General features: G+C 40.8%; 4 protein-coding genes across 4 annotated transcripts; 1 reads left to right on the forward strand and 3 right to left on the reverse strand.

Moving 5' to 3' along the window:
• Positions 1-301: 301 nt before the first annotated feature.
• LOC137272599 (macrophage mannose receptor 1-like) lies at positions 302-3,814 on the reverse strand. Its single transcript, XM_067804991.1, has 4 exons — positions 3,632-3,814; positions 2,919-3,224; positions 2,027-2,212; positions 302-1,258 (listed from the first exon to the last, which is right to left on the reverse strand). The coding sequence occupies exons 1-4, from the start codon at positions 3,807-3,809 to the stop codon at positions 1,032-1,034; spliced, it is 897 nt and encodes a 298-aa protein (XP_067661092.1). The 5' UTR covers positions 3,810-3,814; the 3' UTR covers positions 302-1,031.
• Positions 3,815-14,327: 10,513 nt separating this feature from the next.
• LOC137272600 (phytanoyl-CoA dioxygenase domain-containing protein 1 homolog) lies at positions 14,328-27,561 on the reverse strand. Its single transcript, XM_067804992.1, has 9 exons — positions 27,361-27,561; positions 26,386-26,503; positions 23,861-23,961; positions 22,724-22,865; positions 21,925-22,019; positions 20,801-20,906; positions 19,352-19,436; positions 17,987-18,182; positions 14,328-17,072 (listed from the first exon to the last, which is right to left on the reverse strand). Exons 1-9 carry the CDS (start codon positions 27,496-27,498, stop codon positions 16,959-16,961), a joined length of 1,095 nt encoding a protein of 364 aa, XP_067661093.1. The 5' UTR covers positions 27,499-27,561; the 3' UTR covers positions 14,328-16,958.
• A 2,005-nt stretch (positions 27,562-29,566) lies between these two features.
• LOC137272601 (uncharacterized) lies at positions 29,567-43,197 on the reverse strand. Its single transcript, XM_067804993.1, has 7 exons — positions 43,093-43,197; positions 37,943-38,845; positions 36,242-36,456; positions 33,933-34,021; positions 33,089-33,206; positions 32,263-32,388; positions 29,567-31,091 (listed from the first exon to the last, which is right to left on the reverse strand). The coding sequence occupies exons 2-7, from the start codon at positions 38,785-38,787 to the stop codon at positions 30,967-30,969; spliced, it is 1,518 nt and encodes a 505-aa protein (XP_067661094.1). The 5' UTR covers positions 38,788-38,845; positions 43,093-43,197; the 3' UTR covers positions 29,567-30,966.
• A 1,860-nt stretch (positions 43,198-45,057) lies between these two features.
• On the forward strand, positions 45,058-60,070 carry LOC137273841 (ubiquitin-associated domain-containing protein 1-like). The gene is made up of 10 exons (XM_067806713.1): positions 45,058-45,516; positions 47,471-47,535; positions 47,991-48,098; positions 48,616-48,718; positions 50,853-50,964; positions 53,562-53,673; positions 54,143-54,253; positions 56,476-56,562; positions 58,100-58,238; positions 58,874-60,070. Exons 1-10 carry the CDS (start codon positions 45,261-45,263, stop codon positions 59,020-59,022), a joined length of 1,242 nt encoding a protein of 413 aa, XP_067662814.1. The 5' UTR covers positions 45,058-45,260; the 3' UTR covers positions 59,023-60,070.
• Positions 60,071-72,089: the final 12,019 nt, after the last annotated feature.

The raw sequence follows: 72,089 nt of genomic DNA on the forward strand, positions 1-72,089 counted from the left end.
TGTATATAAAGCCATTACTCACGTCACTGACCTATACGTTATACACATCCGTTAGATCCGTCGACGTAGGGAGGTATTAATTGACATTTACTGATAGCCTTGAGAATTAAGGGTCCTATCCCGAGAGCTGAATACATTAAACAGAGGCTAGAATTCCGATGCACCTTGCAAACGTATCGAAACAAATAGATTGTTTAAATATATGACGTTGAAAGAGACTAATGAAATGGTTAGCTCTACGACAGACATATTAAATCATCTGCGTATTTTTCTCTTGCATTCTTATGACAAAGACATCATTGATGATGCAGAAAGTTTTATTATCAAGAACACTGTCTATAAACAGCATTTAAAGATTAACATTCATCGTTACATACCAAAATCAACATGGCTGTATTGTAACCAGTGAGTAATTGCGTTTCATCCTACTAATATACTCTTTAAAAAAAGTAGGGGGACTGTATTTTCAATGTATGATTATCGAAATTGAGAGACATATGGCATTGAATCAATGCTGATACAATAATAATGGATGTTTTGAGAATGCATCCCCACATGGATTTCATTCAAAGCAACGCCACTCGTTCAGTTATCCCCCATGTTGGTGACTGGAGTATGAAAATTTCAGGTTTCAAAGTTTCAGTCAGTGGTGTGTTATTTGACTCTGAAAACCCTGACCATGCGCAGCTGCAAGTAACCTATCGGAAAAAAATGATCTACAATGATTTATCCACCTGCCTGGAAAACGTCAAGATTCGTAATGACACCCCATGCACGTGTAGGAGGCTCCCACGTTGAGCACATGCTTCACATGCATTGTGTTGCTCGTGAAATGATGCTGATTGCACGAGATGAATCTCATTGTAACGTTCCTCAATAGGTTTTCCTCTACCAGACTTGAAAGTTCAGGTTCTCCTACATTTTTGGGAGAGTATATTTATATAAAAACATAGCTCTGCATGTAAAAATTCCAAACTATCAATATTGCAAGAATCGATACTGGCCAACGTGGCTGGGCGTTCAACTGTCACCTATATCGGAATATCACATATGAAGTATAATGACCTATAGGAACAGGATACGTCATTCAGCTTATAGCCCATCTCTCTCCTGAGGTCGGCGCAATCCTCATATATGCTGCTAGGCTCTCCATGTGCCCATACGGCTGAGTTTACGAGCGTACCATCGTTCCATTCATTCCACTCCCACCACATGGAGGTCTGAGTTGCTCCAACAAGGTATGGGCGTGTCTCGCCAACTGCAGCAGAGAAAAGGTCAGGAGTATTTATTTTATAGCTCCTCATCCACATCACATAGGGACATGCTATACGCACACAAGTCAGAGTTCATTATTACCCCGGATATTCCAGTCTGCCAGTCTCACATGACTTATCCCACCGGGTACCCAGTTTGTGCAAGGTGAACAAAATCAGTTTGGAAGAATTTCACTTAGGTCAGACCACATGTATCACATGTGCCTCGTTGTGGGGCTGGACTGAAGTGCTAGAAATTCTCAGGGGTCAAACTGCCAAACACTGTCTCCCATCCAGTCACTATCCAAGCCCAACGTTGCTAAACTTCAACTCATTTGTGACCTGATCTCAATGTTTAATGCACTCAGCAATATTCCAGCTGTATTGCAGCAGTCTGTAAATAATAGAGTCTGGAGCAGATAATCCAGTGATTATTATCATTACCATCGATCTACGCGAGCTTGAAAACCCCATCCTCTTAGTCGCCTCGTACGACAAGTATGGGTTGCTGACAATTCTAACCCGCGTCTTTGTGCCTTTTACAGCAATATCCCTGCAATATTACGTCGATGAACGCCAGAAATGGGGGTAATAATTTACCCCCACCCCCACCCCCACCCCCACCCCCACCCCCGCCCCCTCAATGTATAGAAGGTATAAGCCAGTTTTACAGATGTGTCGTCGGAAAATGAGAAATACGCCATTGGCAAATCATGTAAGACTTAGCAGATGGATGGAAGGATGGATAGATAGATGGATGGATGGATTCTTACGTTCTATCAGATGTTCCTTCACATGGTTGAACTTCTCCATGGTATTGAGAACGGCTAGTCGACCTCTCCCGTACCCATCAGATGAGCACTTGTCTTGAGCTTGATATGCATTCGCTTTAAGGTGAACGATTTTGAAACAAAGCTTGGACTCCCTGTGAAACACATAGTCGCTGTCACACTGCCATGCTGGAAACAGGAACATGGTGACAGTTTCTGCTGATCAACACCAACTCGTAAGTGATTGAGTTTAGTTTTACGCCGCACTCAGCAATATTCCAGCTATACGGCGACACTCTGTGCAATCAAGTCTTGACCAAACAATCCAGTGATGATAAAGCATGCTACGATGGTCCGGGATACGATAACATGCATCAGTCGAGTCAGCGAGACTAACCACCCGATCCACTTAGTCGCCTCTTAGGACAAGCATGAGTTGCTGAAGACCAATTCTAACCCGCATCTTCAGGGGTTATTGTTCAGTGGATGTTGATGCTAACGTTTTCAGTCAATCAGAAGATGTTTTATAGTATGTCGGGTAGATAAACTAACGAGTTCAGCCAAGGAGAAGGTGTTTATGATATATCGGGTAGATAAACTAACGTTTCAGCCAATCAGAACGTTTTTCATGGTATGTCGTGTATATAAAGTAACGTTTTCAGCCAATCAGGAGGTTTTTCATATCATGTCGGATGAATAAATTTTCTGTCAATCAGAAGGTGTTTCATGGTCTATCGGATAGATAAACTAATGTTTTCAGCCGGTGAGGTGTTTTATGGTATGTCGGATAGGTAACATTTCCAGCCAATCAGAAGGCGTTCGGGTTCCAGCGCGGGAATATTCCACATTTAGTCATAGTTGAAAAGTTATTAAAAACATCAAAAAACACACTCACGTCTGTCGGGTTCCAATACAGGAATGTCACAGATGTAGTCAAATTTGTAACTGCATTTGCTGTCCATGAGTTCCAGGTTTTTCCTTCGGGTGATTGCGTTGCATTGCTCATAATTTCCGCTGGGTTCCCCCGAGGCCCACAGTTTATAGTCGACCTTATGCGAGTCACTCCAGTAGTTATAGTCGTAGAAGTGGAACTTGTTCACCCAACCGTAGTAGTAGTAATATACGTAGTAATAGAAGGAGTGATAGTCCCAATTTCCCGACTGTTCTGATCCTACCCAGAAATATGTCCCATCCTTGCGTTCTGGAATACATTAATTTACATAAATATTAACTATGATGTCTGCAGACATGTTACAATCGTCTACGACCAAATGCCCTGTTATTCTGAAACTCTATCTCAGTGAGTGAGTGAGTTTTACGCCGCACTCAGCAATATTCCAGCCATATGGTGGAGGCCTGTAAATTATCGAGTCTTGACCAGACACGCCAGTGATCACTAGCATGAACATAGACCAAGTCAGCGAGCCTGCCCACCCGATCCTGTTTGGACAAGAATGGGTTACTGATGACCAATCTTAACGCGTACAATAAACAATAAACGCAACATCATCATCATCATCATCATCATCATCATCATCATCATCTCTCTCTCTCTCACTCTCTCACTCTCTCTCTCTCTCTCTCTGTATTTTTTTTTGTTATACTTACTGTCCCGCAGAAAATGTTGAACTGCTTTAAACTTTTTGGTAGTTGATAGAGAGGCAAGTCCCCCAGCCCCTCCAGTTAAGTAATTACACATGTACTGTGCGTTGTCAAAGCTCAGGGCGTAGCCGGTGTAGACTTGGAAGCACAGATTGGCATCGAGGTCATAGATGTAGTCGTTCATGCAGTCTCGGGCTGAAAAATGGAATACACATTTCAGATCAACGCAAAAGATAATTTCTTATTTCAGTTAACGAGTTCCTTTTATCAACGTGTGCGTGCGCGAAAACGTGCGTGCGTGTCTACGTTGTCTGTAGATTGCTTCTTCTTTCATCTATAAGTGTGTACCAAATGTGTGACAGCGACCTTCAAAAACAATCCCATGAAAGTGAGTGAATTTGTTTTTACGCCGCCGATTTCAAAAGTTGTCTCGTCATATCCGTGCGTGAGGTGAGGCTTAAACCCGAGTGAATGACTTTAGATTTACGTCTCACTTGGTAGTATTCCGGCTACAATCCAATGATCAACAGCATGAACATTGATCTACGCGAAAGCCTGTCCACCGGATATCGTCAATCGCCTCCTACGAATTGCTGTCCCTGAAACTAATCCGCCGGTAACACCGAGGATGGATCATAACTCCCAGTGGTTGATATAAAGAATGACTGATATTGCTGAGGAATTACAGATCACGTCATTACCATTACATCAAGTAACGATATCAGAAAATCCAATACTTTTGTCAGTGGGGTACACAAAGTACGTACTCTACGACAAGGTATCAGATTTTTGTTGTAGAGGAGGTGGCTGAGTGGGCTATATTACCGACATTAGGAGTCTCGCTGAGTGTTTTGGTAAAAGAGACAGGTAATCAACAGGCGTGTGTTGTGAAGATAGGGTCATCTCAAAAGCCGTTATCTGGTTACCACTTAAGATGTTCAATGGGAGTCAGTGTTGCCACTTTCAGAAGACGCTGTTGTCTGGATTGGTGTAGCTGTCGTCAGAGTCTACCCTGATGACGACTGGCTTGATGGTGGCATGGTCCAGTCCAATTTGTTCCCAATAATGTCTTTCTGTTTCATTCTCAGCTTTCCCAACGCACTTTTGCCATGTTCCCTGCGTGATGGTGTCTATTGACTGTTGAACAATCGTCTGTACATCCCGAAGTTTGAATGTTACATTTTGCCTGCCAACATCCAATTTCATGATACGCCAAATGAGTTCTATTGGGTTCAAATCGCAATGATAGGGTGGCAATCGCAAAACTGAATGACCATGGTCTGTAAGGTACTCATCAACCTTAAAGACAGGTGTGGTTTTATTTGACTTTATGATGTCAGAACAGGATTGGTTGCTTTTGCTGGATACGATATTGCTTTGTTTTGCAACCATTCTATCACGTCCCCGCTTCTTACTGTTAGATGTTGGGGCCTTTGCATTAGGTACTTGAACGTCATGATATGGAGCGTTATCCATGACAATCAAACTTTTGGGGGGCAGTGCTGGTACCAATTGCTATTGTACCCATTCTAAGAAAACCATCCCGTTCATTTCGGTATGATAGTCTCGGTTACTTTAGATTTTGCCTTGAAGACTAGGGAGCAGCCAGGTAGGAATCACCGACTCTTGCAACCAGCATGGAGCACAATCAGTCGTTCTCCCTTGCCAAGTGGTAATTTTCTGGCACGGGATTCTGAAGAGGAGCTAGCGAACTATTGTGTCCCTCCTGTGGCATGGGAAACACATCATCAGGGTGATGCAATTCATGGAATCAAACGGACTGTATGTAATGTCATCAAAATGACACATGTTATACACATATTATATGCAGTCTTCGTGAAAAGATAATAACAATAAAAATGTGTTTGTAATTTGTCCCAATGATGCACGTGATAGGCACGACAGCTATGTTAAATGGAAGATTAATGAGACACGTGTCCGTGTAACATGTTACAGGGTAGCATTCATCATGCTACAGTAAGAGACGTTGTAACAGGTGTTAATTTAGAACAAGAAATTCTACATATTTTGTTTCTGTGCTATTAATAACTGGGTTCCCTCGAGTATTTTTTATCACGAATAATTGTGAGACGTCTCTTCATTCACATTACATATACCTCTATATTTTGTACTTACGCCTTAAATCATTCATCTCAGTAGTTTCGATTAGGGGCGTTGTTGTAGTTGTAGTAGTTGTACTTGTAGTTGTAGTTGATGTACTTGTAGTTGGCGTGGTCGTTGTAGTCGGAGCGAGGGTTGTAGTTGTAGAGGTGGTTGTAGTTGTGGTCGTAGCGGAAGTTGTAGTTGTTGTAGTGATGCTTGTAGTTGTTGGAGTGATGGTTGTACTCAGTCCGGGAGTTGTAGTAGCAGTGGTTGTTGTAGTCGGAGCAGAAGTTGTAGTTATAGCCGGAGTGGGGGTTGCAGCTGTGGTGGTTGTGGTCGGAGCGGGTGTTGCTGTAGTGGTTGTAATCGGAGCAGGAGTTGTAGTTGTAGTCGGAGCGGGTGTTGTAGTTGTGGTGGTTGAGGTCGGACCGGGTGTTGTTGTAGAGGTGGTTATAGTTGGGCCGGTGGTTGTCGTGGTGGTTGTGGTTGGAGCGGGAGTTGAGGTTGTACTGGTGGTTGTAGTCGGACCGGGAGTTGACGTAGTGCTTGTGGTTGTAGTCGGACCGGGAGTTGACGTTGTGCTGGTAGTTGTGGTCTGACCAGAAGTTGACGTTGTACTGGTGGTTGTAGTCGGACCGGGAGTTGACGTTGTACTGGTGGTTGTAGTCGGACCGGAAGTTGACGTTGTACTGGTGGTTGTGGTCTGACCAGAAGTTGACGTTGTACTGGTGGTTGTAGTCGGACCGGAAGTTGACGTTGTACTGGTAGTTGTAGTCGGACCCGAAGTTGACGTAGTACTTGTGGTTGTAGTTGGATCGGGAGTTGATGTTGTACTTGTGGTTGTAGTCGGACCGCCAGTTGACGTTGTACTTGTGGTTGTAGTCGGACCGGGAGTTGTAGTAACAGTGGTTGTTGTAGTCGGAGCAGGGGTTGTAGTTGTAGTCGGAGTGTGGGTTGTAGCTGTGGTTGTTGTAGTGGTTGTAATCGGGGCAGGGGCCGTAGTTGTATTCGGAGCTGGCGTTGTTTTTGTGGTGGTTGTGGCCGGAGCTGGTGTTGTTTTTGTGGTGGTTGTGGCCAGAGCTGGTGTTGTTTTTGTGGTGGTTGTGGCCGGAGCTGGTGTTGTTTTTGTGGTGGTTGTGGCCGGACCGGGTGTTGCAGTAGTTGTTGTTGGAGTGGGAGTTGTAGTGGCAGGGGCGATCGTAACTTGGGGCCTTTGGTTGAACCCACCAAAATTAGCACTATTCGTTAATGTTATGAGCGGTTGAGGTGTTAAAACTGGCAGAGAGAACAGACTTGGTACCGGAGCAGAAGCTGGAAGGCCACTTCCTGATCCTGCACAGAAGGACGACATGATCGATAATCAGTATCACATTACCCCATTGTACATATTTATCGGTACGATACAGTAATACGATACGACTATCGAACGTTACAACTGCACAAGGACGGTCAAATCAAAGTAGTCTGATATGATACAGTATATTCAGAGACAGTTTTGCATTACGTTTCTCTTTGTATTGCTTGGAAGGTCGAATGAAACCTAAATTTTCGTAATTAATCATATTTCTCATCCTGAATACCACTATTAATTATGTTTCGGACTTTTTTCGTTGTTTATCGCCGCACTCATGAGTATTAAATATGGCGTCAAGATCAAAAGACGCCACAATGTCCGTCATTCAAAAAACCCAATAAACAAAACATATACCCTCGAGGCAGTTAGACGGTGTATATTCCAGCAACATAGAACGTTGGTTTTTTGGGGGGTTGTTTAACACCACATTCAGCAATATTTCAGCTATATAGCGGCAGTCTTGAATTATCGAATCTGGACCAGACAATCCAGTGGTCAACATCATGAGCATCGATCTATGCACGTGGGATACGATGACCTGTTAATCAATTCAGCAAGCCTAATTTCCCGGCCCCGTTAGTCGTCTCTTACGGCAAGTAGATCTGCTGGAGATCAGTTACGACTGAACGCTTTCACCACTAGGCTAGCCCATCGCCCCCCAAAGATAAGTGTAGCGTCCTGTGGGGCCCCTGACACTAACCCGCTCACATATAATGCTCTGAATGAAATTGTACACTGTACGCTGAAGGACACATCCCGAAGTAGGACAACATGAAAACATTATGAAAACTTGACTTTTGATATTTAAAAAGCATGCAGTTCTGAAAGAAACGAAATTCATATATACAGAAAGATATACATACTGATACATTTGTAATCTTCTTTCAGATCCACTTTTCCATCCATATGGCAGGTAGCAATAAGGACGCCAATACCGTCAGCCGAATAGCCTTCTTGGCACTCGTACTGTATGACAACTGTACTGTTCTCCCCGAACACCAGGGGACGTTTAGCTGGCTTCCAGGTCTCGGGAATCTCTTTAGGGTCTCTGCAGTTTGGATCTGGTGATACAAGGCAAAGAGATTTTGAATATCAAGACAATAGATGTAACATGTGTCAACAATAGATATTGAAAAGGGCAAGTGTGATATCAGCTGTTTCTGATCGTGCCCTTTCCTTGTGAATTATACCCAAACGTTCCGCACTGCATTCACGCAGATAAAACGTAATCTGTTTTAAAAAGTAACTAAAGTTAAATTATATTGATTTCGTTTGGCTTATCCGGTTTCCTGAATTCATTAATGCATTGCAGAGTGATAAAATGGATACCATTAGAGAAAGGCATTAATTGTCCAATTTTGATTGTCCAGTCTTAATTGTCCGATTTTAATCGTCCAGTCTTAATTGTCCAATTTTAAATTGTCCAGTCTTAATTGTCCAATTTTAAATTGTCCAGTCTTAATTGTCCAATTTTAAATTGTCCAGCCTTAATTGTCTAATTTTAAATTGTCCAGCCTTAATTGTCCAATTTTAATCGTCCAGTCTTAATTGTCCAATTTTAAATTGTCCAGCCTTAATTGTCTAATTTTAAATTGTCCAGCCTTAATTGTCCAATTTTAATCGTCCAGTCTTAATTGTCCAATTTTAAATTGTCCAGTCTTAATTGTCCAATTTTAAATTGTCCTGTCTTAATTGTCCAATTTTAATTGTCCAGTCTTAATTGTCCAACAGAAAGAACTGAAATCCAATGACCAGTGGCTTCCAAAACCAATCTATTGAGAAACGTGACTGAAAGCAACCGATGCAGTGATAAGTGACAAATATCTTTATTCCCTGATACAACTTAATTGCAGCGAATATCTACTATATAGTCTCGTGAAGCTCAGCAGCAGCAGAGATAGTCATGAAGCGGTCCCGGATTGGACTAGTAGAAAAGTATTAGAATCCGCTTGTACCTGGGTGTAACATATGTTAGCTGCAACACAACATGTTACAGAGTAACTCTGTAAAAGAAGGAGCGCAACTGTGTTTTCCAGACTATGCATTATATAAATGATTAGCAGATCATAAGAAATGTTCACATTTGGCACAGGTCATTGTGACTGACCGAAGTTCTTCATCTTACATATGAAGCTCTTTTCTCACTCTTTTGCATGGCCGCCATGAAAGACGAGAGCTGCCTGGTACTGTCGCCTCGTGGAACCAGCCAGGTTAAGACTTGTGGTCTGACGAATGGTCGCCTTCTCCTCTTGCAGTGCTTGTGCCAACTCACAGTCAAACTGTAGCGCAAATGGGGTTGCGCAGTATAGAGAATATGACAAGTCTTCTTATATGCGAGCGAAGCGAGCAAAGGTTGGCAACGTACTTTCCTCGCTTTGGATCGAAGAATTGTTTTCATGTCAAAATAAATTATCGCCATTATCAAAGGTACACTTCCATTTCTTTACTTGGTTGTGCTGTCACATTTCTTACCCCATGTTTATTAATTACTCACGTGAAATATGTTTTACCCCTGTCAGCTTCCGGTTGAACGGGGCGGTGGGGTAGCCTAGTGGTTAAAGCGTTCGCTCGTCACGCCGGAGACCCGGGTTCGATTCCCCACATGGGTACAATGAGTGAAGCCCATTTTCTGGTGTCCCCCGCCGTGATATTGCTGGAATATTGCTAAAATGCGGCGTAAAACTAAAACTCACTCACTCACTCACTCCGGTTGAACGGAGTGACGGAGCAAGAACAAGCAGAAATTAGAAAGAAATACCACATTGCCTAATTTTATCAAGAACCTGTTGGAGTTTATTTGCCTTATCTGTCATCGCTATTGGTAGAATTTTCGTAACATTTATTCCACACAAAAGCACATCTGGCGCAATGGACGATTGAAGCAGGGGAGGTAACTGTAAGTATTCCATATAGAATAATACCCTCCTGTTCCTTCACTCCGTTGAACCGGAAGCTGGAAGGGGGAATGGGGGAGAAGAACGGTCTGATATACCACGAGTTCCGCTTAAAATGTTGAATAAAAAATATTTCACGTGAGTAATTGTTCAACATGGGGTTGGAAATGTGAAAGCGCAACCCAGTGAAGAAACTGCGTTGCCATCCTTTGCTCGCTTCGCTCGCATGTAAGAAGACTGGTCATTTTCCCTATGCTGCACAACCCATTTGCGCTACAGTTTGCCTGTGGCCAAGTGCTGCAGGTTCTGTGGCTGTTGCTGATGTAGTGGCAGACGTTGATCTCATGGAGTATGCCATAATTGTTCGGGTTTTACACATTGCACTCCCATGGGAATCGAACCGGGCCCCCGGCGTGACGAGTCATAGTTTTCACTATACTACTCCACCGCACCCATCTTGCAGTGACGCTTGATGTATTCAATATAATGTTAGCAATGAATCTCAAACGCCGTTATAGTTTCTGACTTTGGTTCGGAAGGGGCCATCAAATCATGACAAAAATGTAGCGATCAAAATACTTACGGTATACAACATAGGTGCAGTTGCTCCCAAAGTCACTTTTATCAAAAGCCTTTTGCGTGGGTGTCTCTTTGAAGAGATAGCAGTACTCTGGCGTACCTGCCTTAGACTTGCCAGTTCCTGGGTTAAATTTGCAAGGCGGCTTGCCAATCTCAAACACGCAGGGCGCAGCTGTTGTCACGGATGGACTTGTGTCCTTTAGACAGTGTAAAGCCATCACACAGTCTTCCGTTTCTATGCATTTCTTCCCACATCTGGACTGTGTCAGATCTTTCACATGAATGCCCTCTAAGATATTGAAATCTAACCCAAATGCAATCGGAGAAATTTCGGAGTCAATTTCTTTGAATATGACCAGCTGCTTTTTTAACCCTGAAGATAACGGATAGAAAGTACCCAGTGATGGTGAGGCTCCAGGCCCCGACAGTGACGGAGAGGCTGCAGTAGGACCCGGAACAGCCGGAGCAGGGCCCGGAACAGCTGCGGATGGGCCTGAAACAGCTGCAGTAAGACCCGGAACAGCTGCGATAGGACCCGGAACAGCTGCAGCTGCAGAAGGAGCTGGTGTTGGACTCGGCGCAGAAGGCTGAGGCAGGATTGGAGCTGGGATTGGGGCCAGCGATATGGATGCCGAGTTAGTGTTCAAATTTACAGGTACACCAATAGTCCCTATGGGCATTTTCGGTAGATTCAACGACATGGCGGTGGAGCACCACGCCGCAATGAAAACACAATCTATTACTTTCACTGTCATATCAACTGCTGTTCAAGGATCTTCCTTTTTGTTTGGTTGTCAGTATATGGCTTTAGGAGAGAAAAGACACGTTCCTACCCCTCTGGTTTGTGGTGGGCATAAGCGATGTATTTATACATTGATCCCACTTGGTATGATACGTTTACCAAGAATACGAATATCGGACATGAAGTATTATGTTTGGAACAACAAAAGATAACCTAAATCTCTAAATGTTAGATACGAGTACTTTTATCTACATCAGAACTGGACATTAAGATCATATTTTACGTCAAATGTCCAAATCCATAACACATGACAGCTAAGAAGCTGATTTTCGATAAATGGACATGTATGGCACACGTTAAAGATAAGGTTTGGAACAAGATACTCAGCGATTACCTCAGCGACAAGGGCTTCTGATCGATGTCCAGTTGAGATCTGGATGATTGCTCTGTCTAACATGTCAGCATAACTAGTTCTTGAAACAAACAATAATTGAAGCTCCCTGGTGTTTTGAAGGTATCCGGTATATTCTTCTGTTTTGGCCATCTATGATTGTCTAGTGATGTTTTATTTACCCTTCTTGTTTGGCGTCTGTACATGTAGAACACATGTACAATGCTACAGTTAACAACACAAATGACGACTAAATTGACGACTTAATTGTTTTGCTATATGTAGATGGTGAGTTGCACGATGTTAATGATGCGTTGGCGCTATGAGTATTGCACAAGTGCATGGAATTAGGCGCTTGACACTTAGTCAACCTAACACTACACCCCCCACCGCAAATTTCACCTTATCAGAGGAGTACAGAAAATATACATAAGGTTCTGACTCCCAATTGCCATTACTTCAGACTGAGTGAGTGAGTTTAGTTTCATGCCGCGCTCAGCAATATTCTAGCTGTATGGCGTCGATCTGTAAATAATCGAGTCTGGAACAGACAATCCAGTGATCAAGAACATGAGCATCGATCTGCGCAATTGGTAACCGATGAAATGTGTCAACCAAGTCAACGAACCTGACCACCCGATCCCGTTAGTAGCAAAGTCAAGCAAAGTCGCCTTTTATGGCAACCTATTCTACCCCGGGACCTTCACGGGTCTCATTACTTCAGAACCCGTTGTGGCTGAGTGGACGAGATGGCTGAATCTGACAGGATGCGTTCGAATCCTGGATGAACCTCAAATCAGAAAGTACCAGAATCTGTAGTTTACTGAGAAAGTGTAATTACAAATAAAATTATTGAGTATGTTGTGGGTATCCTTTCCCCCTGGCTACATCCACAACAAACACATGCAAGACCAAGTCAATTATTCAAACGTGTCCTCCACGTGGTCACAGGATCTTTAATGTTTAAGTGAATCACACAAATTAAATGAGCATTCCGAAGATTATTGAGATGTAGATCACAAGGACTGGAACAGCTGAAGTACTGCCCGACGCGGAAAACAAACTCACCATTGCCAAATACTCTTTGCATAATTAATGGAACAGATTAATGGAACAGATTAATGGAACAGATTAATGGAACAGATTAATGGAACAGATTAATGGAACAGAACGAACCTTGTCCAAGGCGGTTACACCGAAATATCGCATCCATTCCAAGAAAGAAGATGTCTATCCATAAACAGTCTTTCGACTCTGTAAGAGTCATCTTCTCTCGTTTTTAGTCCATATTTTGATTTAACAGCATATACAATGAATTTAAATGTGTCGTCTAAATACTTTGAAATCTATTCACGGTATTTTGGTAGATATTTGAATAAATACACATCAGTATTTATGCTGAGTTTCGGTTTCCATGTAGTGGATTAGATGAGCTGCCAGTCCGTGTTCTACAATAACTGAACTACTGAATTAGTGTTTGTTTGACAAACGGTATTGTACAAGGTTCATACAATTGTCATGGAATATTGTTTAGTGTTAAGGCATCAACTCCTTCTGCTGGTGTATTTGAAATTCAGGAAAATGCTGAGCCTTCTTTGCCAGACGAAATATGTAATACAGCACATGCACGACTCCCTAAAAATGATAATAATTAGAACAATAAGATCCCCCAAGAAAAAATATAACCAAGCATTGTATATTCTAAGTCCATATCCTACAACGATAGAGTGAGAATGTGTCATTCAAAGTGTACTTTCTCCCGTCTCTTAAACAGCAGGACATTTCTTATTCCAAACTAATTTTGTCCACGAGGCTAATTGGAGGCTTGTAGTGGCGCGTGGCGGTTCGTGGTTGTGTGTGGTTGTGTATGGTGGTGCGTGGTGGTGTGTGGTTGTGTATGGTGGCGGTGGTGGTGTGTGGTTGTGTATGGTGGTGCGTGGTGGTGCGTGGTGGTGCGTGGTTGTGTATGGTGGCGCATGGTGGTGTGTGGTGAAGTCCTGTGCATCTGTAATGTAAGGGAGATAGAAGATATATGGAGTCGAGCAACATCGACGTTCGCCTCTGTTCACCCAGCAGAGGAAGGCAAGGTCGCCTAGAGTATAATGTGTGAAGCCCGTTTCAGGTGTCCCCTGGTGTCGATATTGCTAAAAGAAACGTAAAACTTTAGTCACACTTTATGTTATCACAACTTGATCATTTTCAGTTCTTAACCTAAATTTCTAACAGTCTAACAAGTGATATATATAAATATGACGGAGCGGTCTTTCTGTGATGTCGAGCTGCCCATTACCCACAATGCATCCTTTATAGATTAATATCGTGTGGTCTGTTCAAAATGTATTGTCACACAGACTTTGTTAATGTTAATGAGTGAGTGAGTGAGTGAGTGAGTGAATCAGATGCAAGAATTTGCGTAAATGCTGTTGTAGCATTTACAGCTATTTAGCAGAATCGAGAAGATCACAGTATTGCAATTATTACCTCAAGTCGTGATGCGGTCAGACTTTCATTCTCCACTAAACGTGTATTTACAGATCATGGTGTCGCTTTGGGATAATTATTAAATACTGTTTTGATGGTGAACAATCTACACTCCAAAGTGTACCTTATTATATGACAGTATCACAACATGTTTAACAGAACTTACCAAACTTTATTTACTTTCAGGCTCCTGAATGTGCCAGTTTTGCATATATATGCATGTCGCTAACAAATAGAGCAGTTACAATCACATAGTTATCATAATAAATAGTGAACAAATTTAAAAAAATATTAGGTCATATTGTTGTCTTGATAACATAAGTAATGCTGTATATTTAATACGATTCTAATACTTCAGTATGTAGGTGTTTTTCAGACCAGACTTATAAGACGTAGGTGTCGCCAAACTAATTGACAGATACGTTCCCTGAAGCATTATGAAACCAACACCGAAGACATGTGACATTAATAATAATGTCATCTTAAATGCAAATGAACATGTGGCAATATTCAACAAGCAGTGAAAAGACGTATGGCTTCACAGTGTTGTAATGTTTGAGAGTACTCTCAACTGTAACAAGTACACGAATATAACAACAGATACGTTAAGTATGTTGCCTCCAAAGTTATAATAACTCGTCTTACACATATGAAAGGACGCATGAGAAGGAACGTCTCCAATCTGAAAGGCGTGTATTATCTCTGCACTTTTGAATCATCACCAGTGTAAACTCTCCCAGTTTACATGTGATGTAGTATCTGTCCATACACAAAGGGGTTTCTGAATGTTGCAACCATAAACTCCACTACAAGCACAGTCCAGACACTTCAAAGAAATGTTCCCCTGACTTTACTCGCCAGCTTACCCAAACAAAGGATATTTTATTTTTCAGCTCCCACACGTTTAGTGGAGAATGAACCAAAAAGTAAGCTTTTTTGAGTCATAGGTGGTCATTGTGATTTGATACCTATTACTGACTAAATAGAAACTAATCAAATTGAAGTAAGGTAATTGGTGAGAAAGAAATATCAACCGTTAGGGATGACTACCGCCTCTCATAACAGGCGGCACGTTTGACCTGAAACGTTACTCAGCAACAGAATTCACCTTCCAACAACTGATTTTGAAAAGGCATGTTAACACGAGACCTTTCAATATCATTGGTACGCTTTCCTATGACACACTTGCACTTAAGTTAAGTACTTTTGTTAAAGTGTTAATTTCATGTTCATGTTAAAACCTAGCAAAACATGAACCCGGTTATTTGAGATATGGCTTATCATATAATTCCAGAACATATCGCATTTGAAAATCAATATTTTCTGATAAACAACTCACGATTGTCGTGACTAAATTGAACCGTTTTCTCAGAGCCGGTCACGAGTGTTTGTCACTCCCTGGGAGATCAGTATGTATGTGCATAAGGTGAAATAAATGTGAAAACTGTTTCATATATCTATGTATGTTGGAGCTGTCTCCATATAAATTCTTTTAAGCTTGTTGAACGATCTACTTCATGAAACTTCTGTCGTTGCCTTTTCATGAAATAAATATTCTCAAACCAATTAACTGTGAAAAATATATCTGTCCAACTTTTCGTATGGTTATGCAATTGTTAATGTCCCATGTCGACTCTTTTATTATATACTCGCATAAGAAATAGTCAGAGGGAGTGAGTTAAGTTTAACGCCGTTTTAGCGATATTTCACGCGGGGAACACCAAAATGTGCTTCACACATTGTTCCCATTCGAGGAACTGAACCTGGATCTTCAGCATGACTTGTGAACACTTGTACCACCTGGCTAACCTCACCACCCTCACTATCTTTGTAACGGATAGTCTATAACGAACTGTCGGATATGACGAAGTTGGTGGGGTTTATGCCCAACCACTTACAGTATGCATTAGCTGAAATGCGTATAGCTAGGTACGTGTATAACCTAGAGTATACTGGTTCCTTTTCGCTATAGCCGCACTTTAATGTATCTGCGTATTATTCCCACCACACAGTGGATTGGCCTGGTATCTTTCGTATTCTTTTTCACAAAGACAGACACACATGGCAACATCCCTTTATTCAGGATTGAGGTACTCCGAGCAAAATACCTGGATAAGCACAAACGATGATGACCACTGCTTAACACCGAAATGTACGTCCTAAAATTTATCAGCCAGGAAGTAAATTGGTTTCACCGGACAATAATTGGTAACAAGAGCTTTATGAAAGTTAAACTGACAGAAATCACTTTGCTGATTTTCAAAATACAACTCCTGACACTACTGACCAAAAATTAGATAGATAATTAGTTTCCAAAGAGGGACCAGACGATAAAACGGAGAGGATTAAGGCTGAGATTGAGTCGACGGAGAGGGTTAAGACAGAGGAACAAGACGCAGAGGGTTAAGACTCAGACAAGACGGAGAGGGTTAAGACGTGACGGAGAGGGGTAAGACAGATAAACAAGACTGGGAGGGGTAAGACTGAGATAGACAAAACGGAGACGGTCAAGGCAGAGAGGGACAAGACGGAGAAAGTTAAGACTAAGACGATTAAGACTGAGAAGGATGAGACAGAGGACAAGACTGAGAGGGATAGGACTGGAAGGGATAAGGCGGGGAACACGACTGAGAGGGTTAACCCTGAGAGGGATAGGACAGAGAGATTTACACATAGGGGATAACACTGACAGGACAAGAGAGAGGGTTAAGACAGGGGACCCGACTGACAGGGATATCACTGAGAGTGTTAAGCTCCAGCTATGAAGAGTGTCCCAGGGTTAGACACGACTATGCTTTGCTCATTGACGTGAATGCCCGTGTATGTGCGTTTTCATTCACGATTTGCCATTGTCCAATCCAGGGGCCGGTGACCCTTGTATCGAACTCATCTGTCTTTTTTACCTGAAAAATAAAGTGTGCTCTTTGAACCGAGGTCTTATAAAATTAGAGCAAAGGATAGTAACAACAAATCCATTTTGTAAGAGATGGCTGTTCACCTTGTAGTCTGTGTATCACTCGACACGATATGACACTGTTAATATATTGCAGCATATCTCCATTTTGACATTCAACAAGTAATATTGTTATGGAACATCTATGTCGTAACGCATTGATACAGCACCGATACAGTATTGTAGCGGCTCATCAATCTGTTTGGCGTGACAGGTTTGTACTGTCAGTGGCTTAGTTTTGTATCTGCACGCTGAAATAAAATCAGTAAGGACAAAGACGGTGAGGTAGCCTTGTGGTTAAGGCGTTCGGTCGTCACGTCGAAAACCCGGAATCGATTCCCAGACGTCGCCATCTGGGAAGACGCTCTATCCTCCATGGAGGATGTCAAAGATTATGGCAGTTGGAAGGTGCTATGGCAAAGTCCGGTCAGTGCATTGGCAGGTAAAGTAAATCTACAGAATCACCATGACACAAGGACTTGACAAAATGTAGCGCGTCAGTTTGCGTTAGAGCTTTGTAGTTTCAAAGCTGACATAACAGAAGACAGGATCTGTTCCAAAAGAGACCCTCGGACTGATATATTAAGGAAATCAAGAATGGACGGAAAGCAGAAAGAGATACCATAAAATTCGAGGAAATATTAAAAGGATTAAAATAATGATAACGTAATTCAGCATTGTCAAACCCATATGCCTTACAAGAATGCATATTTGATATCCCAACAGCATTTCACCCTGAAGTCACCCGAGTTAGAATCCGAGTTAGAATTTATCAGCAACCTTTGCTTGTCGTAAGAGGCGACTAAACGTCATATATGTGTAATGTTGTTTAGTGCGGTGTTAAACAATAAAAAATAAACAAACCTCTTTGAAGTACTTTTTCTGCCAGACTTCTTTCCGGTCAACAGAGAGAAATCTGTCCCAGTCAGGCTTCACGTTGGGGTTGGTCGATGACCGAAACACGATGCCATCTTGGATGTTGTAGAATCCCATATTATGGAATGGAGACTGCCACCGAAGATCGATGCTCCATCTGATGTCGTTTGACACGTTCATGCCGCTGAAACAGAAGTACCATATACCCATTTACTTATCTGAACCTTCAGAAAGAGTGACTGTTCAGAGGATTTAACTCCAGACGGTACGTTTGTTTATTTGTTTGCTTGTTGATGAACTCCCTTAACTAGTATGTCGCCTATGGTGACATGCGTGAATACCTTCACGGCTACAGAAGATCCCCTACGTTCTTGAATGCAGTTTTGGGGTCTCTTTAATGAAAACTGTATTGGACATCTATATTTTAGTGGTGAGCTCTGTGTGACGTGTGTGACGATATTTTCTGTAACAAGTCTGTGTAACGAGGGTCTATGTGACGAGAGTTTGTGTGACGAGGGTGTGTGTGACGAGGGTGTGTGTGACAATACTCTGAGTGATGAAGCTTTCTGTGACAATGGCCTGCGTGACAAGACTGTGTGACGAGGGTATGTGTGACAAGGGTCTGTGTCACGAGGGTAAATTTCAACCTTCAGACTACACTGCCGCCCTACTTGCCGTATAAACAAACGGCCTCAGATGACGAGAAAAATGTTTACACGTTCTTCAAACAAATATATAATGAACCACAAAACAAACGTCGCCTTTCAAAACCAAATGCAAAGTTTTGTTCTTACAAGGTCGAGGTTGTATTATGATTGTACCGTTCTGTTAACATATTGGGGTTTATTTTCAGCCCAAATTGAGTGTTATTACCAACATCATCAGTGCCGATACAGTGCGTTGACGTTTGCGCGGAAGGAACCTCTGCTGTCACAGAACATTTCGCGGTCCTGTCCTCACCTATCATTACCAGAACAACAACTTTGGGATGAGATTCAAAGAAAACTGAATGACCTCCAACCAAGGCCGACAACTGTGACTGGACAGATCGGGCATTTCGCAGAGTATGGACTCAAGTACTCCATACACAGGCGATACAACACTCTCATCAATGCCCACGGAGGCCACACACGATACTGAATTTGGGGTATCTTAATGGTACCATTGTAGGTGATTTTGTTAATGTGGATTCTAAATGTGATATTTGAAAATGTGTCAACCGTAACTGTCAAGTTTGAACTCAGCTCTCCGTTCCTTAATTAGTGTGAATTTGTTTACAAAAATGTGTGTTTTAAGAAACCGCTATTGGTGAGGCATTTGTTTTGCGCTTCAGTATATATATTTTACTTTCACCTTCTGTGTGGTGTAAGGTTGTGAAAGAGAATAAATCCACCGTACGGCACTGGCTCCACAAAAACATCTTTCTTGATATCAACACCTGGAGAGAAAATAGCAAACAAAACATAGTCGCTTCGAAAATATATATGTTGTGCTGATCGCCATGTACATCGTCGGTTTTCAAGGATAGCACCATTCTCTTCAAAAGACGGTATTATTTTAATGCAAGGATGGTAATTATAATTCTATTCCAAGGATGATATATTTCTATTCCAGGATTGGTATCATTCGATTCCAAAATTGATACAATTCTATTAAGAGGATGGTACAATTCTATTTCAAAGATGGTAGAGAACTATTCATAGGATGGCATAAGTCTGTTTCAAGCATGGTATAATTCTATTATAAGGTTGGTATAAGTCTATTTCAAGGTTGGTATAATTCTATTATAAGGTTGGTATAAGTCTATTTCAAGGTTGGTATAATTCTATTATAAGGTTGGTATAAGTCTATTTCAAGGTTGGTATAATTCTATTATAAGGTTGGTATAAGTCTATTTCAAGGTTGGTATAATTCTATTATAAGGTTGGTATAAGTCTATTTCATGGATGGTATAATTCTATTATAAGGTTCGTATAATACTATACTACCGAGAACTGTCACTTGGCCCTCAAGAACGTATTAATGAGCATATTTCGCAGAGAATAACTTCACAATTGCTGCTCCTGTATTAGACAATATTCACTCGCATAAAATTGAAGCGTTGTGACGTCGTAAAGCAATGGTTGATGTCATTTGTTTACATAGCGGAATTAACAGAGACAAAGACAAATTTCAATATTTTTCACGTTAAGACATGAATATTTAGATGCGGTGATCGAAAATGCCTGTAACGGTGTACATGGAGTATCTTTTACGATGGTTATTCAAACGATGCGTTCCTTTCTCCGTTACCAATGGCTTACGTCCAGGAGCACAGCGTGACTGATTAGGTAATGTCAATCCGTTAAGTAACCGTAGGAATATCAGAACCTTGTACCTCGAATGAAAGGGCTCAACTTTTCAGATATTTCCACAATGCTTAAATTTTCTTAATGACGTAATAGTGGTTTTCATAATTGATATAAATTGTGCATGACTACATAATATTTAGTTCTTTTAGCTGTGATCGAAGACGCAAGTTTTTACCGTTCACGAACCCCACTTTCTTAAACCGATAATGGCGGACACAGGAAACCCGGAAGTAGAGAGAATGTGTTTACGTCAGGGAATTATGGGATGATTCACGAGTACACGATGATAGATAAACACGACACGTTCATGAGATTACCTAAATTAGATAAACGATTAAATGTGGTTTATACTGATATTAAAGCGTCGGTGATTTATACAATCGATTTAAATGATTCTAGTAACTGATGATACATCGTATTTTTGCTTTAAAGGAAAGTACAATCTAACTACCCAATTCTTTGACCATGGTCTCTTCCTCGAGCGTAATATACCACGTGTTGGTATGGCAACAGGTATGACGAGCCACCCGTCCATCCACGTGACCAAATTTCACCATCTGGAAGATATCATTAAACTTCACATATGACGGTGTTCTACTATTCGTATTGTGATTCGTAAGAGGCCTTAATCATGCTTCGTTCATTCGACAAAAGATGACGTTCTTCTATGTACATGTAATTTTAACTGAAAAGTAACTTTTACAGAAAAAAATATTAGGGACTTGACACGTGGTAGTATTGCGGAAGCGGTGAGATGGGAAGCCAAGAAACCATCTATACATGTAATTTGTTCAGATGGGGATGGGAAAAAAAATCCCAAACAATTTGTCGTTAGGTTAATCAGGCATGAAACAACCTGAAATATTTATATGAACATCGCCAGATATCTATTAATGTTTGAAATATATAAATCGCCAATACACGCATTTTACAGGACTAGGAAACTAATGTTTATATGTGTACGGCACATGGTAACCGTCTGACAGGTTGTATTTTCCCGTATTCTAGAATTAACAAAAACACAGGAGGACGTTATACAATCACAATCCTGGTGTAACCCCTAGACTCTTATCTCGAATAAGTAAAGAATCATTGCTTATGACCGTTTAGGCATTCCTGTGATTGATATTAAGAGTATGGAATCACAACGTTGATGTCGCCATGTTATCAAGTACGTCACCAAGCTCATCCATCCCACCCTTTCATTCGCTTCCTACCAGCCTGCAGGGAGTGTGAATGAGTGAGTTGGATTTTGCGCCCCTTGTAGCAATGTTCCAGCATTTTCACGACGGGGGACACCAGAAATGGGTTTCACCCATTTCCCCATGTGGGGAATCGAACCCGGATCTTCGGCGCGACAAGCAAACTCTTTAACCACAAAGCTACCACTCTGCCCGAGCCAGCAAGGAACCACTTCTAACCTAGAAGCCTCACGGATCACTAGTTAGTCTGCTAATGTCAGTGGCCAGATTCATGAAGCATCACAGTACAGGCGAACACAAAAGGCACGTGCAGGTTTTCTATTACGATAGTACTTTGGTTGGTTCAGTGTGAACTACATTGTCTATTTTATACCTGCATGCAGCCATTTTCAGGTGTTGCATCCAGAAATGGTATCCACGCCGTTGGAATGAGGTGGTCGTAGGACTCGTTGCTGAAGTAACCACTATCTGGAAACATTTCAGTAGGTTTTACGACTGAATAATACACATAAGGGCCTTTGTGGGGCTATTTAAGCAAACTGGATTCGATAATAGCAAGGAAAAACATCAGATGTGTATTGAAGCATTTTACATTCTTTCTGACAATGTCTACTGTAGAACAACTTCACAGAGTGAAACAATTCATTTGCTAACTGAGAAACGTTGGAAATGTAGTAAATCAATTGTACTTTAAACCCACACAACTTTTAACCAATACAATGTTATTTAACCCAGGCAATGTCTTTTAAGTCCATTAAAGGTCTTTCTAAATCACAAATCGTCTTTCAACCCACCGAATGACTTTAACCCTTTACAATGTCCTTTAAATCCAAACAAGGTCCTTTAAAAATACACAAGATCATTTCAATGGTAATTTACACCCACGGAATGACTTTAAACCTATATAAGGTCTTTTAAACCCAGGCAAGGTCCTTTAAATCCAAAAAAGGTCCATGACGGTGGGATAGCCTAGTGGTTAAAGCGTTCGCTCGTCACGCCGACGACCCAGGTTCGATTCCCCAGAAGGGTACAGTGTGTGAGGCCCATTTTCTGGTGTCCCCCGCCGTGATATCGGTGGAATATTTCTAAAAGAGGCGTAAAACCAAACTCACTCACTCACTCACTCAAGAAAGGTCCTTTTATCCCCTATTTGATAAAATGTCCAAACTCACCTTGGTGCCACGGGATCGCTCCAATCTTGCTCTCTGGGGTTTTGGTTCTGAGGTTCCACGTGGGATGTCCAGCAATGTCAGGGCCAATCAGTTGTTCAATCAGGTTCAACATGCGCTCGTTGCTCCAAACGTCCATGAATGCCTTTGAAAATTCATAGACAGAAATATGTTCCGACAAAACGTTACTAATCTTAATCTGGTAAGAGTGATTCCATGCACGTCCAACCATGTCTCCCAGTGACTAAAGTCCTGTGCCAAAGGTCTTTAAATAACAACGTCCGACTCAGATACTTGGAGATTATAAGTAGTATTCTCAGATACGCATTGTGTTGCTTTAAACAGGAAGTGTTAATGATCCTAGAATACAGTGTCAGTCGGACATAGTATCCCTTTACATTGAATGAGTGAGTGAGTTAGGTTTACATTGCGTTAAGCAATATTCTAGCAATATCGTGGAGGGGGCATCAGAAATGGACATAACATATGTGGGGAATCGAATCCGGGTCTTCGTTGTGACGAGCGAACACTTTATCCACTTTAATCTTCACAATATATTTCAGATAAGAAGTCAGGTGGACAAGGATTTTTTAAAAATCTTAGGATGCAGTATCAGAGGGGTGCTGAGTTCGACAGCTACGACATTGGTTTCATGCCTTAGCATTGAAGATTGATCTCTGAATAAAATCTTTTCCCGTCTGTTTAAAATATTATTGGGCTGCAGGTATACATGTTACAGACAAAAAAAGTATCATGGCAAATAGTGCTGCGTATTTGAATTTAGTTTTCAAAACTTCCTTGGAACACCATGGTTGTCTCCCTTTTCACGCTACTTTCAGACAGGGAACATGTACCGTTTGTTGTCATTATCTGTGAATGAGTAACGTGCCGTAAGAGTTTATGAAATATTCACATCGTGATTACTAATTTAGGTGATTGTTTCTATACGTTGCCTCAAATTAACAAATTGCCATTCTACCAAAATGTTGTAGTGTAGTTTATACAATCTGAACAGTTTGCCTGTATCATTTTGCTGAAGAATAAATAATGAAAAAAGTTTCAGTGTGATAATCCGAAAGTTTTGCTTGAGAACTACCCCGTTCGGGATAGTAGGACTTCACTGTTGGTGGTTCAAAATACCTTTGGTAGTTTCTGGTGCTTAAAGAGCAGGATGTTGGAGCCGGGGAATTCCTTCTCCAACATTGTGAGTCTCTGAAATACGCCATAGTCTTCATACAGATCTGGAACAGAAACAGACAAAATAGTAGTGAGTGAGTGAAGATAGGTTTACGCCGCACCGAGCAATATTCCAGCTATGTGGTGACGGTCTGTAAACAATCGAGCCTAGACCAGACAATCCAGTGATCAACATCATGAGCACTGACTGGGAACCGATGACATGTGTGAACCAAGTCAGCGGTCCAGACCACCCGATCAAATTGGACGCCTCTTACGACAAGCATTGGTTGCTGAAGATAAAGTCTGACCCGGATCTTGACGGGTCTACAAAATAGTAGCCCTGCACGGGTCTATTTGAGTTGTGGCTTGTTGGAACATTTTTCACATTGGCATTATTAAGCTAGTAGATGCACAAAATGAATGGCATCATTAAAAGTCGTAAATTTATACATACAAAACTAGTGAATATTAACTAATGTGGTCTATGTTTATGGAAATATGTTTATCGTATGCGTTTTCAATACTATATTTACAATCAATAAAACCACAGTTCAAGTAAAATACAGCTCACAAACAATACAGACACGCCAATAGATTAGCACGATCTGCATGTGTAAGACGAACACAAGGAATTTTAAAGCGAAGGTGAACAAAAACATGAATATATCTGCGTACTACTATGAGCACAGAAAACACAAAGAGCACAACCCGGAAATTATTACAGTCAGTTTGACAATCAAACAAGTTTCTACGGAAGCGTATTAGGGCCACGGTGAATTTTTTAGTCTCACTAACCTCTATGTAGGAGATCCTACGTAAGTCCTACGTAGGAGACAGTATGTCCTACGTGGGAGATAGCGGCATCAACAAAATTTTTCACCGTGGTCCCTCAAAGTCGATTTTGATCGATTTTGATTTACGACTGCCGAAAATAGCCACTCTTTGGACAGGACGTACTTTAACATCGCATATTTGCCGTGTGAAGGCTCAAGACTTGTTCATGTGTTCTATCCAAGGATACATTTCCAAAAGAATGCTTTCAGGCATTACACATTTTGTACTTGCAAATACAAATGTCATGAGTTCTAAGGGCCCGCAGTGAGATCTGAAGATGTTTTGTGCCGCACGCAGCCAAATATCACCTACATGGCAGCAATCTCTAGACATTCGAGTCTGGATTAGATAGACTAGTGACCACCAGATCCCATCAGCCTCCCCTTACGACAGGCATGGATTGTTAAAGACCATATCTAATCTGATCTTCACGGGCTGAGTTAACGGGACACACAGTCTCGGGGATATACATGGAAATACATAAAATATACGACGGCAGCCATGTTCGCATTCTTTCATACATTCTTTCGTAAATATATGATACAGCCTTCGTGGTGTAGTGATTAGAGTCTCCGCCCGGAGATCCGAATGTCGCAGGTTCGATCCCCGGTCACGTACCAAAACACGTTAAAATATGGTACTTGTTGGTCCTTGGCTGACACTCGGCATTGCCGGGACTGGTAAAGAACTAGTCAGTTCGGAGGCGGTAGAATGTGCCTGAGGGATAATGGGTATTTATACCTAACTGCGGCATGGTATCTCAGTACGCTATCACTGACAAGACGGTTTAAATCCGGGCTAGTACAAACAGCCACCCATACACACACATATGGGCGAAATAGTGTCAAGTACGACGTTAAACCCTATTTCACTTCCCCTCAAGTGTATGCCAGCCTTATACTGGTGTGTCTATTTCAAACGATGTTCTGATAAAAACCGGTTTCTGGCTTATCTTACTGCCCAAATTATGAAGTGGGTACAACAACATCATGTGTCAGCCATTGCCAGACGCTGACGTAAGGTATCATTAATGTCAAGGTCAATGTAACAGCTGGGAATATTTCTAAAAACGGCAATATATCAACTGAGATAAGAGGAACGGGATAGCTCTGTAGACTCTCAGCTGTTTCACTGATTTCCAGTTGTCCATGTACATTGTGTTACTGCTCTTTTGTCCTTTGCGTCAACAGGAATGGGTTTCCGAGGATAAGCAGAACTCTCTCATATTTAAATTGCAATCAAAGGTTGATTGTGTGGCCAGACAATCCAGTGATGGACATCATGATCATGGTTCTTCGCAGTGGGGGATACGATGTGTCAACCATGTCAGCGAGCCTGTCCACCCGATTCAGTTAGTCGCCCCAGACAAACATGGGTGGCTGAAGATTTTAACCCGGAACTTCACGGGCAGTAATTATAGGTAATGGTTAAGTGTCCTCTCATCACGCTGAAGACCCGGTGTCAATCCCCCATACGGTTATTACGTGTGAAGCCAATTTCTTGCATCCGTCGTGATATTGCTGGGATATCGCTAGGAGCGACGTAAAACAATACTCATTCACTCTCCCGAAAGTTTAGCAGTCGTTAAAATCTGTCAAAGAGCGTTGCCTGTGGCTGTGTAGAATACGCAACTGTGCAAAGTGTTTACTAACTTTGTATTTTTCCGGACTTGTACAGTTTCTGGGCAAGATTGTCAACCATTCTCTCCACGGCATCTCGACACGGCTGCAGCTCCTGCGGCGTGAAGAAGTCCCTCACGACGATGTAGCCCTGTCGCGAAGTAATACACATTCGAACATCCTCTTTCATATCATGTTGGATTCTTTTAGTTCAAAAAAGAATTTATAAAATGGTCAGGTTTGTATATAATCTGTATAATATACCAAATAGCAAAACACTGACAAAAAGATGTTTAATCACATTCTTATTAAGGCACGCTTTGACAATATGTTACAATGATATCAGGAATTTTTATATTCCATCTTTATGATGAATGGTTTGTTGGCTGATTTACGCCGTACTCAGAAATTTCCCAGCTTTATGACTGCGATCTGTAAATATTGAGTCTGGACCAGACGATCTAGTCATCAACAGCATGAGCATTGATTTACACACTTGGCCTCTCTTAACATGTGTCAGTCTAGCCAAGTTTGAAATACCGAACTATGGTACGACTGTATACGCTGTCCACGTGTCATATCAAATGTTCCCGAATAGGCCCAAATCTTTCATATGTCAAATGTGTCCACGTGTCATACCAAATGTTCCCGAATAGACCCACCTCTTTCATATGCCAAGTGTGTCCACGTGTCATACCAAATGTTCCCGAATAGACCCACCTCTTTGACATGTCAAATGTGTCCACGTGTCATACCACATGTTTCCAAATAGACCCACCTCTTTGATATGCCAAATGTGGTATGACAACATACACTGTCTTCGTGTAATGCCAAAAGGTTCCCGATTAGGCCTACTTCTTTGAAATGCCGAAAATGGTATGTCTGTGTAAGATGTCATCTTGTCATACCAAAACGTTCCCGAGTAGATCTGGCTTTCAAATACCGAAATGTGGTATGACATCATAAGCTGCCTTCGTATCATATCAAAATTTCCTCGACTAGACTTACCTCTTTGAAAAACTTAACAATTTCCTCATAGGGCAGTTGTCCCGGTTTCCGCTCCTTGACAGGAGGTGGCGGGGTGTTGAAAGGCTCGGGGTAACATTTGTCTGGGAGACCACGGGGACGAACTGAGTCAGCTGCCATATTTACAAAAGCCTGTCTGCGAGAAAATAAGTGAACTGTTTCGTGGAGAACAGATTGAGATAAACACAAGTCAGCTAAAGGTCAAGGTCACGTAAAGGTCATGGTCACTGCGATTAAGTATTTGATGGTCATGAGTTAATACGTGCGGATGAACAATACAATAGCCATAATATGAAGGTTGAAAGTGTCCCATGTTTGAGTGGATAACTGATAAAGGTTCAACGTCTCTCTCTACCGTAAATAGCTTTGTCACTGCAAAGGGAACAAAGAAGACAGACGTTTCTTTAAATCACTTACTGGTCGATGTGCTAGATTGGTTTTGCCTCTTATAATACACATGGGAAGATTAGATGCACAGGGACATGAGGTACGCGGGAAGATGAGGTAGATTGTGAGAGTTATATGTTAAGATGAGGCACATGGGAAGATGTGGTGTATCTAAAGATGAGGTATATGGGAAGATGATCTACATAGAAAGATCAGGTATATGGGAAAATGGGATAAATGGGAAGACGAGGTATATGGGAAGATGGGGTATATAGGAAGATGAGGTATATGGAGTTCAGGGAGTGTATAGGAAGATGGGGTATATCGGAAGATAAGGTATTTGAGAAGATGAGGTACGTGGGAAGATGAGGTACATGGGAAGATTAGGTATATGGGACGATGAGGTACATGGGGTTCATGAAGTATATAGGAAGATGGGCTATATATAGCAAGATGAGGTATATGGGAAGATGGGGTATATAGGAAGATGAGGTATATGGGGTTCAGGAAGTATATAGGAAGATGGGTTATATATAGGAAGATGAGATACATGGGAACATGGGGTATATAGGAAGATGAGATCCATGGGAACATGAGGTATATAGGAAGATGAGATACATGGGAACATGAGGTATATAGGAAGATGAGATACATGGGAACATGAGGTATATAGGAAGATCAGATACATGGGAACATGAGGTATATAGGAAGATGAGATACATGGGAACATGAGGTATATAGGAAGATGAGATACATTGGAACATGAGGTATATAGGAAGATGAGATCCATGGGAACATGAGGTATATAGGAAGATGAGATACATGGGAACATGAGGTATATAGGAAGATCAGATACATGGGAACATGAGGTATATAGGAAGATGAGATACATGGGAACATGAGGTATATAGGAAGATGAGATCCATGGGAACATGAGGTATAGAGGAAGATGAGATACATGGGAACATGAGGTATATAGGAAGATGAGATACATGGGAACATGAGGTATATAGGAAGATGAGATACATGGGAACATGAGGTATATAGGAAGATCAGATACATGGGAACATGAGGTATATAGGAAGATGAGATCCATGGGAACATGAGGTATATAGGAAGATGAGATACATGGGAACATGAGGTATATAGGAAGATGAGATCCATTGGAATATGAGGTATATAGGAAGATGAGATCCATGGGAACATGAGGTATATAGGAAGATGAGGTATATGGGGTTCAGGAAGTATATAGGAAGATGGGTTATATATAGGAAGATGAGATCCATTGGAACATGAGGTATATAGGAAGATGAGATCCATTGGAATATGAGGTATATAGGAAGATGAGATCCATGGGAACATGAGGTATATAGGAAGATGAGATACATTGGAACATGAGGTATATGGAAAGACGTAGGTTTCTGAAAACCAATTCTAACCCGGACCTCCACACGGATACGTGACTGACCACTATAACTGGTATTCTCAGATAGACAGTATGTCACTTTAACCAGGTAGTTTTAATAATCGTAGGATATAATGTCAGTCCTAGTTAGTGTCCCTTTACCAAACGTTTTTGAGTGATAACACGGCCAGGGAAACCAGAAATGGGCTTCATGCATTGTAGCCATATAGGGAGTCGAACCTGGATCTTCTACGTGACGAGCGAACGTGTTAAAAAGCTATGGGGAATAGGAGGATATCAATCCTATTTGCCCAGTTCATGATATCCCCATATCACCTGTGTGATATGCAGAGCAATTACTTGTAATATTTACAATAATATACCACAAAACACAAATGAATGTTTACACGCTTACTTTATTCACGTGCATACAACAACAATGTTGAGCATATGTCTGACACCATATCACTGAGCCGATGAATTAATAAGACACAAGACATAAATACACTATGAAACTTTACTCCCATATTACAAACAAACACACAAACTATTTACATATGAATTAAATTAGCATTTTTCAAATAACATATTATTGAAATTCAAATTTCAATGTCGCAATATTTACACAATCACAATTTGTTTGCATCATCAGCCTGATCTTTCGGTTTAACAAATGAACATTTACACCATAAAATGTTATTGGCTGTTAATATGTGAAACTCACAAAATATGTTCTGCATTGTTTAATTAAACTCGTACTCAAACACAGAATGTACCCATGCTGTTGATGGGTACCCGGTAGTATGAGATCGAGATTGCAATGTCTCGCACATTCCTGTGTTGTATTGGTGCTAGCACAATGGACTCCTTCATTTCTATTGCTATAGTTACTATTGTTGATCTGGTCCCTCTTGTACCCCTTCCCTTCTCAGGGAAATCCAGGGTCTGCAGCTGTATATATAGATGTTATATGTATAGGTACAATGCAGGCAAAAGAAAATATGCATTTCACTCAAATACTTCCAAAGCTATCATGCTGGAAACAGTGGACAAAGACTGCAAACTTCAGGTAATAATGAGCATAATCCGTCTATCAACATAGCGCCAAACTCCACACCAGGCATGCTTATAGCGCTAACAATGAATGGCACAGCACATTGTTACTCCGGAAAAGCCATACTGCCTGTTAGGTAAAAGTCTCTATAAGGTTAAAGTTACACGACTTATCCCACCGGGTACCCATTTTCTGTTGGGTGAACAACACAACTAGCATCAGTGTCACAAACGTCACATGGTGATTCCCAAGGTACAGTGAGTGACTGCGTTTAGTTGTTCGCAGCCTTCAGCAATATTCCAACGGGGAACACCAGAAATGGGCTTCACACATTGTACCCATGTAGGGAAACGAGCCTGAGTCTTCGATGTGACGAGCAGACGCTTTAACAACTAGGCTACCCTCCCACGTCCCCAAGGTATAAGCTATACTCTGACAATTCACAGTTCAGTATAAGAGACTCTGGACGCGGACAAGTATCGTTTATCACGTAAATATCTCTGTAAGGCGTGCTCCTTCTTCAAAGTCCAACATGATTATTCACATTTAAAGTATCCAGGTCTGGCGAAACCAGGCGGCCATTTGTACTCAGGGAGAGATAACTCACATGGTATGCAATGGACGCTACAAGAAGGACAAAACGTCCATTGTATGGCATTATAAAGCTCCAGTCGGGTTCAGATCAGGTTTCTTTTGTCTCGTTCCGTGCCGTCAGGATCCTACGTTAATAATGCTGATGGTTTCAGAAAGACGAATACGGTCCGAGAACGTGAGACTTCTCCCGTCGTATACCCTGAATACTGAAGCTGGGACCGTGGGGCCGCGTGCAGGACGTCGGGGTGTATGATCCAGGGCCAGGTGTGTCTTCTGAAGAAAAGAAAAGAACTGTTGTGATACTTAATTTTTTTTTAGGTTATTTTACACTGTATATTCCTCTCATGAATATAATTGGCCTATCGGTAATCCAGTATGGAGCAGACAATGCAGTGATCAGGAGCCTGAATATGGACAAGGGACATACATCAACCAAGACAGTGCGTCTGACCACCCGATCCCGAGAAGCATGGGTTGATGAAGACTCGTCATCGCTTCAAGTGATTAATTACAACTGACAAAGCACAGCGAGGTTTGGACAAAATATTAGCCAAGAAAGTGAGTCTGACCACCCGATCCCGAGAAGCATGGGTTGATGAAGACTCGTCATCGCTTCAAGTGATAAATTACAACTGACAAAGCACAGCGAGGTTTGGACAAAATATTAGCCAAGAAAGTGAGTCTGACCACCCGATCCCGAGAAGCATGGGTTGATGAAGACTCGTCATCGCTTCAAGTGATAAATTACAACTGACAAAGCACAGCGAGGTTTGGACAAAATATTAGCCAAGAAAGTGAGTCTGACCACCCGATCCCGAGAAGCATGGGTTGATGAAGACTCGTCATCGCTTCAAGTGATAAATTACAACTGACAAAGCACAGCGAGGTTTGGACAAAATATTAGCCAAGTATCGTTTGATATCAATCATATGAACACGAGTCCGTAATACTTTAGACTCTGAAGCTATTTGGTTATGTTTCCCATTGCTACACATTCACTGGATTATCACTGGACAATCTCCCAGTAATCCAAATCCTGTTTATAGTGCTGTCTTTGTACATTAATCCTACCTTGGGTATATACATCAGCAACAACTCCACATGTACATCGATTATTCTGATGAAGCTGCGAGATGTCTCCCCAGACAGTCGTCATGAATAACATTATCCGTTAAAAATACTAGGTTCGAAATGTTGAAAAAAATAACTGTACCCTACCTGAACAATCGTCTTTTCAGTTACCAAAAAACATATATTATCAAGCATGAGGTGTAAAATATATTTACTTTTATATGTAAAACACAATTCAGTTGTGGCTTTGTTTATTGCCATCTAATGCTCAACCAATCATTTTTCCCTTGGTTGTCAATCATCATACTTTCTGACATTATAAAATATGCTATTTCACGAGGTCAAATCATGTTTTTAACAAAATACATATTACCCCCGGAAGACCAGAGTATTGTGCCCTCCCGCCTGAACTGGTGACTGTAGGCTGGGTGCCTCCTGAACAGAGCTCTGTCCGCGTGATGAGTGTCATACTCCCCCGGAGACGGTTCCTTGTCGGACCCTGAAATGATGTATGTTATATTCGTTTGGATCAAAATAAAATGATCATGATAATCAAAGCTAAATACAATGAGACGTGGTTGTGGCGAAATTGTAGGGACATACGTTAATATACTGAACAGCAAAAGAAACACATTTGTAAAGATGTAAATAGAATACATAAACATGAACGCTTACTTTTAACAGATATCTTAAAAAACTTTCTTTTTGCTGTTCAGTATACTTCGACTTATCACAGCCGAACAATTATGACGAAATGTATAATACGTAGCGACATTTCGAGACAACCGGTAGTTCGACGCGTCGGACTGTATACTTGAATAACGAGTTGCGGTTACATTGGAACAATAAAAGTGACACACTTAGAATCAAAACGTAAAATAATGGCAACTTTTCCCCCATTATTTGTGAGGGTCCAAACAAAAAGTCTCCTGAAGAAAGTCTCCCACATTAAATTCTGATATGTCAGTTTCTCATCTAACCACATCAATGAAGGAGTCCAGCCTTACGAAATTATTAGTTTCCACTTGCTACAAAAATGGCTTGAAATTATTGTGAACATAAAGCCTTAAATTTAATGAATGCTCTCTTTAGTTAGAACTCATTCACTGTGTTTTTCAGACGATTGAAAAAGCTAATCCTTCTGTTATTATTTTGTGAATATTTTTATCTGGGTTTTTTTCAGACGTGTGTGGTCATACCTTGTTTCATAACGGAGAAGTCGCCTTTCCTCCCCATAGAGTAAGACGGGGACTCCGGCATAGTCCTCTGTCGTGGTCCAAGCAGCGAGCGTTTCTTATACAGGTTTGGCGTCGGCCACTATACACATATGGAAAACGTTAGTTTCTGAGCGCCATTGTTGATATTCACCTGGGTTTGCAAGGTGTTAAACAGTAACACACGCATCAGTGGGTTCGAGTGAATGATTGTTGCATATCGTCGCATAGCCATGCGTCCAAATATGTTAAACATGTCAGTAAAGGTAGATGTTGTCGAAGCTTTTATCTCACTTATTAATTTAAGAATGAATGAGTGAGTGACTTTAGTTTTACGCCGCTGTATTCCAACAACATCACAACAGGGACACCAGAAATGGGCTTCATACAATGAACACAAGTGGGGAATCGAACCCAGGTCTTCGGCGTGACGAATGAATGCTTTAATCACTAGAATACCCATCCGCACAATTCATTTAAGAAAAGGACGACGACTAATAAAGGCGACGATTGAAGGCTGTATATGAACCTGCCCAAAACACGAGTGGCGTTGTTTAAATACCCTTAATGGTGGTGTGAAACAATTCTTTATATACACAATTACAACCGTTTGTTTAGCAGTGCCATACATGTGTGTACATATGGACGAGGAGCGGTTCGTTAATCAGCACATTCCATAATACAGACATCACTTAATCCGGAAACAATTTAATGTAGACATTAATGCGGACATGCGTCGGACAAGACATTTCAATCTGGACTTTTTTGGCATACAATTGTTTATATAGACATTCAACAGCTGTTATTATAGTAGATTTTTTCTACTCACCGTCCCGTCACTGACGAAGTCCACCTTGGTGTGCCATACATGGGGCGTCTGGAACCAGGTCTTCGCCCAGGACGTTCTCGATCCCCCTTCTGTAACGAAACGAAATGACCTCATTAGTGGTGTTATCTGATACTGACTTCCTCGGAGACAACACATGGCAGGGTGTGAACTTTATTGATGTCCATGCTTAATTGTGAAAAATACATTACAGATGAATTTGTTTCCTCTTTGTAAAGTTATGAGAATACAATTTATTACCTCTTACCTACAGTCTAAGTATTTATCCTCAGTACTTTTCGTCAGGCTCCACTACTGAGTCTAACGAAACCTTATGGGAGGTCGCGTCAGGTAAGCTTTGAGATTGACCAATCAGAAAACAGCTTACCAAATCGCGGAAGTGGATATTCGCACATGCCTTTTGAACTTTTTATCTCGAAAAGGTTAGAACCTGAACGATTCCGAATGCTATTTAGCGTATGATCCCACACGGCGCACGTTACAACCATGACAACGTCGAGTAAACAGTCGCTAAAATTGTGTTTTGGGCAATATTCAAGGATGTCATCCTGCGGAAATATTAGCTAATGGTAACCATATCAACAGAATCCCAAAAGCGTATATACTGCAGGTCAAATAACTGCGTTATATGCTGATTTTTGTTTGTGGACAGACCAGTCTTCTTAAATGCGAGCGAAGCGAGCAATGATTGGCAACGTACGTTCCTCGCTTCGTTTCGAAAAATATTTTTCATGCCAAAATAAAATATTGCCACCATCAAAACTATACACTAATTTCTTCACTGGGTTGTGCTTTCACATTTCCAACCCCATGTTCAACCATTACTCACGTGAAATATCTTTTATTCAACATTTTAAGAATATAACTCGTGGTATATCAGACCGTTCTTCGCCTCCATTCACCCTTCCAGCTTCCGGTTCAACGGAGTAAAGGAACAGGAGGGTATTATTCCATATGGAATACTTGCAGTTACCTCCCCTGTTTCATTCGCCCATTACGCCAGAAGTGTTTTTATGTGGAAAAAATATTACGAAAATTCTACCAATAGAGACAACAGATAAGGTAAATAAACACCAACAGGTTCATGATAAAATTAGGCAATATGGTATTTCTTTTTGATTTCTACTTATTCTTGTTCCGTCACTCCGTTCAGCAGGAATTTGGCAGGGGTGATGGAGGCGAAGAACGATCTGAATACCACGAATGGCGCCTAAAATGTTGAATAAAACATATTTCATGTGAGTAAATATTAAACATGGGGTAGGTAATCTGAGAGCACAACCAAGGGAGGAAATGTGAGTGTACCTTTGACGGTGGCGCTTTTTATTTTGACATGAAAAATATTTTTAGATCGAAGAGAGGGAAGTACGTTGCCAACCTTTGCTCGCTTCGCTCGCATATAAGAAGACTTGTCTTATTCTCTATGCAGCACTTTACGCTACATTTTGCCTGTGCTCCGATCCCTAAGTAGTAGCCGTTGTCTGATCTATATAACCGTCTCGCTATTGATTGGACGGTCATAGGGTTTGTTAGACTCAGTGGTAGAGTGTCACGAATAACACTGAGACTAAGTATACTAAGACTGCTTACTCAATTATCCATAGTTTACATATCTAAGCGTTTATTTGATATTTTTCACCCTGTGTCAAAACATTTGATGTGGATGTAGTTCGGTGCACGGGCCAGCATGTTCCGCCGCTGCGGTGCCACAGACAGAAACAGCTAACAGTTCGTGAAACACAGGGGTAAGCCGTGTCCATGCTCAACCGGAAGTTGGTCGCCATCCACTATCATTTCCTAGATAGACAGTCGACTCCGGTAGAGAGTGAGTCACGGTTGAGCATGGACAAGACTTACCTCCTGTGGAATACATCACTTGTAAACTGGGACATCACATCTAAGGATACATGTTTTCTAAACAAATCTGTAAACCTTATTACAGTTTCGGACGAAACCTCACGATCCTTCTGTCCCCAATTTCACAAGTAAGGATTAAAATTTTGCATCGAGAACATTTACCTTAATTTTTAGTCTTGAATATTATTTCAACACTTCGAATGAATGTTAGAAAAAGAAGAGAAGGTTAACACAACTTAGTTTTCTAAACTCCACCGAGTTTGATTCTCAGCACCGGTACAATGTGCAAGTTTCATAGTCTCTGACGCTGTGATACTGCTGTTGATCACTGGATTGTCCCAGAGCTGAGCTATTGCTGAATGCGGAGCTAAACAACAAACACGCAAATCGCGATAAACAATTAAAACACTAATCGTGATCAAACATGTTTGTACCTCTCTCCGGCGAACACCTAGCTCCAAATGTCCAGGCTGGGGCGTTAGTTTCATTCAGTGGCTTGTTCCGTGGGGAGTAGGTCCACGGGGAGGGACCCTCCATGTCCACTTTAAGAGGAGGACGCGAGTTGTTGGCTTCTTCCCAAGTAATTACCTTCGTTGGACGGCGAGGTTCCTCATAATACAAACTCGGCGTTGCGCTGATCGTTTTGGATCTGAAAAAATGTTCAAATACATAACAAAATAGGGACGACAAAACTTTATGGATCATTAACTTCTTTGTTTAAAAGTGTCGGCGTTTGTGTATAGATTTTTATACTGTTTTCAAGCGCCACTCAAACAAATACATGTATAACAGGATGTCCCTTCGCCAAAACTTCATGACATTAACATGAATATTAACAAGTAAATAACTACCTTATTGGCCACGGCTTTGCCCTCAGTGTTAGTTCAAGAGGAGGTAACATGACGAAGTTGCTCATGTAGCCAGCTTATACCTGTTTTAAACTTTGCACGAGATATTATGCCGGACACAATTAAATTCCTCAGCCAACTGTTCCGGAACCCAAACGCTCGCGTTGTAGCGATATCAGCGTTATAAATGACGGCGCTGACGCAGCGAGTTTGTTAAAGAAAATACAACATTTGTAAAGGTTGTGTTCGTTTTTAGATCCACTGTCGATTTATCAAGATGAAGAGATAAACGTAGGTATTTTATCTTATTGCCGTTGAAGAAAAGAAAACATGCAACAATCAGATTCATTTATCTCGAGCAACTACAGATTGAAAAGTGTTGGGTTTTATATATGGAGCGGTAAGCAGAGTGACCGACTTGTAAAGCCACTTTCGGAGAAATGGAATCTGTCTTAGGAGACAATGGAATCTGTCTTAGGAGACAATGGAATCTGTCTAAAAAGACAATGCAGACTTAATGTTCTCTGACGTGTTTGTTTTTCTTTAGATGATTGTATAAACGTGTGACGAATTTTAATGGAGTTTTTGTAGAATCTACGAAAGCCTTTAGAGCCATGCGGGTTTTCTTTATTCTTTTCTCTGAAATTTCAAGATACAGATTTGAAATTTCAACATGCTAATTTGAAATTTCAAGATGCATATTAAGTTGAAATTTCAAGATCATTATTTTTATTTTTTAAAAAGTTAAAAACGAATGGCACTAAAATTAGTGTGTACTGCAAGAGACGATAATAATACAAGACGGCACTGATCTTCAAGGATAGCTTTTTTGTAATTTTACAAGTTTACTTTTTATGACAAGAATCGGGAGAGAAACACGACTTAATGTTCTCTGGTGTTTTTGTTGCAGACATTTGTACTAATGTGTGCGGAATTTTAGTGGACTGTTTGTAGAGTCTACGAAAGCCTTCAATGGCCATGCGTTGTTTCCTCTGGTATTTCAAGATACAAAGTTCAAATTTCAATGTGCTAATTTTACATTTTAAGATGTAAATGTTCAAGATACATATTAACTTTTGAAATTTCAAAGTAAGAAGTAGAAATTTCAAGACCGTTATCTTGGAATTTCAGCTTAATATTTTGAAATATCTGTTTTGTACCCTGAGATTTCAATAAAGATTTTTTTATAAAGGGCACTAAAAGACTTCCGTATGAACGTGTACTGAATAAGATGATATTCATCCATAATAGGAATCAATAAGAAATCTTTCATACAGTCTTACTCACTTCGGGGCCATGGTAACAGTAGCAAGCCGAATAAATCGAGGAGGCACTCGACTCCGTGTCACCTGCTTGTGTTCGAATCCTCTCGGCGCGTTCGGAGCTTGTAGACTTTGAATGTGCGCATGCGCTGACCGTATCAATGGCAGACGACTTGGAGGTATGGTTGACGTGGTTGGGTAGCTGACAGACGACGTAGGTGTCTTTCTTCTGTACGGTTTACCATCGGCAGAACTTTTTTCATCATGTCTCATTTCATCAGGTGTATTTGGTGCAGTCTCGACAGCCACCATTGTCCTCGAGTCATTAGCCGTCTCCCTCACCGCACCACCGAGATTAATTTCAGGCATACTTTCTTTAGCTCCCCCTGACTGATTTGATACAGGGACGCTTTCTGAACCGTTTGTTGTATGTTCCTCAGAAGAGCCATTTAGTGATGGGGCATTGTTCTCCAGAATAGTGTCGGTGTCTCCCACAGCTGGCACAACCACAGGAGGCATCCCCTTAGAGTCACCAGAACCCGATGTGTCATCACTGATGTCTTTTCCGGGCGACCTGGCTACATTTGATTTGTCACCCGCGGGAGCATCTTGTGTCCCAATTATAGTATCTTGCCTGTTTCCTGGATCGGCAAGACTTTGACCTTTACTCTCATCCTCACCAAACACTTGCTTTCCGGGAGCGTTCTCCACAGCAGACTGACCGGTACTGTCCTGATGATGTTGCTGAGAGGTATTCAGCGTCACTTCGACTACAATCTGTCCTGTGTTCCTTGTGGTGTCATCATGGGTCGTTCCAACACCGTTCGGGACATCACCAGTGACGGTCTCTTCCGTGTTTACCGACGACATCGTACCCCCTTCTCCTCAGATGACGCCTCACGGTGATGGTGTTGCCATGGATATTCACCTGATAAAACAAACAGGAAATGCTCATCAGGGGTGTTTTTGTTGAAGGTTTTGTATTTGCTTTATTTTTTTATATCTGGTTTTAATTTGTTGGTTCAATGGTTCAGTATTGTGCAATTTGTAAAGGGTCATTCGTGATACTGCAGAAATAACGCTAGTATGCATAAGGGAAGCAGCTTTTGCCTTGCCTCTGTTTTCCATCATATTAAATTATAGGGGTTACGAATGACACACATTTAATTGTCAAAAAACACGTATATGGGAACACAAGGTGTGAAGCAGTTGCACATTGCATCACGACTATATATACTCTGTGTGTGTGTGTGTGTGTGTGTGTGTGTGTGTGTGTGTGTTGAGCAATAATTTATAAAATATGTTCTAAAACTGTTTCCTTCAAGACTGTTTCTTTTGAATTTATATCAGTGTGCTGACTTCGTGTGATACATTTGGACCATTCTTGAAAAGACTATTGTTCCAAGTTGATAATTGCAAGAACAAGTACTGCTATACCACATCGGAAAGGAAATTCTGGTTATTTGTTCTGTGTCATGTATCGCAGCTTGTCATGCAGAATGTACCTTAGAATGGAGCATTTACCCAATGCTGCATTGTTTACTCATAGAGACGAATAAAGGAACATATGAAAGTACAAGTGTTCCGTTATTTATTCCAAAAATTGCTCCCACGGTGCAATACATACCTTGTAATGAAACCTGGAAAAGAATAAAGGAATACTTGCACTTTCATGTGTCCCCTTTTTTGTACTGAAAAAAGAACTCTGGACCTATCCAGCCTTATCGAACGTGTCTGTGTGACAAGGGTTAGGGTTAGGGTTAGGGGTAGGGTTAGGGTTAGATGCCAACAGTTTGAGGAAACGACCCAAGCCATCTATCGGTCTGATATACATAAACCTACATCCTGTTTTCAGGGTCTATTCAAGGTGAACGATGCTGTCAAATTAAAGAAACTGGTTTTAAATTACTTCAGCTGCATAAACACCTTAAAGGTCAAACTAGGCAGTTATTGGGGGAAATGAGATAAAACACTGATATCTTTATATGGATCGCAGCTGCTGACAGAATGTCTTAAGTAAGAATCTTTCAGGTGAAAGATAAAGTCCCAATATGGACTCTTCCTGGTGTTTACCAAGATGACTTGATACGACTGAGATGCTCCGACTGATTATTCCAGCAATCCACCCAACTGTGCTATTTAATTCTGTCAAATATAATACCGATCTTAAATGACACGTCTTCTTATGTAACTAAAAATGCTTTATGGTTCAACTTCTTTATTCTCGACCTCTTCTCATGCATTGTGAGGTCAATACACGGAGACGTCACTACGTGAGGGGGTCGACATACACACACTTAATGTGGCCTTTGTGTTGTCGTTCAGAGAGGTAGACGAGCTTATCATGTTATTCAGTGTTATTGACAGTGACGCTGACGCTTATTCAAAGGAAATCATTGAGAGACCATTCAGATACACAACACTGGGGATTACATTAAATCCCACATACAAAACCTAGGTTTATATTATTCACATAACGCGACCGAGCAGGTGTTTTTCTTTTGAACCCTGCTCGTCTGACCTTAATCAGTTGTTACCCAGTTATATACCTGTATGTATGTGTGTGTGTCTGTGTGTGTGTGTGTGTGTGTGTGTGTGTGTGTGTGTGTGTGTGTGTGTGTGTGTGTGTGTGTAAGTGTAAGTGTGAATATGCGGGCTCATATGCGTTGTGTATGCGTGTGTGCTTGTGCGGGATCTAGCGTGCCGATCTGACCTGTCTAGTCGCTAGGGGGTTGCTGGTAACTTACAATGATTCCTTGGTACGCGAAGACCGATACCGGAGGTTGTATTTTAGACAATATATAGACAGTGGTGTGTTGGTTAGTGGTTAAGCGTTCGCTCGTCTCGTCGACGACCAGGGTTCGATTACCCAGACGAGCATGTGTGTTTGAAGCCCATTTCTGGTTCTAAAAGTGGTGTAAATCTTCACCCACCCACTCACCAGAAATAAGCTTCACACATTGTACCAATGTGGGGAATCAAACCCGGGCCTTCAGCGAGACGAGTTTACGCTTTAACCCACTGCCCCTGCTTAACACACAATAATTACTGTTTAGCAGACACTGATTACCATTGAACAGACAATGATAAGTATAGAACCATGTCTGTTTGGGGTACAGATTAATTTCACGTTAAAGAAGTAAATCAAATAAAGTGAAAATAACATTGCGAATCCTCATACATTTACCTTGCTAGTTAAACATTTAACTCTCAGAATTCATAGGTACGTTTTCACTAAACCAGACTATACCTGTCAGGGATTTTCGTCAGAGTGAGTGAGTGAGGTAGGGAGGGTGGGAGATAATGAGGGTGATATTCAACTCGGCAACATTTCAACCTTATTGACGTGGGAACAATACATACATAAACAAAGTGTACATTTAGACAATAAAAACCCGTCGACAATTGACATTAAGACATTTAGAATAGCACACAAAAGTTTAAATATCACACTTAAAACTACCTCATTACCATGAAAGGAAATCCCAAAACAGAGTGCTACGATAGACAAAGTAGCTATGGAGGTAAACACACATTCGGATAAAAGAGAATGAGTTTTTTTGTTATGTTTTTGACATGCAACATGTTCATAAACACCAAAACACCAAACAAATACAAAATGCCTACGACAGCAAACTAAATACCTTCGAAGTATTTTGAGAGATATTCTACAGACCAAAACATATGAAGTACAATATTCTGGCAAACAATGCACCAGACCCACGAAGATCCGAGTTAGAACTGATTTTCAGTAAGATGCAACAAACGGGATCAGGTCAGGTTCGCCCACTTGGTTGACACATGCCATGTCATATTCCATTTGTGCAGATCGATGCTCATGCTGTTGATCACATGACTGGCTGGTCCAGACTCGATTATTTACAGACCACCGCTATACAACTGGAATATTGATGCGTCTGGTGTAAAACTAAACTCACTCACTGGTACGCCAGTACAGCTGATTTGTGAGATATAGTGAAGTTAAGTGACCTCCATTTCATTTCTTAAGGAAGTATATGTGATTTTAGGTAAACGGTAAAATTAGCCTTCTTATTACTGTTTTTCACCAAGACAATAATGTTATTTGTAAACACGTTTTTGAAAATTATACTTAAAAATCCATGACATGCTGTTTCGTGAATTTTAAAACAACACTACAGTTGGTCTACATGCTTAGAACTGAGAGGGTATTTTAAGCAACTGAGTATATTTGGTCTCTGACCTAAACGACGGGACGAAACTGTTAGCTGAAAAACTTATTACCCATTTGGCAATAACACCCCACTTTACATTACAAACACAGTTAGTGCTCCCGTGCATAAACTGTTGATATAGGAAGTTAGGCGTCCACAATCGATACGGTCTGCTCGAGACGGCGGAAAATGACAAGCCGCAATCTCCGCGGAAGGGGTGATTACACGCGTTCGAACATTTATTGAGTCAGGACAATCGATCTATCGATTACATTGGTTATGGTGACAGGACATATATGTATTCATATGACTGTATTGAATCAAGCTCATGCGTGTATATGATATTGCGGGTATGTATAACGCAGTTACAACCGGTTTATCGACAATGCTCACCACTTGGAGTTGATGTCAAGAATTGTTCTAACTTGTGATTTAGACATAACGACCGATTATATCAAATGTTCCGGGAGAGTGAGATGCATGTAGAATACAAAAAGATCTAGGTGGACAGGTGGTTAGAACAAAGAAAGAAATCAGTTCAATTTGACAAATATAATTGATTGAAAATATAATAAGATGGAAGAGAAAAAGGAGGGACAATCATTGGATGGGGAGAGGGGGAGAGAGGGGGAGAACAAGAAACTAAGGACACTGCATAGACTGCATATACTGATAGATAGATAGATAGATAGATAGATAGATAGATAGATAGATAGATAGATAGATAGATAGATTCCCAAAGAACAATGAAATTATATTTCAAGCATGTATATCACCTTGGCACCCGTGCAATACGCGATATGTACACCGACTACTATATAAGTACAGCTAAGTTAATATGCTCATTTTAACTGTAATATTTATACACCGTGTTCTCTAAAGTATCCCACTCCAAAATCACATGAATTATAACACCTACCTTGCATTGCAAATAAACATTTGGACAAATACGATTTATGATCACCCGCAAACTCTCACCTACCTCTGCATAAACACTTCATAAGACTGGTGTTTGTTTCCGTTATGTATATCGACTGTCACTCACTCCACGACCGCCGCCATTTTGTTACTAACGACGCCACGTGTTGTCAGGGTCCTCGCCTTATCACGGTTGAATCCGCGATTAGACGACGCTTGTTCCTTGATAAGCCCCCTTGTTCTGACCTCTGTCCCTCGTGGGTAACGAGATCGGTTATTGAAACTCTAATCTGTACCTGAGCGTGATCAAGCGGATTTAAACTCTGTTAAGATCGATTTCAAATAACTGACGTTTTTTTCGGATAGTAACGGAAAATAAATGGGAAAGTCATCTTGGTCCCATGCAAAATCATATCTCAATGATGAAACTTTTTTTGTTTTTGCTTTGAAATTTATTCTGAAATCCAGGCACGACATTTTTTAAAACCAATACCTTAATAAATTATCATTTGATAAAAGAGTGATTCTGAATTCTGTCTAAAATTGATATTGAAAAAAGTGTCTCCAATAGCTAGCTTTAAACGTGACTTTAACCAGAAGTTTATAATATACATAAAACATGTATATTACGATTTTTTAAGTTATGAAAACATGTTTGAGTACATCAAGTTGTTATTTAAAACGTGACTCCGTTCACTTGTTACGGCATGTGAGGCTTGCCCGTGAGCGCTTGTGAGTGAGTGAGTGAGTATTTTTTTACGCCGCTTTTATCAATATTCCAGCAATATCACGGCTGGGGACACCCTGGCCTCAGAGTCAGGCACCTAATCGCCAGCAGTTAAGGCCGCCCAGACCACTAGAAAGCGAAACTGACTAGGTGCCTGACTCTGAGGATGCGGGTTCGAATCCAGGATGGGACTCAACCAAAAAATTTAAAGTACTAGAATTTGTACCAAGAAAGTGAAATCCCAAATATGACCTATGTTGCATTTGACCACTTTCTAAATGGCAATCGTGTAATCATGTTTGTTTGTTTGTGTTTTTGTTTTTGTTGTTGTTGTTGTTGTTGTTTTTAAAGTTTCGGACCTGTCAATTTGTCTGTATGAAATCGGCCTAAACCTTCGCAACTGTGACCGCAGTCTTTGTTGACACTAGGCTTAGCTGACTGAGCCAACAAATGTTGCGGGTAAATTTTTGTGAACAAAATGCATAACTCCAAGACAAGGAACGTTTTTCTGAACATAAGGCTCGGCTAATGCAGGGTTATAGTGTAAGGGGGACAACTCCTTCAGTCCTTCAGCAATGTTAACATATGTTCCATAAAACTACACAACGGTGAAAGTAGTGAGCTGCAAGCGTGGTGACATCTTCTATTACTCACCTGACAGTCGACAAATATTCTTTCAGGGCTCATAACTTGCAGACAAGACGGGTAAAATAAAGTACAGATCGAAATGCATATTACCGTCATAAAAGTCCCCCACGGCCAGTGGAAATGTTTTACAGCTGTAGCTTGTCCAGAACCGGGTGTGGAGGGTGGAGGATCTGTGTTTTAATTCGAGGGATATAGTAGCAACCAGGTGTGAGGAGTTATTTTCAAGTCTCAATAAACACTTTGTATAACCTAGTTCAGTTTTCTTTTCTGAGTAGCCTGGGCGAGAGTGGACATCCCAGTAAGATGTTGGAAATTATGCGCGACAACAGTATCCACGTTTTGCTAATCCGTGATTGTGTCCTTGTGATTTTTATGCATTTCGGACGCTGGAGAAAATGCACTGTTTTGTCCACTGATTATGGTATGGACAATTAATTTGTAACACACTAACTAAATAACTTAATAAATACAGCTTTACTTTAAACATTAGCAATCGTATGTGTATTTTCAATGTTTATGTGAAGCAACCCGCCTCGTTATAGCGAGAGCAAATATTTCATTTTGTTAAATAATGTATGTAAATGACATGCACCAGTTTTATATATTTCCCTAGTGGGTCGCACTGATGTATACGACTTCATTTGAGAGTAGCTTCCCTTTGTTATGAGCTCATCGCTTGATTAACTGGTATCGCTTCTTACATGCGGCTGCACGCTAACTTAATTAAACACAAGCCAAAGAAAACCCGGAGCCAGGTTCGCGCAAGATGTCGCTCGCCCAGGATGAGGATATCGTTGTAACTTGTCAACTTTGATTCTGTCAAAATTCGATGAAATAACGAATTAATGCCTGCCTAAATGGTTGTTTCAGACTCAATCCTCTTTCCTCCTTCCAACATGAAGGTGCGAATTACAAGTTTAGATGGAAGGGATTACTTGGCCGACCTTCATCCTGAATGGAGTGTTGATAAAGTGAAAATCATGTCGCTAAGTCATTTCTTCAACCCAGCTGAAAGCATGAAAACTTCACTGTACCACAAACTGGTGCATGTAAGATCTGGTAAAGTGCTTGATGAAGAACGAAGCCTGGCGCAGGAAGGTATCAGGGATAACGGTGAGGTTACAGATCAGCGCTATGCATTTGGCCCAAAGGTTATGTACAAAATAGGACTGAAGCCTCAGTTAAGGGATCGTCGTAATAATAATAATAATAATAATAATGATAAATTTTTATACCGTGCAGTATTTATCTGACAAGTTGCTCACTGGATGCTCTAATCAGAATCTCATTATAACAACCCCAGATAACCCAAGCTGCCTGTGAGGTGCGAGAAGGTTAATAGTCACATGACTGGGTATCCATTTTCTGAAGCAGTGTTGATCAAACTCACTTGCCTAAGGTGAGAACACATGTATCACAAGTGCGTTGTTGCTCTAGCAGACATCCTGCCAAACACGGTTACTCATCTAAGGACTTTCTGACGATGAATGACAGAATATGATGGCGATGCATGGTCATGTCTTGACTGCATAGCACCACATCACGACTCGGAGCTCTTGGCTATATATATGTACTCCAGGTACATTTCTGAATCCAGAAATATGTAAACATACCAGGTACACTAAACAAGAGACAAGTCCATATTCGGCAACAACAACAAAAATATGTAGGTAGTTGTGTCCAGTAAACTGATTGCAAGTCTAGGGGTTAGTTTTGTGTGCCAGAGAAAACCCTGCTGTCAGCTTGCTGACTTTGTTCACCTCTTTGGTCATAAGGACAGTTCACCAGATTTGAAGGTCTGGGATTCAAGTCTCATCATTGAACACCGACATGCAACTGACTATCATCCTGAATGTTAAATGTTATGATGAGATGGGGGATGGAATCTCATTATACCCAACCCATGAAGATACGAATAGAAAAGGTCTTCAGCCACCTATGCTTACAAATTACGACTAACAGGATCGGGTGGTCAAGCTCGTTGACTTGGTTGAAACATTTCATTGGTTCCCAGTTGAACAGATCGATACTCATGCATCATGGCTTGTCTGGTCCAGACTGGATTATTTACAGACCGCTGCTATATAGCTGAAACATTGCTGAGTATGACATAAAAATTTACTCACTCATTCACTTACTCTTTACAATTCCAGTGCTCCCGATAATATTTCTTCATCAGGAGTAGGTACTCGTTATTTTTTCAATACAAGAGTACTGGAAAAACATGAGCGTACAGTGAGAGTACTGAATAGCTTTTGATTGGGTATCAGTAATCTTGTAGTCCATTCATATATGCACCACAGCATTGCTATTCTTTTGTATACAGGACAGTAAACAATAAAACAATATTTTCTTCAGATAATACCAGTGTATGAAACTCCTTCAAAAAGACAGGAAGCGTACAGGGCTCATAACTAAAAAATGTTATCGTACCTATTATCTTGTAACCAGCCCTGTATTGAGATATAGTGTTAAAAGAAAGTAATTTATGAATTACTTATATTGAGGTAAAATTAAACATGTGCAAAAACAACTTTAATAAAACCATGACTTGGTGGTCACTGTTAACTGATTCAGTGTCACTGCCATCAGAAAAGAATTGCATTATTCATTGGCTGAAAGCATTCTCTAGACCAATCACATTTAAAGTTAGATGGGATAGGTTGATCTGTTGAAGTTACGGTTTGATTGATCATGAACTATACAGACATCATCTTGTTACCACAGTTCTAGATTATTTTCTCAGTAGTTCCCATAGTCAATGACACGGTCAAATATATACCCTTGGAAAGTTGTAAGTCCGCCATCTAACAAGCAAGCAGTGGGCCGCTGGGCAGACTATATTTCATACACTAATAATATGCCTGTAAGTGATTTTATGACTGTACACCATTGCTATAGTGGGTTTTTTTTTTTCAAAAGTATTTTCCACCATATCATGCGTATATTTCATCTGTATATACACTATACACTAATGCAGCCCTTATCTGGAACCCTATCAGTGGCCCAATGGCGATTCTGACAGAATGGGGAGTGGAAGGCCTAAACAGCATTGTTTTGTTTTCAGATGAGCTGCTTCTTTTGAAAAGGCGACTTCCTCCATCTCCCTTTGATGGACCTGAGAAGGCCAAGGTGGGGTGTGTCTACATGTACGCTAGAATTTATGCATGATATATGTAATCATGCAGCGATACATAACATGATACAAAACAAAGTATTTATATATTTAAATTCAAATATGTTTGATAAAGTATCACAATTACCAATACTATGATGCACAGCACTAGTTCAGACTATATGTTGGATGGATGGTTCAGTCTTCAAAGTGTAAGAGTGGTTCAGACCACAGGCTATATGGATGGTTCAGACTACAGGTTGTATGGAAGGTTCAGTCAACAGGCGATATGTATGGTTCAGACTACAAGGTGTGTGGATGGTTCAGTCTACAGGTTGTATGGATGGTTCAGTCTACTGATTATATGGATTGTTCAGTCTACAGGTTATATGGATGGTTCAGACTACTTGAATGGATGTTTCAGAGTACAGGGTGTATAGATAGTAATGTGTACGCGATATCACTGTTTCAGGCTGATGGCAAGAAGGACATGGATATGGAGACCATTAGACGTATGACAGCAGATGTGCCCAAGTCCACATGTGAAGCAGCAGATGACTCGTCTGATCCTGCTGTTGATGTAAGGCCATGGTCTTATTGTCATCAACACAAATTGTCATGTTTCTTGTCATACAGATTATCAGACCTATTGTCAGACCTATTGTTGAAACATTTGTCATACTTATTGCCAGACCCCTTGCCATGCCTGTTATTATACCTGTTGTAAAATCTCTTGTGTGACCCGTCGTCAGACCTATTCTCAGACCTTTTGTCAGACCTATTGTCATGATTATTGTCGGACCTCTTAGTCTTATCAGACCTATAGTTGGACCTGTTGTCTTACCTATTATTGGACCTATTGTCATACCTGTTATACCTATTGTCTGATCAGCATGTGTTGAAAATTATTTAAATGTTGACATTGTTAAAGCTGGTTAATGTGATTCCCTTCTGTTTGAAAATATCTTGTCTAAAGAATGACTGAGATATTCCAGAAGTCGGTAAGGAAGCTGCATGTGGTTTTTTTTCATGCATTATTGTTTGATTTTCCCGCCTGCCTATAAATCAGATAATTCTGAGGATGTGACTTGGTACAGTTCCAGACAGAGCTACGTCGTATCCTGATTTCGTTGATAGAAGCATCACAGAGAATCCTCTGCATGAACCCTGCCGCTGCCAAAATATTCAAACAAGCTGAAGGTTGGCACAAATCTGGTCTTGTTGACCTTACTTAAATCTGTTTTACACAGGTCTTGTTCAGTCTCACATAAATAATAATGATAATAATAGTCCATTTGTAGGGCACATTTATCCTTGCACATTGCATCCTTAAAGTGCTGCTCAGCAAGTACAGAACACTCTCTGTGGAGAATACATGCCTGTCAGGCATGCAAGGTTTCTATTCAGACTGCTGTCATATCATACCAGGAACCCAGCTTACTGCTGGTTGGACAGAGACAAAAGTTGAACAAACTCACTTCCCAAACTGAGCAGTCAATGTATACTTAGACTCAGTATTGATTCTACCAAACCCCAGTAGAAGGGCGTGAGCTAAACCATTAGCTAATATTTCCACAAGCTGACATCCTTGAATATTGACAAAAACTTTATTTTCAACAACTGTTTACTCACTTTTGTGGCATTTTCCAAATGTATCACTCGGAAGCAATTGTACAGAAAATAGCATTCAGAACCATTCAGGTTCTAAAGGTATGAGATAAAAGTTCAAAACGTAATTGCAAATGTTAAATTTAGCAACTTGGTAAGACGCATTCAGATTGGTCAGTTGAAAAGTTAAGCTGACATGACCTACTAGGGTTTGTTAGAATCAATATAGACCCGTGAAGGTCCAGGGTAGACCAGTCCTTCAGCAACCAATGCTTGCCATAAAAGGCTCCTGTGCTTGTTGTAAGAGGCAACTAACAGGATCGGGTGGTCAGGCTCGCTTCCTTGGTTGACACATGTCTTCAGTTCCCTATTGCACAGATTGATGCTGATGCTGTTGATCACTGGATTGTCTGGTCCAGACTCGATTATGTACAGACCACCGTCTTATTACTGAGTGTGGGGTGAAACTTCACTCACTCACTCACTCACTCACTCAGTATGAGCAGTGCAATGTATAGTACAGAGTGTAAGTTCACTTTGACTAGGCAAAGGAGACATGTGGGGCTCAGAGGACATGGGGTACAGAGGACATGTTGGGGATCAGGTGGTCAGGCAGAGAGGACATGTTGGGCACTAGGGTTTGTTAGATTCAGCATAAGTAGTGTAATGACCAATACTGAGCCTAATTTACTTAGACTGCAATTTGAGACACATCCCTTACATGTATATTACATGTACTGAAGTCCTAGAAACTCTTTAGGAGTCACGCTGCCACAGTCACTCATCTAAGGACTGTCTGCACCCAACATTGCTGAAGTTAACATGCTCTATACACAGGACAACACATAAATTGCCACACATAATGCTGTATTTTAGGCAGCTCTAACCAAGACTGTTAGCATATACTGTGAGATTCTTCCAGTGTATTATTTTGCCAGCCTATTAAAAACAGAGGCATACTTAGTCTGTGAAACAATATCATTTTTATAGAAACAAACATCAGGAGACCTTGCAATGGGAAAAGTACGGATTCCGGGATAATGAGACAGACAGTCCTGCTCACTACAAGGATGCAAAACTGTTTCCAAATTCTGTTAGCCAGTTGGCCCAACTATGCCTGAAATAATTCACTAATCCAAAGTTTGAATGAAAACATGGGTTTCATCATTTGACTGCTAATATGATGAACATATTTGTCAGGCCATAATCTTGTAATATGTGATAGTGATATTAAGTGATGGTTGTCTCCCTTGGAAAAAAAATTATTGTATGAACAGAGAAGAAAACAGTAATGAAGTACAGTGCTCATGTAAAACTCATGTTTCTGCATGGGAAAAATGCATTGTTAGTGACTACATTTGTGATTATTTTGCTACCATTTGAAATGAAACCCACTCGTATGTGTTTCAGTCACAAGAGGGGCGATTGGGTAGCCTTGTAGTAGAAGCATTCACTCATCATGCTTAACACCCATGTTTGATTCCCTGTATGGGTACAATGAGTTAACGCATTTCTCAAACCATGATATTCCAGTTATATTGCTGAAGCAGCACAAAACAATGCTCACTCACTGTCACATTGGCTCACAAGGCAGTGTCTCCCAACATTTTAAGTAGGTTTAATTTGTTCCAAAGTTAATTCCTTGTTGCAAAGTGGGATTTATTGAGTAAATGTGATAGGTGTCCTTTGAATTTCGTTCACATTTTGTGAATGCTGATATTTTCAGAAATTCTCAATGAACCTCCTCGGCCAACTCAGGTGGATGCCATGTCACTGAAACAGTTAGTGGACATGGGCTTTCCAGAGACAAGAGCAAGGAAAGCACTAATGTTGAATAAGTAAGCTTGCATGTTTATCAGTTGTGTAACGATATGATGAGGCTGCAAGATGGTAATAGTATCTTGATATAATATAGCTGAATATACGGTTCATTTATAAATTCATACTGTTCCTGTTTTTCACGTTTTTGTTTCTGCACTTGAAAAAACACATTGTAACAGATTATGATTACAATTATTTTCTGTAACTGCACATTCTTTTCAAATTTTAGCAAGCAAAGATGGCATTCCATTTGAGACAAACATATAAACTCAGGGCAGTGTGCAGACTTTCTTATTTATAACCGACCAGGAAATCTGCTCTTACTGGTTCTTGAACAGTTTTGTTTTTCATTTTTACATCATTATAACTTGTAATGTAATGAATCGTATGTATTGCAATGCTGTTGCAAAGAGGCGTATTGTCTCGTGAGCCTCCTATGGTGATACAATACTTTATTACCCTTATAATCAGTTCATCAAATTCAGGGACTCGTTTCACAAAGCTCTCGTAAGCCTAAGATCTTGCAACCTTTCTCGTAGCATTCCTACTTCCTCTGTTACAGTATAGAGGGTTCGATTGCTACGAGAAAAGTTACAAAATCTTAGTCATACGAGAGCTTTGTGAAACGGGCCCCTTACTAGTTCATTGCCAAAGCATGCAAAACCATACAGGCGGATTTGTCACTCAAAACACCAAACAGGTCGTACAAATGGCCTTAACCTGATATGGAATGTGGCTGTAAACGGCTGATCACTCTGAAATTTTAGTGCTTGGTGTCTAAACCACAGGCAAACTGTAGCGCAAGTGGGGTTGCGCATTGTAGAGAATATGACCAGTCTTCATATATGCGAGCGAAGCGAGCAAAGGTTGGCAACACGCTTCCCTCGCTTCGGTTCAAAAGGTATTTTTCGTGTCAAAATAAAATATCGCTACCATCAAAGGTACACTCTAAATTCCTCACTAGGCTGTGCTCACTGATTTCCAATGCCATATTTAACAATTACTCAAGTGAAATATGTTTTATTCAACATTTTAAGCGCCAATCGTGGTACATCAGACCGTTCTTTGCCTATATTACCCCTGCCAGCTTCTGGTTCAAAGCAGTTAAGGAACACATTATCATTCCATATGGAATACATTAGGAGTTACCTCCCATGCTTCATACGCCAGCTACGCCAGAAGTGTGTTTATTGTAGAATAAATGTTACAAAAGATCTATCTAACAACAACGCCGACACTTAAGACAAAAACATTCCAACAGAATCATGATAAAATTAGGCAATATGGTATATCTTTATAATTTCTGCTTGTTCTTGTTCCTTCACTCCGTTGAGCCGGAAGCTGGCAGGGGTAATGGAGGCGAAGAACGAACTGAATACCACGAGTGGCGCTTAAAATGTTGAATAAAACATATTTCACGTGAGTAATTATTAAATATGGGGTTGGAAATCGGAGGGCACAACCTAGTGAGGAAATGGGAGTGTACCTTTGATGGTGGTGACATTTTATTTTGACATGAAAAACACTTTTTGAACCGAAGTGTGTTGCCAACCTTTGCTCGCTTCGCTCGCTTATAAGAAGACTGATCATTTTCTCCACGCTGCACAACCACATTTGGTTGCCTGTGTTTAAACAGAGTAATAAAATTGTTGCCATAATTTCTTTTTTGTATGTGAAAAAAACTATTTCCAAAATATAAAATGTTTATGCAGGGATTTGCAAAGGCAGGGGCGATGGACCATTTTGCACACTGGAATAAAAATGGCCCATTAAATTTTTGAAGTTTACTATGAATACAAAGACAGTGGCCCATTCTAAATTCAGAAAATGGCTTTTAATACTGAAAATGGCCCAGTTGTCAAAATATTCTATCCCAATCCCTGCTTATGTATTTCACTTGCCATTTAACAAAACCTCAAATTTGATCATTTTTATCACAAAGTCATCCCAAGTTATCTCCCATTATGACCACTCAAAAAATCATGGTGAAACATCTTGCATCTCATTTTGCTGAAGGTCGAATACTGTTTGCTTAAACATATTAAAGATAAGCTAAATTAATGTATCTTATGGATAATAAATTCTTCACACAGTGGTTTGAAACTGAAAGGGTGTATGGGACTGTAAGACCCTTGTAAATTCGGATGTACCTCAGGAAATGTGGAATGTCCAAGGGTCTTACAGTCCCATACACACTTTCAAAACACAGTGTATCTAATTAGTTTTGCTATATTGTAACACCAATAAACATTTATATTTGTTTATCATGTGGTTACATCCACCTATATATTCCAGTCTGATCCCTGCTATTCTTAATCCACCAACGAGATGATACATTGATATCAACATCAGGATCTGTTCTAGATAAAGATTTAATTGTGAAGATCAGGTTTAGAATTAGTATTCGATTGGAAACAGCGAATGAAAAGTGTTTTGTGTACGAATCGGGGGTTCGGGGGTCTTATGCCATTTAGTAGGCAATTTTGTTTTAGCCAAACTTTGGTCACTTTGTCATGAATACAATAATACAGATTCTAAATACAACAATACAGATTGTATGTACTGCAAAGTTCAAGTTGTTTCTGCCAGTCACGTGTTGCACATTGTTCACTAGGATGAATGTGATGCCAGCAATGGAGTGGTTGTTTCAACATGAAGATGACCCTGACATTGATGCGCCACTGCCAGGGGAAGAGGAGACAACTCCGCAGACTCCAGATGAGCAGGTACAGTCTTCAAACTTCCATGTTATTGGAAGGAGCCACATGGTTCTGTGTCATTACTTATAATCAGCCAGTTTTCAAATTTTTATGATAAAGAATAAATTTGTTGGTATAAATCTTTGAAGTTATCTGTGTTGACAACATCAGTGTTTGGTGTTTGGAATACCGGTAACTCGTTACAAATGTACTTAGGTATGGGAGCTTGGCATAGTGAACTATACGTGATGAACTAGTTTTGGTCAACAAGGTGTGGTAAATGAGGTTCCGGTAACTGAATGTGGTGAACTTGGTGTGGTGAGCTGCGTATGGAGAACTAGTGATAGTGAACAAGGTAGGGTGAGCTGGATGTGAGCAAGGTGTGGTGAACTCTGTTTGGTGAGCTGGATGTTGTGAGATATTTTCAGTTAGCTGGATCTGGTTAACAAAATGTGATGAACTGCTCACAGTAAACCACTTATTTTGCTAATTTCAGCCTGAGGGGGCTGTTGGAGGCAAAGAAAATCCTGATGGAACTCCCAAAGTGACAAATATTCTCGAATCTCTACGGGCTTTCAGGAAGAGGGAATTCCGTCCAAATGCCAGGGTAAGTACAGACTGTGACGACCAAAGATCAAGATGCCTCAGGAACAAAAGCATGTTAACACTGATCTTATTGATGCTCTTGTACCCATTAAGATCCAGGGTAGAATAGATCTTCAGCAACCCATGCTTGATACAAAAGGCAAATGTGCTTGTCTTAGGAGGCGACTAACAGGACAGACTTGGTGACTTGGTTGACACGTCATCCGTTCCCACTTGTGCAAATCAATACTCATGGTGTTGATCACTGGAATGTCTGGTCCAGACTCAATTATTGCAGACTGCTGCTGGAATATTGCTGAGCTTGGCGTAAAACTGAACTCACTCACAGATGCTCTTGATGTTTAAACAACATTGATCAGCCAGTGGCCTTGAAGAAGGCTACAAACGGCACAACTGAGTTAATCAGTACTTAGTGCCATTTGCTGTGTAGAATGATGTGCCACACATCCACAAGAATCCTGTGATAGTAGGATTTATTCCAGGATTAATCCTTTTTTTATACTTTTATATTTTTTATAATTTTTCATAGCAACAGTTCTGTTATTTCATTGTATTCTTTCAAAATGTTGAGTGATATATGATGGGTTCGTCAACACTATACCCGGAAAGGGGAACTCACAAATGTCAAGCTGCCAAACATGGTCACCCATCTAAGGGCTCTCCATGACCAACAGTGCATAACTCAATTGTGATTTTCGGTCACATACACACCAAAATGTCTGTATAAGGAATACATTTTCAACAGTGGCCGCTATAACGGTGGGTCTCCTTGTTAATGTCATGACCATTTCTGAGTGAGTGAGTTTAGTTTTATGCCTCACTCAGCAGTATTCCAGCTATATGGCGGCGGTCTGTACATAATCGAGTCTGGACCAGACAATCCAGTAAGTAACAGCATGAGCATCGATCTGCGCAATTGGGAGCCGATGACATGTGTAAACCAATTCAGGGAGCCTGACCACCCGATCCCTTTAGTCACCTCTTACGACAAGCATAGTCGCCTTTTATTGCAAGCATGGGTTGCTGAAGGCCTATTCTACCCCGGAACCTACACGGGTCTCATGACTATTTCTACGTTGGTCGTGTCAAGAACTCAATAATCACCAGGGCATATGTTCTGATAAATCTCCACTATACCCTGGATGCATCTATGGCTGTGAGATAAAGAAAACATCGGGACCATAGATACATCCTGGGTACAGTGGAGGTCTTTCCTAACATATACCCCGGAGATAATCGAGTATGTGTTAAGAATGGGTTTGTTGTGGACTGCATGGTTTTACCTTGACTCACAAATATGCTGTCCCAGGGAAGTCCAGTTAGTACTTTAAAGCATCCTTTCAGGCAATGAGATAGTGCTGTGAAGGAACAATGTAGAAAACTGTGTGTTTTGATCATTTCTTTAGATCCTGGAATGAATCATTGATCATGTGAACTGGTGGATCAAATGAAACACGTAGCACTTAGCAAAGAAACAAGCAAACACTTTGCAAGGTCACAGATGTGATGTGGGTAGAATGGATGATATTGTGCGTCACTCTGGATGCAGTGAATTCTTCTTTGTGTTCATTCTCTACATCTGTGTATAGTGGACGCACATTTGCGTCGCATAAAACCCTGAATTGGTGTCTCAAGTGTATACTGCTTCAACTCATCAGGACAAGGTTACCATGGTGAAAGCTTATGGTGTGCAGGATTTCAAAAGACCAATGTCGTAAAGGTCTTATCACCTGCATTTGGCAAACCATTTGTAATATTCATGCTTCAGATTTTCTGCGATGTTGTAGAGTTGAAATGGTGATGAATATGATAGTACATGTTTTAACCATGGTAACACTATTTGGCATCATGTATCATATTACTGAATCAGTTAGAACAGTTATTCCTTATGCAGTATATCCTCAAGTTATCCACACAGGTTCATATCCTATGTATTTCTTTCAAAGAAATCAACATAAGCAATCATATGTTTGCATGACTGTTAGAGGTTACCCCTTTGGTCATGACCCTTTTAAACTGTAGGGGGACAGATTGTGAGCCCAGTCTCGTTTCATGTTCATTGGTAATGGCGATATGTCATTTGAATGGACTTAAGACAAGTGTGAGACATGCAGGTAACAGAGTTATGCCCCTTGAATGGGCAAAGTGAGTGAGTGAGTGATATGTTTGACCATCCTGGTCCTGTGATTACGATTACACAGTGCCATGCTTGTCCTGTTTCAGGCTCTACAGAAGCTGCTTGAAATGGGCTTCAGTGAACAGGAGGCGACAGATGCACTCCGAGTCTCCAGGAATGACCAGGACGCTGCAGTAAGGTCACTTTAATATCATTGGTACTTAGGGCACAGGGGACGTGGAGCTCAGAGGACATTTGGAGCACACAAGACATGAGGACGAGGGGCACAGAAGACACAGGGACATGTTGGGCATGGAATCCATAGGGGGCATAAAGATGCATGGAGATGTGCTCAGAGGGCATGTGGGCTACAGAGGACATTTTGGACACAGACGACATGGGGGATTACATGAGGCACAGGGGACATGTTGGGCATAGAGGACATGTGGGGGACATGTCCAACACAGGATATATGGGGCACAGGGGATGTGGGGTGCACATGCTGCACAGGGGACATGTTGGACACAAAAGGACATTTTCGGCACAGAGGACATGTGGAGGACATTTCCAAAACAGGAAACATGTAGCACACATAGGCACAGGGACATGATGGGGATGGAATGCATGTGGCGCATAGAGAGCTTGGATAGAGGATATGTGGTCCACAGAGGACATATGGGGCACAGAGGACATGTTGGGCTCAGAGAATATGTGGGGCACAGAGGACATGTTGGGCTCAGAGAATATGTGGGGCACAGTGAAACATAGGACATGTTGAGTAAGGGGAACATGTTGGGCCCAGAGGATGTGTTGGACACAGATGACGTGTTGGACACAGATGACGTGTTGGACACAGAGGACATGTTAGACATAGAGGACATGTGGGGATACATGGGGCACAGGGGACATGTGGGGGTCATGTCGGACATAGGATATATGGTGCACAGGGGACGTAGGGGTGGCACATGCTGTACAGGGGACATGTTGGACACAGGGCATGCTGGTCACAGAGGACATGTGGAGTACATGTAACGTGGGTCACAGAAGACATGTTGGGCTCAAGGGACATGTAGGACTTGGTCTGGTGAGGTGTGAATGGCATGCAGGGTACATGGACCCCAGATGTCCAACATGATCTACTTCTAAGGTTTTTTTGTTTCCAGAAACTGTTTTAGCATATTTCTATCTTTGTTTGAGAAAGACAGGAATCCTTTTGAGCAAATATGTGTAACAATATGGTTAGAGACCCTCAAGACCAGTTTTGATTTCCAATGAATGTTGTGTGTCCAGATTCTTTTAACTGTGGCGACAATCATACCCATTTATTCCCAGCCGTTTAACTGGTCAGGATATGTGAACATACTCCTTGATTGTTCCAGGAACATATGAGTTTGAATCCTTGGACATGTTTCTTAGGTTTGTTGACATTTTTGCCATGCCCCTTTTACATGTCCTCATGGGGAGATGGGGTAGGCCAGTGGTTAAAGCATTTGCTTGTCACGCCAAAGACCTGGGTTCGATTCCACACATGGGAACAATGTGTGAAGCCCATTTCTGTTGTCCCATGAATATTGCTGGAATATTGCTGAAAGCAGCATAAAACTAAGCTCACTCACTCATCATTGTCATGTTTACCCACATTATACCAACAAACTTTCACAGTGTGAACTGAAATGCCCTTTGTTCAAGCTAAGGTTCACCTCATTCACTTACTCAGTGTTTCGTTGTCAGTGTGAATGGCTACTGGGTGACCGTCAGACTCGTCCCGAGACTGTGGACGATGGCCTTGACCCTGACAGTCCAGTATACAAAGCAATATTGGCCAACCCGACTGTCCAGCTGGGTCTGAATAACCCTCGATGTTTACTGGGTGAGTTGAAGCAGGAGGTCATTACCCTGGGTTGTTTGATTTGGTACTATACTCTTCGAAAAAAGTAGGGGAACCTGAACTGTCAATTTGGATAGGAAGTATAAGCAATGACAAGCCTTTCAAAGACAGACATCATGTCATTTCTCTTTATCAACCCCCTCTAAACACAATGAACCAGCCCCATAATCATACCCATGCAAATTTAAAGTCATACACCAGTCATCTTCCAAGAGCTATTTCTGTTCAAACTTCTGTCTATGGTCATAAGGATGTACAAGTGGTAGTGCACTCTCAAAGCCATGATGTTTTTAATATGAACATTGATTGACTAAATGTCTCCCAGTTTTTTCAATCTTGAATGAAAACTGAGGTTACCCTACTCTTTTCTTTTAAAACTACTTGTATCATTTGATCATTTGATATCATTTGATCCCTTCTTCATTCAATATTCACGAATTGGCTGAAATAGTGTGGGTGTGACTTTAAATCCTAACTCACCCACTCACTCGTAATTCAGTATTTGTTTTTCTCCATGTCAGTTCTGGTACCTATTAGAATCATTTTAGAACCTGTGAAGAGCTAAGTTAGAATTGGTCCAACATTAACATAAACTAGGCCACCTTGTTATGTTTCAGCTTTTCTTCAGATGCTTGAGTCACCCATGTCGGCCAATCAGTGGCTCAATGATTCGGAGACAGGGCCAATCCTCATCCAGATATCAAGAATATATCATGCCGAGAAAAACTCGAAACCTCGCAACATCCAAAGTGCAGTTGCGAGCTGACGAATATGGAGGACTTCCTTTGTAATAATTTATTATGCAATATGAAAGTTGTTTTCTGTGTACGTGTATGCTTCTAGGAGACGATTGTTACATTTTTGTACCAAGACTTTGTAATGTAATTGCACAAACTCAGCTTTGAAATTGAGTGATTGTTTCTCAGGCATAAACTCTCTGTCCACTTCTGAAGGTTCATGTATTCTTATTATTCAACAGTTTGAAGTCAGAGTTACAGGACGGGTATTCAGTACCAAGCAAGGTCTTCATCAAATTTTGACATGACAGGATTCCAAGTAGTAATAAGATCCTGAATATATTCTAGTCATAAACTGCAACAAAATTAATTAAGTGATCAGGCTTGCTGAGTCAGTTGATAGCATATTCTGAGTCAGTGTCATGTGATTTAGTGCTCATGACGTCAGTCATTGGGTTATGGCCCCTGCTTATCTGTTTACAGCCCACTATCATACAGCTGTAATTTTGTCAAGTAACAAGTTAAACTATAAAGTCAAGGAAATGTATTAACTACTAGTATCAACAAGACCTCAGCCAGAGATTGGAGCATGAATTTCTCATATTTAACAATCTCAGAGTTTAAGGCCTTTATGAACGACTATATTTCGTGCCTTTGAACATGTTGGATGTAACTCTGACAATAGCAAGCCCACACGTGTCCTCTGTATCCCTGATCAACAAACTCCTTCCCAGAATTCAGTGTTCCAAGGTAGAAAACCCTGATCCAACTTTTGCTTGAGGAAACACCAGGTGATCAGATTTTTAACTATTCCACTGACGACCTGTAACAACAGTTTTTAGAACGTCCATCTTTTTGGAATGAAGTTTAATTTTCCGAGTTACAGTGTCTGGTACCATGGATAAACTTGATCTGTATTGTTGACTTTGTGAGAAGAAACTGGAATATCAACTGATGTCAGACAAGAATCTGTAGGCATTTTGTTGTTTGTTATGGTTGTCTGAGCTAGTAGAGATTCTTGTGCAGAGGTTGTATTTTTGGAAAGAAAGTGAATGAAATAAATGAGTCACTTCTGTTTGTTGAGGGTCTTGTTTTGTAATTTCAACACAACCTCATAAAGGAGGTTGACGTATTTGAAAAATGGGTCTCCAGTAGAAGCTACCTTAACACATGTGATCCATGTTGGATGCCTCGGTGACAAAAATGTCTGATGCAATTCCCTATTTTTCCCTTGGACCTTATGTTCCAGTGTGGTTTCAGGTATCGCGCTTCGTGATCTAACTAACTATTTCAACGTTAGCGGTTCAAGCCGAAAATCGGTAGGAGTAAGCAAATGCATTGCTAATTCTGGGCTTGCAACCGCTCGAATCGTTTCTGCTCTTCCGAAAAAGGCGAGGAGTGAGAGGAGAGTCTCGATGATGAGTGATGAATTTACGATTGTTGATGACTACATAGAACCTGTGGAACAAACTGAGGAGGTTAGGATGTAAGCTGGGTTTTTTTTCGCCAGTTTGGCAACCGAACAATTTTGTTCAGCCGTCGATTTCAAATTTTCTAAGCCGCCATATTGAACGAAGCGACCTCATCCAGCGACTAATGCAAATGCAAGCGGCTGAAAGTTGTCGCTCCCTTGAAGGTACATCCCTGTACATCGCTTGCACGTGATTGGTTGTTTGCAACGCACCCAACGATTACACCCAGGATGATCACCATAACCACATGCTGCGTGGTTGTCAGACAATCAGCGGTTTGATTTTTCCCCACAAGAACAGATACTGTTAAAATGTTTATACCTATGCTGAGTCAGTGGCGAATACTTCGTTGTGATCTCGACACTCAGGTATTCCAGAGAAAAGAGTAACGTGCCGTAGTTACTTGGATTATCAGTGTTTTCCTTATCGGGACTACAATATCACAATTTGTATAATTGAGTGTATTTGCTTGCTACATATCATCGTATTTTTTCCTTTCGGAGGTTTTAATACGTTTGAGTACAACTGTGTAAATTAGCTGTTTGTTACGTTACATAAATTTGTTTGCGACCCGTGAAGGTAGAATAGGCCGTCAGCAACCCACGCTTGCCATGAAAGGCGACTATGCTTGTCATAAGAGGCGACTAACGGGATCGGGTGGTCAGGCTCGCTGACTTAGTTGACACATGTCAACGGTTCCCAACTGCGCAGATCGATGCTCATGTTGTTGATCACAGGATTGTCTGGTCCAGAGTCGATTATGTACAGACCGCCGCCATATAGCTGGAATATTGCTGAGTGCGGCGTGAAACTAAACTCACTCACTCACATAAATTTGTTTGCTGGTCTGCCTTTGGTATTGTTTGCTAGGTAAAGGAGTATCCGAGCGAAGCTCACAGTACAGCCCACACCTTTCACTGAAATCCATGCTGGAATGAGTATTGTTGTTCTTAATTGTATCAGTTACTCAATACAGAACAAAACCAATTCTGACATACATACAATCACTTACAAATATCAGGGAGCCTATATAGAGGTTGTAGAGTATCCTTGCAAATATGTACAATAACACACAGCAATGTGTTTTATGTATACCAAGAAACCAAAATACAGCACAGCATAATCCCACCTTACATGTTATACGATCAAATGTTAGAAACGTATCATTTTACCCAGTTATTCCTATAATACCTTACAGAATAGTGTTAATCACACTAATATGCAGAGCACCATAAAGATAACTTCTTACAACTGTAGGGGGTTAAATGGTCGGCTTAAACCCCAAGCGATATTCAATTTCCTTAAGAAAAAAACATCTACATATTGTTTACAGAATGTCCATTTCACGCCAGGAAATGGGAAATAAAGCTGTTACATAAACCCAAACAGAAACAATGTTGTCGCTATCACCTGGAATTTTACAATTGACGTTGAACAAAAGGATGACAACGATAACTGCCACCAATGATTTTAAGTTAGCTCTAGAAAATATACACGGACCAAGCACAGAAAGCCCTGATTTCTGTGATAATATCGATAAGCTTTTGCGGTCTTTCCAAACTGACGTCTCTGTGTGTGGGGACCGGAGTATCATTCAAGACTACCTTAAAGATGCCCATAGTTATAAAAATGTTACTAACCCAAAACGCCGTGAAAGGTTGCTTTTATTGAAAGAAGAGTTCGATCCGACTGAAACAAGTTTCACATGGCGACAGCCAACACCGATAAAACAGAGTAGACTTGATAACTTTCTTACATCACATAACCTGCTTTCATCTGTTGTTAAATATGAAACGGAACCAAGTTTCAAGTGTGACCACTCACCAATCTCTTGGACGATTTAGCTAGCAAATCCTATTCGAGGTAACGGGTTTGGGAAATTCAATAATTCACTTCTCGGAGATCCTGATTATGTTAAGCTTGTTAAACATGTGATTAAGGATACATTAGACCAGCCTAATGTAGATAACAGTAGTCAAGTTGACTCTCAACTAGGTAACCAGATGTTATGGGAAAAGTTGATGCTAATGATACTCGGAAATACTAGGGCATACGCATGTGCCAAACGCATGTGCCAAACGCATGTGCCAAAGAGAAAGATAGGAGAAAAGATGAACAGGATTTAAATGATAATTTAAACAAAATAAACTGTAGCACGTGACACTGCCCCAGACGATGAAAATAAACGTGAACATATGGACGAAATCGATGAAATAAATGATGGACTAGAAACAATAAACCTTACAAAAATGAAGGGGATGATAATAAGATCTAGAGCAATATGGGGAGAAAGTGGTGAAAAGCCATCTGAACGTTTTCTAAATCTTGAAGCAAGACATTTCGTCAACAAAGTCATTATGCGCATTGATCCCAAGAATGGAAATGGTACTATCCAACGGGAAATGGAATACGAAGTGGAGTCATTTTACGAAAGGTATATTGTAAACATGAGGTATCAGACTGCATAACCTTTTAGATGATTATGATACTCCAAAACTATCAGACGAAATGACAAAACCCCTTGAAGGGGAGCTTACACAAAATGAAGTTCTTTCAGCTGTTAAATCCTTTAAAGTTTTAAAAATGAAAAAAAGTCCTGGACCCGATGGATTTACGCAGAATTCATAAAAAATTCTTTTGGAAAGATTTGGGCAAATATCTTGTATCTTGCTTGAATGAATTGTACAGACAAGGCATGCAACCAATATCACTCAGAAGAGGTGCATACGAGCCACAAAGCGCTATACCTGAAACAACACCGGGACATAAGGTACACGGGAAAATAGGGAATGGCATTAGACATTTTTGTCACCGAGGCATCCACTCTGGATTAACAGGAAACACACCTACTGGAGACCAGTATCGCTGCTTTCCATTTTCTACAAAATATGTTCTTTGGCAGTCTCCAAGAGAACGAAAACTGTGCTTGACAGCATCTTAAACGAAGATCAAAGGGACAGGATGATACATAGAAATAAAAATGAAATATTTCAGAACACAGTTGTCACCATTTGTAAAATTGTAGTACATGTATTTCAAACTTAAGAAATCCGTTTTATGTTGACTTGGTCTCATCCTGGTTTGATTTTATAAAAAAAATATCAAACCACAAGCTGATACAGATGTTCTCAGCCAAACTATCTGGCATAACAGTAATAACATGATTAAGGAAAAACGCATCTACTACTCACACTGGAACTCGAAAGGAATATTAATCCACTTTATAAATGGTCTTTTGGATAAAAACGGGTGTTTTCTAAACTTCACCGATTTTAAAAACAAATACGATCTTAAAACAAACTTCATTCTTTATCATGGTTTGATTTGAAAGACAAAAAACATATATCAAGTCATTTGGAAATTTAGAAAAAAAAATGGTTAAATCACCAATCTTCCATACAACTCTAAGGCATCTTTGTACAGCTACTAAAGGATCGAGGTACTGTTATTCAACAATAATTGAGAAACTCTGCACAAAAAACAACATATTAATAAGTGGGAACAAGAGTTGCAATGTAACATCCCTCTCAAAACATGGACCAGATATAACATGATGCCTTTACGGTGTATCATCTATTCACACACCCAGTGGTTCCAGTACAAACTCCTACACCATATCTTACCAACTAATAGCCTTTTACAAAAATGGACTATACTAAATCAGATAGGTGTGACTACAAAATAGATACACTGCAGCACTTATTTTGGGAATGTGATCCTGTACGGCCGCCATGGACCAAACTGGAAAGTTTGCTGAACGAAAAAGCCCAGAGAAATCGATTTGAATAAAGAAAAGATTCTTCTTGGTTTTCCAGAGAAACAATGACCCACTAAGCATAATCATCTTGATTTTCAAAAAGACTAATTTGACCAATCAACAGAAGTGATTGACAGCCTTCTAATCATTGACATACAAAGTCCGGAATTATTATACTATTACTAAATGACGAACAGAGCCGATATGTTTTACAAATTCTGGTCTTCTTGTCATTTTCTGTTCATGTAATTGTATTGTGTGATCAATACCTGTATTTACCCTGAATAAATATAAATGAAAAAATACACCCAGGATCCTTCGCGCACAACCCATTTTAGATGAACGAAAGGTTGTTCAGGTCTCAGTATGCACTGGAGATGGCAACGCCTGGGGCTCGTTTCACAAAACGCTCGTAGCCTAAGATCTCGTAAGTTTTCTCGTAGCCATTGTACCTCCTATACTGTAACACAGGAGCTATGGATGCTACGAGAAAAGTTAAGAGATCTTAGGCTTACGAGAGTTTCGTGAAACGGGCCCCTGATCAACAGTCGATGGAATGGTGGCACGTTTACCCGGTGCTGAGTCAGCAATCAGTAACGAAATGACTCGATTAACTGGTAAGAAACCATTCGAAGCTGTTCAGTGAAAATCGGTGACTTCCAAATTGTCTCCACCCCGCAGGTGTAAAGAGAAAAAATAGCCCCCTGTGTGAGCTTCCTAGATATTGGAGAGGGTACCAGCCCCTAACCGCAAGCCCTAACCCTAAACCCTAACACTAAGAATCGTATAGGGTACCTATAACCCTAATATACGATAACATCTGTGAATACAATATCACAAACACACCTGTTCCTTACATGATTGCTTTAAGCATGCATGTTCGGAGATCGGTTTGCTATAAATGGAGTATGCACATAACCCCTTTTGCGAATGTTATCTTGTCAGACACAGCCAAAATTTGATTTTAGCAATAAATTAAGCCATACTTTGACCAACCAGTGAAATGCCTAAGCGTCCAGTGCCCATGAACCAAAACTGGCAAATTACTGGTATGCACCAGACTTGTATGTGTCATATCTTGCTATTGAAGCACAACTAAATCACACTGTCATCAACAAGCTGATACGTGAGCATACGACTTCCGGTGAAATGAAGGTTCACCGAGGTCTGGAGGTCCCAGACAAAACATGGACAGCTAGGGAAGATCGTTCTCTCGTACGCGATGCCAACGTGGCCCAGTGCCTGCTTTACACAGCTGGGGAATGGGTGGCATACATACACCATAAGTGCCCATGAGCACCATCAGACGAAGACTAAATTTGGATCATGTCCGCCTAGCCATAAACTGGCTGTAACTACTCTGTTGATGGGCTGTGTGGGAATGGTTACATGCTTTGGGTTCAGGAATTAGATGTGCTAAATAAACACTTGTATACAGACTGATATAACCTGTTTCAGTTTGCCATCTGAACCTACACTTTAGACCCCTATACTTCTAGCTTTAAACAATATTTCAATAAGTCAACATTTCTTAAATATGAAGCAGTATCAGCAAAGATGAAAACGTCAATTTCGCCACATCGATATCTGGTCTTCAGACTTTTAGTTTGAGTCTGCAAGTCTTCGACTTTGTGTACTTTAGTCTGCCTGTGGCCTGGAGTTGGATACTTGAAATTTCCTTCTTGACCTGCATGATCCTGATGACACGGATAAACTTGTACATACTAGGGTGTCATGATGGCGTTGTTGACTTTATGGTCCATCCTTCAAGATGTTTTTTCTAGGGGGTCCTGGGTGTCAAAGTGGTTCCATATCTGGCAGCTTGAATAGAAATGCGGTATGGATATTCTTAACACTTAACACTGACAGCCGTTGTAGACTAAAATTGTCCACCTTTATGGCTATCAGTATATTCGACGTGTACCAGCACGTTTGCCATTTTGACTGTTTCTCTTCACGTTATGTAGTGGATGACAGTTAGTGAATGCTCACTTAATCCCTTGCACAGCACGACACTTTTTGGCTTCGGGCTTTACGGGAATAGGGGTAGTTCAGTTTTGGGCTAGGCGAGAGGACACCCTATATTTGGTATCGTCCCAAAAAGCAGACCCATTAAAACAACACTTGTTATGGTTGATTACATCTGTGATACGCAGGCTGTGCCCTTGATTAAGAAAAACCATGTAACCATGTATCACGGTGACTCATGTAACGAGTTTCGACAATGTAGCAAGTGATCCTACATTTCATCAATATTTATTTAATCAATAATATTTAATGGTTGTAAAAATTATTCAGCTAGGCGATCTGATGAGAATAATATTATACCAGTAACACGGCATACATATTAGATAGATTTATTAAATCCTGTATCACGTGATGACTGTGACCAGGAGTGGAATGCTTATATTGGAAACTGTATTACTGAACATTGTTATAAACATTATACTGATTGTGTAAATGATGACCTCTTTCATGATACAATAATTGCAGAAATTATATCGGCAGTAGACAATGCTAAACTGAATGAGCCACCAGGAGACGACGATATTCCAATAGCATTTTTAAAGCATTTCTAAATTAAGGAGATATGATTATGGTTTCGACAGATATTGTGTAAAGGTCATATCCCAGCTATATTCATATATATACCCGGTGACTGAAGGAGCATATCGTTGTTGAACACTTTGTGTAAATTATATTTTCTATCATAAACAAGAAAATCTACTGTTCAAAAGCATATAATTCGATGAAAATGCAGGTTCTATTATGCTTTTATGGAATTCAAGAAAAAGATTAACCGAAATAAATTACTTTATCTTCATTTATGAAACGGTATCCGTGGAAAACCATTTCGTGTTCTTCAATATTCATATGACAACGTGAAGTCTGCTATAGTTGTCAGAGAAGAGGAAAAACTATCTGCTTATTTTGATTGTTTCACTGGTGTTAGAGAAGGATGTTCACTTAGTCCCTTCTTGTTCTCCATTGTTTTCATTAACAAGGGGTGACCAGTCTAGCCTAATTAATTGGTGCGCTATTCTTATCTGTATTTTGGGAGGTCTGCGTTTTGGGAGGCCTTCATCACGCATCATGCCATGCGAAGCATGGGCCTGAACCCTAAATTATGCAGGATTGAGAGGAAAAACGACCTATCAGAAAACCACTCCTCACAAATCAGCAACGCCATGCCGTTTAGCAGGGTGCCAAGCACGAGCTTGTAGATCCAGTTTTACTGAGTGAAAGGTGGGTGGTGCGATATTTGTGACGAGGTTCATATTTAATAGGCGTGTAATGTGTTAGGTATGAGGAAGATTATCAAAATAACTACAATTTTATTGTTTGCAAATAGAAATAATTGCCAAAGAACAATATGCATAACTTCAACGTCATTCGTAATAATATAGGCCTTTATTCTCGAAACGTTCGTAGCCCTAAGAATTCTGAACTTTGCGTTCAACGCAAGTCTCAACTCTTCAACTCTTCAACTCTCTCTCTCTCTCTCTCTCTCGCTCTCTCTCTCTCTCTCTCTCTCTCTCTCTCACTCTCTCTCTCTCTCTCTCTCTCTCTCTCTCTCTCTCTCTCTCTCTCTCTCTCTCTCTCTCTCTCTCCCCCAGTGTACCCATGTAGTGAGTCGAACTTGGGTCCTCGGCGTGACGAGCGAACGCTTTAACCACTAGGCTACATTCGGGGGTTGACGCCCCAGGTCACGAAGGCAGAGAGCATCCCATATGTCAAGTGATCTCTATTTGACTTTGTGTGCTTGCGATTAGGTGTCTGACTCTACGGGAGGTGGTTCGAATCCCGAAAGTACTACACTGTGTACTTTACTAAGGAGGTGTAATCCAAAATAAAACATTATTTTACATTTGACCACTTTCTAAATGGCATTGTGTAAGCACAACTTCTAAGTGCCTTTAAAAAAATTAATGGCGATAGAGGTAATGACAGAGTCAACGCCTCGTCAGTCTGTCTGACCGTCTCCTCATTTCCGGAGCATTACTGAAAAAACGTTCACTATTTTTCAACAAAAATAGATGTATCAAACAGAATCTAAAGTGGTCCCTTTCGCTATCTACAGAGTTCTCGCTTATACAGTTTAGACATCGTCTTGAAAAGTGTGGAATTCGTTTCCAGAGCAATCATCCACGAGGCTTTTCATGTCACATAGGTATATGCATTATCCAAGTGCTGAAGTAGTACCTTTCGCTGTTTAGGATTTCTTAAATAATTTAGTTCATGCTTCAGTGGCAGAAACATTGACTCTGTACGTTTTGTTGCGTTTTGTCAGAACCACATCTCGAAAGTGGTCTGGGTGTTCTGTCAGCTGCTGTCCTTTTCTGTTAGGGATTTTTTATAATTTGTACTTTTCCCTTTACGTTGATTTTGGCGTGTACCCGACACGTTTAATATCCCGATCCCATGTTATTGTTTGGGTAGTTCGTGTATGCGAACGGACAGATTAAATAGAAATTCTCTCATCAAGATTTACTTGATCCTAAGCCCCCGCAGCGAGTCAGTATATCCATAAACGATATTGATAAACGAAGTCCCGGGTTACTATCCAGACCCTAGTGCTGCCTAGCCCATGCCAATCTTTTGCGCGTATGGTGAGCTGTAAGGATAAGGCCGCCATGCTTTCAGACGGGTTTGACAGAGCCGGCTTTTAACGGTTAAGTGTGAAATTCGTCGCCCAGTGAGTGTACGGAATTCCGTATTGATAGCAGGTGCTGCTTCGAGGCTATTGCGTAGGGCCATTAATGTAATGAGAAGATCCTGTCGTGGTGTCGTTGATTTTGGTCTACCACGCCCGGGGCGGTGGAGTAGCCTAGTAGTTAAAGCGTTCGCTCGTCACGCCAAAGACCCGGGTTCGATTCCCCACATGGGTACAATGTGTGAAACCCATTTTCTGGTGTCCCCCGCCGTGATATAGCTGGAATATTGCTAAAAGCGGCGTAAAACCAAACTCACTCACTCACTCACTCCACCATGCCCACAATTCTCCATTTTGATGGTTCACTGAGATACTGCCTCGGAGGCATTTTTCAGCATGTGTTCAACTCTATTGCATTAGTGATTGTGAGCTCTCCAAAACGTTTACATCGGTTAACTTCGATGTGCACGTGCATCACGTGTTTGTAATGCAACAGGTGGAATTTCATACTCATTGGAAGTTGCGTTTGGGTGCAACGCGACGGTAACGCACTCTCTCACCTCAACGTTTGCCGCATTCAAATTTTTAATTCCCTTATTTTTGTCCATAGTATGTAAAGGAGAAAACACTTCTAATCGGTTTTGGTAGACACTGTAAAACTGGAGGGATTTCCCGACACCGATGGTTTTACATTGTCTACCGAAACCGAGACGTGTTTCCTCTATCATATATACCGTCAATGATTGGTAATTGCAATGTAGATGATAATGTGATGAAGCTACATAAAAATAATTGTAAAAGCGCGTAAAATCAATTTCATGACAGTAGCTATCAGCAGATAATTTAACCCTAGGCCTATCACTTTCGTCGCCCCGGTGGCCGTCCGGTGGAACGTCTGCGTACGGATGCGAGAATTGCGGTTCCAATCCCGCTTCGGAACACCTTTGCACTGTGAGTTTAATCTTAAATAATATTTTTCAATTGATTTCAAACACTCATGTATCATTTGAATGTTGATGTTCATATAAAGTTAGGAAAAGTAAAACCTGAGAATAAGTCTTTCTAGCGATAAGTAAAACCTGTCCCTCCAAAACAAAAGCCTCAAAAGCGGTTGTTCTAGGAAACAAGAGATGACCTAATATATAGTGAGAGGCACACTTTAGGTATATATATACAGATGGGGTGTCTTGATATCAAACCGGCGCTTATTTTATCGCTTTTCTGAGACCCGCAATGTAACTGACAGATGATATGGACTTCCAAGTTTGCCGGGGCCAAAGTTTTCTCATCTGCTGGCGTATTTAACTTTTAAACGATGTGCAGCCATTTGAAAATAAAAATAAAAATAAAAAAATAAATAAAATATTTAAAAAATAATAAAAAAAACACTTGTGGTGTGAAATGAGTTTATTGGCCAAGCAGTACCTCAACACGAGTTTTTTCTTCTTGCAGTTAAATGTGTTTGAGTCACGTGGCTTCCAGTCCAAGCTGAGCCTGAAAACAAGTATATGAGAGAGTGAATGTGTTGATTCCTTGACTCACTCTCACACAACCAATACTGCTGATTACAAGCGCACACGGGGTAGCGAAGGGGTTAAAGCGTTCGCTCGTTACGCCAAAGACCCGGGTTCGATTCCCTACATGGTTACAATGTGTGAAGCCCATTTCTGGTGCCCCTGTCGTGATACTGCTGGAATATTGCTAAAAGCGGCGTAAAACTATACTCACTTACAAGCGTACAAGGACAAGCCTCACGTGCCAAAACAAGTGAACGGAATCTCGTTTTGAATAGCCACATGATGTACTCACATATGTTTTCATAAATGAGAAATAAAAAATCGTATTATACATGTGCTATGTATATCCTAAACTTCTAGTTAAATTGACGTGTAATGCTAGCCATTGGAGACCAGATGTGCCTTACCAACAGAGGTCTTGACAAGCATCCACTAAGTCACTCGTCATACTCACTACCAATATAAACCTACCTTTTACGCTGCGCAACTGAAATACCAAACAAAAGAACATGTATCAGAATTACAATTTACGGTTCAATAAACAAATTAAGCCACCTGAAAATCTAGTGCATATCAAGTTATCTAAGTAAAACAACCGAATTTCCTTCTTCTGTTTTAAATACACGTGACCACTTTTTTAAATGCACGTGATCATTTTGGAAGACGATATGAGCGTGAGTTTTAGCTTTTGGCAAGGTCCGATAATCTTACTAGCACGCATTAAAGTTTCTTTTTACGTGGGTTTCTGCAGAGGAAGTGCGGAAATCTGTGGCCTGTTCATCATTATTTTTTGTGGGTTTTGTTATGATAATGTTTCTGTTATCACTTCATACCAGAAGGATGGATCTGCAGCAATAGATGGACACTCCGACGGAGTCGATGATGTGTATGTCAGTGTGTCTTCCAACAAAAAGGTTGTTGAGTTGTAGATCTCAATTTTTCTGAAAGTTGAATTTTAAAAAGTGTTACCTTCATTATAACGGCACGATGGGGTGGCCTAGTGGTTAAAGCCGTTCGCTCGCCACGCTGAAACCCCGGGCTCGATTCCCATCGTGGGTTCAATATGTAAAACCCCTTATTCTGGTGTCTCCAGCTGTGACATTGCTATCTAAAAAGCGGCATAAAAGGTCACTCACTCACCCACCCACTCACCCACCCACTCACCCACCCACTCACCCACCCACTCACTCACTCAAAACATATGGCATCAACACATTTTCAATCAGGTATTTTAAGATCAACCAAAATCTTGAAATAAAGGACAACTAATATGCATAAAGTTTCCATTTCAAAGTACATTTCGGCTTACAGAACACGTCATTGAATGTAGGACCACATGCGTTCCAAGCTCATTTGATAAAGGATTTTGTGAATTGTTCGTATCGAGACCACTTGGCATAACAAGGGCCTGGTAGTTAAACCGGTCACTGGTCATGGCGTCTCTCATGATTTTCCTGGAATACGGCTGAAAGGGGCGTAAAACTAAGGAGCGGGGGCTAATCTGGGTTGTGAAACCGGAACCCTATCACCCAGTCATGAATACTACTCCATGGAATTGGGTTTTTTTTCTAATTTCTATTTTGTTTCTATCCAACTGTTAGAACTTGCTACTTACGCCTCGTTGGTGGTTGCGACGTAGATGTTTCCATCACACGGATTGCGTACCACGGACCTGCAGTAGTTAGGGCTTGGAAGT

The sequence above is a fragment of the Haliotis asinina genome, chromosome 2, assembly GCF_037392515.1.
Source record: "Haliotis asinina isolate JCU_RB_2024 chromosome 2, JCU_Hal_asi_v2, whole genome shotgun sequence".
Lineage (NCBI taxonomy): Eukaryota > Metazoa > Mollusca > Gastropoda > Lepetellida > Haliotidae > Haliotis > Haliotis asinina.

Bases quoted from the DNA above. Each gene is read 5' to 3' on its own strand.
- LOC137272599 (XM_067804991.1), bottom strand. From the start codon at position 3,809: ATGAACGACTACATCTATGACCTCGATGCCAATCTGTGCTTCCAAGTC. The intron at 3,225-3,631 runs GTAAGTATAACA...AATGTATTCCAG, and splicing joins TCAACATTTTCTGCGGGACA to AACGCAAGGATGGGACATAT. The intron at 1,259-2,026 runs GTAAGAATCCAT...TCTCTGCTGCAG, and splicing joins GAAGGAACATCTGATAGAAC to TTGGCGAGACACGCCCATAC.
- LOC137272600 (XM_067804992.1), bottom strand. From the start codon at position 27,498: ATGGCAGCTGACTCAGTTCGTCCCCGTGGTCTCCCAGACAAATGTTAC. The intron at 23,962-26,385 runs GTTAGTAAACAC...TTTCTGTTCCAG, and splicing joins CAAGTCCGGAAAAATACAAA to ATCTGTATGAAGACTATGGC. The intron at 19,437-20,800 runs GTAGTTAGATTG...TTTTCTCTCCAG, and splicing joins GACCATGGTCAAAGAATTGG to GTGTTGATATCAAGAAAGAT.
- LOC137272601 (XM_067804993.1), bottom strand. From the start codon at position 38,787: ATGTCGTCGGTAAACACGGAAGAGACCGTCACTGGTGATGTCCCGAAC. The intron at 36,457-37,942 runs GTGAGTAAGACT...ACATTTTTTCAG, and splicing joins ACTGTTACCATGGCCCCGAA to ATCCAAAACGATCAGCGCAA. The intron at 32,389-33,088 runs GTATGACCACAC...ACATCATTTCAG, and splicing joins CTTCTCCGTTATGAAACAAG to GGTCCGACAAGGAACCGTCT.
- LOC137273841 (XM_067806713.1), top strand. From the start codon at position 45,261: ATGGTTGTTTCAGACTCAATCCTCTTTCCTCCTTCCAACATGAAGGTG. The intron at 47,536-47,990 runs GTGGGGTGTGTC...TCACTGTTTCAG, and splicing joins ATGGACCTGAGAAGGCCAAG to GCTGATGGCAAGAAGGACAT. The intron at 50,965-53,561 runs GTAAGCTTGCAT...ATTGTTCACTAG, and splicing joins AAAGCACTAATGTTGAATAA to GATGAATGTGATGCCAGCAA.